The sequence below is a fragment of the Helianthus annuus genome, chromosome 2, assembly GCF_002127325.2.
Source record: "Helianthus annuus cultivar XRQ/B chromosome 2, HanXRQr2.0-SUNRISE, whole genome shotgun sequence".
Taxonomy (NCBI): Eukaryota; Viridiplantae; Streptophyta; class Magnoliopsida; order Asterales; family Asteraceae; genus Helianthus; species Helianthus annuus.
This window is the reverse complement of record NC_035434.2, coordinates 83,918,815-83,990,903: the sequence shown is the minus strand read 5'-3', so window position 1 is coordinate 83,990,903 and position 72,089 is coordinate 83,918,815.

The following is a 72,089-nucleotide window of genomic DNA, read 5'->3' as shown; positions in this document are numbered from 1 at the left end:
GTTATTAGTCTCAATTGAAGTTCGTTGATTATATTGGGACGTGTAAGTCATTTATTTGAGTGATTGTTCTCTCAAGATAATCGTACGTCTCTTTTTAAATATTTATTTTTTAGTCTCACACCCTTTAACCGGTAATGCATAACCCTAATGAACCCATTCATTAGTGTCACACCCCAACCGATGGCGGAATCATCGGGGCGTGGCACTGAGCGAAACAGATTGTTCAGAAGTTTCCATAATACTTATTTATATAATCCAGTTAAAGATATGTCCCATACCGTATCCCGAATAAACAAACATGTCATTACAGATAATCATCCAAACAAGAAATTCCGTTCCGACAACTCAGATTCAAATATTATTACAACAATTGTTTAACTGCTTCTAGACCCCTATTCTGTTGACTTTCTGGCTGTAATGCCAGAGGACAAGATCTACAGACAACTATGCCTTAGACGCTTGTTCTTGGCAGACTACTATTTGTTGGGGGCTTCTAGAAACTTATTCAAGCCTCGCTTTCCTAGCAAATAAGCATCCTAATTACCTGCCACATACGTTAAAATAAAGTCAATACATAAAATGTAAAGGTGAGCACACAAGTTTGATAATAGCATATCGAGTTTGAATAGTTTACGAATAACCAGGCACGTACATAGAGGAAAACGATGCATGTTAATTATCGACATGGGACCATCGATACCAACGACTGCGGGTTGACCGTCCGAGACGGTTCGCAATAAATGATTACCACCGTAATCCATGCAAGTAATTGTCCTTAACAACCTCCGTGTGAACGGGTGCTGAGTCGAAACTATAGTACTACGTTGCTAAGGCAGGTAGATAGCACTCCACATGTAAACGTAATAAACAGCATTCATTTAGTCAAGTAGCACATGCAAATTGGTTAGCGTTCAAATAGTTTGTGTTTGATTGTGATTTGATAGGTAACGTATGTAACACCCAAAAGTGCTAAAAGCAAAAAGGGATCGAGTATACTCACAGTGATTGATTGTGGATTGAAGGGAGCGCTGAGAGTAAGATTAGCCTGAATAGTTCGATAGCATAACGTTAAGTAACGCAGAAAGGTAAACAAGTGTGAATGGATCGAATGGGCTGGTCGATCGAACGGCAGGTTCGATCGAACGGGCTGTACGGTCGGCTGGTATGTCCGGTTGGATAGTCCTGTTCGATCGGCTGGTAGGCTCGATCGGCTGGGCCATTCGAGTGGATTGTTTCTTCCTCTGGTGTGTTTGTGTTTGAGGATTTGAACTTTTGAAGTTTTTGTTGCAGTATTTGAGAACACTGAAGTGTTCCTACCTTTCAAGTCGATCGATCGAACGGTTCGTTCGATCGGCTAGCTCACTCGATCGGCTAGCTCACTCGATGGCTAGAAACTTCAGAATTGGTTCTCAACTGAATGTCACTCGATCGAACAGTCTGTTCGATCGGCTGGCATTCCCTACTACGAACGAGTTGTGAAAACGATTAAGTGTTGAGGCATAGTATCTCATGATCCGAACAGTAATGTTCACCAATCGAGTGCCATATTCGATCGAACACTACTTCGTTAATGCTATACCTCAAAAGTTTGGAAAAATGAGATGTCATGTGCTAGCCGATCGGCTGGCCCGGCCGATCGGCTGGTGTGTCCGATCGGCTGGGCTGTTCGATCAGCCTAGCCGTTCGGCTAGCAGTCTGACCTGGTTGGCCTTTCGTCTAACACTTGGTCGCCTGGTTACTTGTCATTATATCGAGGTAGTTTGATAACGAGTTGAACTATGATATCTTCGTCCTTACCCGTCTCTCCGGCTCGGACAGGAATCACCCAAATCCGTCCGTTGAGCGGTTCGGAACGTCGGCTTAGAGTTTAACCCGAAATCGATGAACCTTGTTCATAGAACCCGAATCTTGAACCTTTTAACTGTTTGAATGATTAGTTAGCCGGTTCAAGCTCCGTTTCTATTGGTTTGGAAAGCATTGAGTGTAAAAGAGTTGAAAGAAAGTTGGGATTCCTTCTTTCAATCCTTCACAACTTGTGGATGTTTAGATCTTTCATAGATCTTAACTTGTTTATGTGGAAATCGGTTAGATCTAAGCTAATCATAGTTGAATGAGGCCAAAACATGATGTTCTTCAAGAACACCATGATGACATCACCCAAGAACACTTAGATCTTGGTGATTTCATGGCTAGAATCCACGTTTTGAAAGATAGAAAGGTGTAGAGTCAAGTAATGATAAAAAACGTACAAGAATTAGAGTGAAAACTTACCGGGATTGAGAGAAATCTGAGAAAAGGTGAAGAATAGGAGCTGGCCGGTCAGAACTTTCCAAAAGTGGAAATGAAGACAAGGACAACCCTATTTATAGGCTTCCAAAAGAGGAAAGTGGCAGCCGATCGACCAAGAGCTCCGATCGAGTGGGCTGCTCGATCGGCTGGCAAGATGCCAGCCGATCGGCTGGCCTGTTCGATCAGGTCGCCTCCTGTTCGATCCGCGACACACTTTGAGTATTTCGCGACGATTTTTCGACGTTTCGATTTTGATGGACGATGCTACGAATACGATAGGGTTCCTAGTCAAATTACTTTCAGTCCCAACCGCTATATCTACATACAAGCATCTACCTTTCACGTTTCGATGTCGGTTTCAATTGAGTTCGGTTGCCTTTCGAGTTTCGATTCGATTTTCGATTGATTCGCTTGAATACCATACCAAACATAAAGTAAACATGCACAAGTAACACATAAGGCACACACACGTATAACAATACCACAATTCGCATAATTCGAGTCTCCAGTTCGATGATTGTTAGATCGGTTTGATTACAGATTAGTTAACTTTATCGCATTGTTACTTCCTATCATTCACAGTCGTAGATCGGTCGCATTGATTAAACATTCGATTACTTCGATTCTTGCTGATTACAACACTTACTCCACATAATACAACTAAAACATAAAAACGACGATCTACAGTCAAAGAAAGTCAAAGCTGACTTGGACTTTGACTTTGACTTTGACATTCGAAAACACGGGGTGTTACAGCCTCCCCTTGTTTAGGGAATTTCGTACCGAAATTAGGCTCGAAGGCTACAAAACGCCGTGATTTACCAATTTGATGCTTCGGATCTATTTATTTAAACAACTGCGGGGTACTTGGCCTTCATGTCGCTTTCGAGTTCCCAAGTGAACTCCGCGCCTCGTTTGCCTTCCCATCGGACCTTCACGATCGGGATGCGAGAGCGCCTGAGTTGCTTGGTTTGGCAATCCATGATTTCGACAGGCTTTTCCACGAAGTGTAAGGTTTCGTTGACCTGAAGATCGTCGAGCGGTACAATTAGATCATGATCAGCAAGGCATTTTCGGAGGTTAGAGACGTGGAAAGTCGGGTGGACGTTACTGAGTTCCTCCGGTAATTCAAGTCTGTAGGCGACTTTTCCGATTCTTTCCAGAATCCTAAAAGGTCCAACATATCGAGGCGCTAGTTTCCCTTTCTTGCCGAATCGGACTACACCTTCCAAGGTGATACCTTTAGGAGTACGTAGTCGCCAACTTCAAATTCAAGGGGCTTGCGTCTTTTATCGGCATAACTTTTCTGTCTGTTCCGAGCTTTTACCAAGTTGTCTCTTATCTGGTGGATTTTGTCAGTCGTTTCTTGTAGAATCTCGGGTCCGGTTAGTTGCGAGTGACCGATCTCGTGCCACACAATAGGCGATCGACATCTTCTACCATACAAAGCCTCGAAGGGTGCCATTTGGATGCTGGCATGATAGCTGTTATTGTACAAGAATTCCACCAATGGCAGGTGTTTGTTCCAACTACCCCAAAATCTATGACACACGCTCGGAGCATGTCTTCAAGAGTACGGATCGTTCTTTCAGTCTGTCCGTCGGTTTGAGGATGGAATGCAGTACTCAGATTAAGCGACGTACCAAGGGCCGCTTGAAACGTTTCCCACAATCGCGAAGTGAACCGAGCGTCACGATCTGAAATGATATCACGAGGCGTACCATGATTACGAATGATCTCGTCGGTGTAGATTTGGGCTAGTCGTTCCACCTTGTAGTCTTCTCGTATCGGCAAAAAGTGGGCTGACTTTGTGAGACGATCAACTATGACCCAAATACTGTCGTGACCTGATGGCGTGGGCGGAAGTTTCGTTATGAAATCCATAACTATACTCTCCCACTTCCATATAGGTATCGGCGGTTGTTCGAGTAAGCCAGAAGGTCTTTGATGTTCAGCCTTGACTCTTGCGCAAGTTAAACAACTTCCAACGTAAAGAGCGATATCCCTTTTCATACCCAGCCACCAGTACTTATAACGAAGATCCTGGTACATCTTGTCTGCACCGGGATGAATAGAATATCGGGACTTGTGGGCTTCGTTCATGATAATCTTTCGCAAATCGGTCCGTTTAGGGATCCAAATTCGGTCCAGGTAATAGAATATCACGTCTGATTTACTTACTAACTGAGCTCCATCGTGATAGATCCTCTCTTTCTTCAATGTTCGCTCGTTACAGCAAGCATGTTGCGCTTCGCGAATAAGGGTTTCGAGGTTGTGCTGGGCTTGGATGTTTCGGGTACTGAGCACGTAACTCTTTCTGCTGAGCGCGTCGGCAACCACATTCGCCTTGCCTGGGTGATAACGAATCTCACAGTCGTAATCGTTGAGAAGTTCTACCCATCGGCGTTGACGCATATTAAGCTCTCTCTGATTAAAGATGTGTTGTAAACTCCTGTGATCAGTGTAGATCGTACACTTAGTGCCATACAGGTAGTGTCGCCAAATCTTCAATGCAAAGACAACCGCGCCTAGCTCGAGGTCATGGGTTGTATAGTTCTTCTCGCGGATCTTGAGCTGAAGAGATGCGTAGGCTATAACCTTGTCTCGCTGCATGAGGACACAGCCGAGACCAAGGTTAGAAGCATCACAGTAGACAATGAAGTTGTCGCTTCCGTCGGGCAGCGTAAGAATCGGTGCGTTGCACAGCATATGCTTGAGGGTTTGGAAGGCAGTCTCTTGTGCGTTTCCCCACACAAAAGGCTTGTCCTTGTGGGTAAGAGCGGTAAGCGGCACAGCGATCTTAGAGAATCCTTCGATGAATCGTCGATAATAGCCCGCTAGTCCGAGAAAAGAACGAACTTCTGACGGGTTCTTAGGCATAATCCAGCTTTTGACAGCTTCAATCTTCGCAGGATCAACATGGATACCCCGACTATTCACTATGTGACCCAGAAATTGTACCTCCTCCAACCAGAATTCACACTTGGAGAACTTGGCGTAGAGTTGGTTCCCCTGGAGTAACTCGAGAACCAAACGTAGATGTTGCGCGTGTTTGGCTTTCGATTTGGAATAAATCAAGACATCGTCGATGAACACGATGACGAAACGGTCAAGATAAGGCTTACACACGCGATTCATTAGGTCCATAAAAACCGCGGGTGCGTTGGTTAGACCAAAGGGCATAACTACAAATTCGTAATGGCCATAACGGGTTCGAAAAGCAGTTTTGGGAATGTCTTCCTCTTGAATCCGTAGCTGATGATATCCTGAACGTAGATCGATCTTAGAGAAGCATGCTGCACCTTGTAGCTGATCAAACAAATCGTCAATTCGGGGTAAGGGGTATCGGTTCTTGATGGTTAGCTTATTCAATTCCCGATAGTCGATGCACATCCGGAACGACCCGTCCTTCTTTTTGACGAAAAGGACTGGCGCGCCCCAAGGAGAGGTGCTTGGGCGAATAAAGCCTTTTTCAAGTAATTCCTGGAGTTGGTTCGAGAGTTCCCTCATTTCGGATGGAGCGAGTCGATAAGGGGCTTTGGCAACAGGGTTAGCTCCAAGAATGAGGTCGATGCGAAAGTCGATATCACGACTTGGTGGTAGTCCGGGAAGATCGTCAGGGAACACCTGAGGAAATTCACGAACCACTGGTACATCCTTGACTTCAACTTTCTTTTTCTTTCCCTTCTCCGCTACTACAATGTTGGCCAAGAAGGCTTGGTATTCCTTGCGGAGATACTTGCTGGCTTGAATACACGACATAAGCTTGAGACCTTTCGATGTTGTTTCACCGTACACACACAATACATCACCATTCGCGAGTGAGAATTGAATTATCTTTTCGAAGCACACAACTTCAGCATGGTTTTCACAAAGAAAGTCCATGCCTATTATGACATCAAAACTTCCGAGTTGCATTGGAATAAGGTCGATAGGGAAGATGTGATTGTTGAGTTCGAGAGTACAATCACGGAGTACTGAATTAACGACAATGGTTCTTCCTGTAGCGACTTCGACTTCGAATGACGAGGACAGATAAGAGCGCTTACGACTAAGGAGCTTCTCGAATTCAAATGACACAAAGCAGTTATCGGCTCCAGTATCAAACAAACATGATGCATAAATACCATTCACAAGGAACGTACCATTAACCACGTTGTTATCCGCCTGAGCCTAGCGGGCATTGATGTTGAAGGTTCGGGCATGGGCTGCTTGCTGCTGTTGCTGAGGCTGCTGTTGTTGCTGCTGCTGTTGTTGCTGCTGGGGCTCTTGCTTAACCACCCTGTTCGGGCACCTGTTTGCAAAGTGGTTAGGGTCACCACATGCAAAGCAGACTCGAGCATTGACTGTAGGTGCTGGGGCTGCTTGTTGGCCTTGAGGGGCGGGGAGTAGAGCTTGGTTGACAGTAGCTTGAGCTGAGGCTTGACGAGGACCATAGCGACAGTTCGCAGTGAAATGTCCGTAAAGGTTGCAGTGAGCGCAAAAACGACAAGCTAGACCCACTGGATGATGATACGAACATGTCGGGCAGAGTGGGTGAGGGCCTGTGTATGCACGCTTTGCTAGCGGTGCATTGATCACTGGAGCTGAGCGCTGGTGCTGCTGCTGTTGAGCTGGTACAGCTTGTAGAGGAGCAGCAGTGGTTGCGGCAGCACAGCCCTTGTTGCTGGAGCTGTTGTTGTTGTTCTTCTTCTTCCTTCTCGATGACTTGGAGGATTGAGCAGATGAGTCGGTGGGTGCTGCAGTAGCTTGGTGCAGAGACTTGGTTGGCTTATCCCAGAAACCAGCTTTTACTCGCTTGTCATTGATCTCAGCGGCGAGTAGGTAGGTTTCTTCGATCGTTGCTGGCTTGGCGGCGTGGACAAAGTCGGCTACACAGTCGGGCAGGGCTCGGATATACTTCTTGATGGCTTGATCTGAGGTCTTGACTTGATCAGGACAGATGATGCTAAGCTGCTTGAAGCGAGCAGTGAGAGCAGCGTTGTCTCCATCCTTCTGCTTGATTCCCCAGAACTCGTCCTCCAGCTTTTGGCGTTCATGAGGAGGGCAAAATTCTTCGATCATAATTGCCTTCAACTCCTTCCATGTTAGCCCGTAAGCTGCATCATTTCCGCGCTTGTTTCGTTCGGCCGTCCACCAGTCTAGAGCATGGGACTGGAAGACGCCTGTAGCATTGAGAGTGCGGAGATGTTTAGGACATCCGCTCTGGCGCAGAGTGACTTCGCCGGTAAACTCTTTTGGTCCGCATGCTTTGAACTGCTTGAAGCTGAAAGTAGCCTTGCTTGAATCCTTAGGGATTTCAGCTTGAGATTCTTCAGACGACTTGCTAGCGTTTTCATACACCTCACTCACAGCTTTCGCCACGGTTTTGGAGATGATCGCAGCGAGACGTCGGTCTCTCTTCTCTTGGCGAGTCAAACGGTGTCGGGATCCAGACGACGACATGGTATGCATTAGACATCGTCACGAGACTCAACACAACGAAATCGAATCTCACCTCTCACGTTTAGACTACTAAAGCTTAGAATCACGTCGAGTCACACATTACGTAACATATGGGCACATAATCACAGATACACAAAATCATAGAACACAGAAGTTCACAAAGCACAGAATCACAGAAGCAGAGAAGCACGTAAGCACATAGAACACAGATCACAGAACACGTAAACACCTAGGCACTTAATCACTGAAGTAGTCAGAAAACAGAAACCTATCCTTCAAGGTTCGCGTGTCTTTCGATTAGTATGTCGAATAGCATCGTATAGTATAGTCTAACTTAGTATGATATCATCTAGATTCGCGATAACTGGGGATCGATTAGGGATAGAATAACAGTACGAGTCGTGTGTGTTGATTAAATGATAACAGAATCTAATATCATCCCAAAATAAAACAGAGAAAGTAAATATAAACACAAAACAGAGAAAGCACACATAATCACATAAATTCAACAAGTCATCAGAGTACGCGGTTGCGGTTCTCAAAATCGAAATACATAAAGATCGAGAGGTAGATTGTCTGCGGCTACTAGACATCGACTACCCAAGGCAACTCGACTATTCACAGTGGACTTGTCATCACTTTCGACTCTGGAGGTCGTGTTTCTGCCTCGACTCTTGGGCTTTCCACACTCGTTCACTAGGTCATACTTGTGAGTTCAGGTCGTTGGAGTCCGTCGAAGCCTTGGTGAGATGAATAAAATACAGAACAAACTGCTAAGGTGAGGGTTTCACCCCTTGGCTTAGCAATTTCTTCCTTGTTTTTAGTAAGATCGAGAAGAATTTTCATCAAAATGGGGTTTCACACCTGATTTGGTATAATTCTCCTCGTTTATTGGCGAAAATGTCGAGATGGAGGAGTAAAATCCCCATAAGTCAGGAAATTTAGTCGGGAGTTTGCGGTTTTCACACCTATTCCTGACTGAATCGCCTGACGTTAGTTGAAAATTTGAGTGCAGTGATAGTGAAGAATTACAGAATAAGCACATAAACTGGGTCTATTGGTTCCTAACTATAGTCTAGGTCTCTAAGACAGCGACCCGGACTAGGTCGTGTCTGCCTAATTCCCTATAGTTATGGCTCTGATACCAATCTGTCACACCCCAACCGATGGCGGAATCATCGGGGCGTGGCACTGAGCGAAACAGATTGTTCAGAAGTTTCCATAACAACTATTTATATAATCCAGTTAAAGATACGTCTCATACCGTATCCCGAATAAACAAACATGTCATTACAGATAATCATCCAAACAAGAAATTCTGTTCCGACAACTGAGATTCAAATATTATTACAGCAATTGTTTAACTGCTTCTAGACCCCTATTCTGTTGACTTTCTGGCTATAATGCCAGAGGACAAGATCTACAGACAACTATGCCTTAGACGCTTGTTCTTGGCAGACTACTATTTGTTGGGGGCTTCTAGAAACTTATTCAAGCCTCGCTAAATAAGCATCCTAATTACCTGCCACATACGTTAAAATAAAGTCAATACATAAAATGTAAAGGTGAGCACACAAGTTTGATAATAGCATATCGAGTTCGAATAGTTTACGCATAACCAGGCACGTACACAGAGGAAAACGATGCATGTTAATTATCGACATGGGACCATCGATACCAACGACTGCGGGTTGACCGTCCAAGACGGTTCGCAATACATGATTACCACCGTAATACATGCAAGTAATTGTCCTTAACAACCCCCGTGTGAACGGGTGCTGAGTCCAAACTATAGTACTACGTTGCTAAGGCAGGTAGATAGCACTCCACGTGTAAACATAATAAACAGCATTCATTTAGTCAAGTAGCACATGCAAATTGGTTAGCGTTCAAATAGTTTGTGTTTGATTGTGATTTGATAGGTAACGTATGTAACACCCAAAAGTGCTAAAAGCAAAAAGGGATCGAGTATACTCACAGTGATTGATTGTGGATTGAAGGGAGCGCTGAGAGTAAGATTAGCCTGAATAGTTCGATAGCATAACGTTAAGTAACACAGAAAAGTAAACAAGTGTGAATGGATCGAATGGGCTGGTCGATCTAACGGCAGGTTCGATCGAACGGGCTGTACGGTCGGCTGGTATGTCCGGTTGGACAGTCCTGTTCGATCGGCTGGTAGGCTCGATCGGCTGGGCCATTCGAGTGGATTGTTTCTTCCTCTGGTGTGTTTGTGTTTGAGGATTTGAACTTTTGAAGTTTTTGTTGCAGTATTTGAGAACACTGAAGTGTTCCTACCTTTCAAGTCGATCGATCGAACGGTTCGTTCGATCGGCTAGCTCACTCGATCGGCTAGCTCACTCGATGGCTAGAAACTTCAGAATTGGTTCTCAACTGAATGTCACTCGATCGAACAGTCTGTTCGATCGGCTGGCATTCCCTACTACGAACGAGTTGTGAAAACGATTAAGTGTTGAGGCATAGTATCTCATGATCCGAACAGTAATGTTCACCAATCGAGTGCCATATTCGATCGAACACTACTTCGTCAATGTTATACCTCAAAAGTTTCGAAAAATGAGATGTCATGTGCTAGCCGATCGGCTGGCCCGGCCGATCGGCTGGTGTGTCCGATCGGCTGGGCTTTTCGATCAGCCTAGCCGTTCGGCCAGCAGTCTGACCTGGTTGGCCTTTCGTCTAACACTTGGTCGCCTGGTTACTTGTCATTATATCGAGGTAGTTTGATAACGAGTTGAACTATGATATCTTCGTCCTTACCCGTCTCTCCGGCACGGACAGGAATCACCCAAATCCGTCCGTTGAGCGGTTCGGAACGTCGGCTTAGAGTTTAACCCGAATCGATGAACCTTGTTCATAGAACCCGAATCTTGAACCTTTTAACTGTTTGAATGATTAGTTAGCCGGTTCAAGCTCCGTTTCTATTGGTTTGGAAAGCATTGAGTGTAAAAGAGTTGAAAGAAAGTTGGGATTCCTTCTTTCAATCCTTCACAACTTGTGGATGTTTAGATCTTTGATAGATCTTAACTTGTTTATGTGGAAATCGGTTAGATCTAAGCTAATCATAGTTGAATGAGGCCAAAACATAATGTTCTTCAAGAACACCATGATGACATCACCCAAGAACACTTAGATCTTGGTGATTTCACGGTTAGAATCCAAGTGTTGAAAGATAGAAAGGTGTAGAATCAAGTAATGATAAAAAACGTACAAGAATTAGAGTGAAAACTTACCGGGATTGAGAGAAATCTGAGAAAAGGTGAAGAATAGGAGCTGGCCGGTCAGAACTTTCCAAAAGTGGAAATAAAGACAAGGACAACCCTATTTATAGGCTTCCAAAAGAGGAAAGTGGCAGCTGATCGGCCAGGAGCTCCGATCGAGTGGGTTGCTCGATCGGCTGGCAAGATGCTAGCCGATCGTCTGGCCTGTTCGATCAGGTCGCCTCCTGTTCGATCCGCGACACACTTTGAGTATTTCGCGACGATTTTCGACGTTTCGATTTTGATGGACGATGATACGAATACGATAGGGTTCCTAGTCAAATTACTTTCAGTCCCAACCACTATATCTACATACAAGCATCTACTTTTCACGTTTCGATGTCGGTTTCGATTGAGTTCGGTTGCCTTTCGAGTTTCGATTTGATTTTCGATTGATTCGCTTGAATACCATACCAAACATAAAGTAAACACGCACAAGTAACACATAAGGCACACACACACGTATAACAATACCACAATTCGGATAATTCGAGTCTCGAGTTCGATGATTGTTAGATCGGTTTGATTACTGATTAGTTAACTTTATCGCATTGTTACTTCCTATCATTCACAGTCGTAGATCGGTCGCATTGATTAAACATTCGATTACTTCGATTCTTGCTGATTACAACACTTACTCCACATAATACAACTAAAACATAAAAACGACTATCTACAGTCAAAGAAAGTCAAAGCTGACTTTGACTTTGACTTTGACATTCGAAAACACGGGGTGTTACAGCTAGCAAATGGGTTGAAACGGCCAACTAAGTTATCTATAATCCTTGCTTACCAAGATCATGGTGTGTTCGACCAATGAAAGCTGATAATTTTTTTCCGCAAGTGCAGATTCGTCTCTGAAAACATTATTTGCAACACCAGCAACTACTCAAATCAGTCATGTAAAAATCGGCCAGGAGGAGGATGTTAATCTTTCCAACCAAAATCATTGTACGGTCATCTTTAAATCTGTTAAAGAGTCACTTTTGACATCTATATATCTTACCTTCCAAGTTCATAGTTTGTTCTACAAATAAGAGTTGATGGTTATTTTTCAAATGAGTGCAGATTCATCACTGAAATCGTTATTTAAAACACCAGTTGTTGCTCAACATAGTCATGCAAACAATGGCCGGGGTGCAAAAACCGGTCAGTAGGATGCTGTTGATCTTGCCAACCAAGATCATTGTACCGCCCTCTTTAAATTAATTATATTTCTTGCCTTTTAAGATCATGGCATGCTCTGCAAATGAGAGCTGATGGTTATTTTTTAAGCGCTTGCAGATTCATCGCTAAAATCATTATTTAAAACACCAGTTGTGACTCAAATCAGTCATGTAAAAGATAGGCTGGAGGATGCTGTTATATTTTTAAAACACCAGTTGCTAGCCAACATCATCGTACAACCATTTTTGAATCTGTTATATTTCTTGCCTTTTAAGATCATGGTATGTTTTGCAAATGAAAGATGATGGTTATATTTTGAGTGCAGATTCATCTCTGAAATTGTTATTTAAAACTCCAACCGTTACTCAGACCAGTCATGTCAAAGGTGGTCAGGAGGGTGCTGCTCATTTTGCAAACCAAGATCATTGTACGACCATCTTTTAATCTGTTATATTTCTTGCATTACAAGATCAATTTATTTTATGCAAATGAGAGTTGATGGTTATTTTTTTAATGAGTGCAGATTCATCTATGAAACCACTATTTAAAACAACAGCCGTTACTTAAATCAGTCATATAAAAGATGGGCAGGATGGTGCTGATTTTGCAAACCAATATCACTGTACGACCATTTTTGACTTTGTTATATTCCTTGCCTTTTAAGACCATGGTATGTTGTACCAACGTTTATGTTGAAGAAGCATGCTATCTTTTTTATTGGATAGATACTTAAGCATGTTACGATAAAATTGGTGTTTGTGGCTAAGCATTGGTATTTTTTCAACTTATGATTGCACTTTAGTATTTTTTCAACTTTATGTCATCAATGATTCCACTAGAGAAAGCTTTTGTGTACACTAATGCACTTTAAAACTTGCATCTCATCACCACTTATTGGATAAGCTAAATCCGAATATACTAATAGTTGTAATTGACTGGATTTTCATGTTTATGTGAGTTTTAAGTAAGTTTTTGGTTGAAATTGGAGATTGAGGTTTGTTTGTAATTAAGCTTGTAAAAATTATAAGAAACTTAAAATTCGTGTCTTCTTTATTTCGAGCTACACTTTAGATCTCTAATTCCTGATTTTGAGAAATAACTTTAGTGGTGGTAGCATTCCAGCTAATCTTTTTGTTACCCTCACATATACATAAGGTCTTTCTTTATGATGAAAAGCTAAATTTGAGAAGTCGTAAAATTTTGAGTTGAATGTGCCGAGCTCAAGGTCTGGATATACGATGAAGAAGAATTGTATTACGAGCCTGATAACAGTTTCACCGTTGTTGGTAGATTTTCAAGTTAGGATCGCGGTCTTCGTCATTCATACTCCAATTTGCATTTGCATTCTGGTTGATTTTTAAACAGTTATTTGACGGTAATTCGCTATCATTCTAGAAAGTGTGCATATATAAGAAGTTCCCAAGGTTATTTCTGGTGATGAATTATTGTAGCATGGTTTGTTAGGAATTATTGTAGTTAAGAAATCTTTACATAATTTGATGTAAAATAGCTGCATTTTTAGGGCTATTTGGGGTAATGTGTTATTGTTCAAGATTTTGTTAGGGTTTTCTTTAAAATCAGGTAATCTTTCTCATTTTGTAACAAAGTTTGCACTATTTTCTTAGGAACTGCTTGTTTTCATGCTTTCCAAAAAAAAAAAAAAAAACTGTTTGTTTTCATCAAGTGATCACTGTAGGTTTCATGGTTTGTTTATCATTTTACCAGGATAGTGTTTTGTTTATAATTAGTCTAACATAAGGGGCAGATTTTAGGGTTTCTGATTTAAGGTTTTCTTGAAGATTCTCCTCACATAATTGTTCAATCAAAGGTCATCTCTCCAGCAATTCAATGAAAAAAGAGTGGAAATAACAGCTCAAATGTTTGATAACCAGAGCACCCTCCCACCATCTCACAATTATTGTAGGTAAGGTGTTTGATGAAATGATCTAGTGAGTTTTCTATTTCGTCTATTTTGGATGTGTGTGTATATATATTTCAGAAAATATATATGCCTAGTGGTTCTTGCCTTCATATATTAGAGTCCGCATATCCTAAGGGTATTGAGGAAATTTGACGATAATAAATGGAATTTTTATGTGGAATCTTTGGTTGGGGTTATGGCACAACATTTCTATGGTGATGATAATAAATGGAATTTTATTGATGCTATAGAGGCCACAAAGTAAGCAATGCCCTAGATCGGTCCTCTCAAAGGTTTGTAGATGTGAGGCTTCTTTTAACACGGTTTTGATTTAATAAGAAAATAATTCAACATCTACATGATACTTATTTAGAATAAAATAAATAAACTAGATTATTGGATAAAATTTAGAATCTAGGATTGAACTTCCAAATGATTTAGAAGGCTGTGCAGATGCAATTTGTTTGTAAGTTGTCGAATGGTGTATGTTATAAAGCTTCTTATAGGTAGATATTTATTTTGGAACCTTGGTTTCAAAAGTACAAGACACAAGGCCATAGATTTACCTAAGAAGCTCATTACATATACACCTTAACAGGCTATATTAATAGCCTAATTAGAAAGAAATCCAAATAAAAAAATAAACTTATTAGGAAAAAAATAATGACTAGAAAGAAAAAAAATCATAAAATGGGTCGTAATTTGTAAGAGCATAACTTGCGCCCTTTCTTTAGTTCCTTTAATTTAGTGTGTTTGTGTTCTTATATGTCACACCCCGAAATATCAGAGTTGGCATGACTGGACCAGTATCTTCATTGCACAACGGAAGCAGTTAAAGCTAAGACTTCTAGAAAGCGAACGCCCACTAAGTACTCGAATCCTCATGGCTCTCCTATTCCAACCGTGCCAAAATTTTAAAATGCAAAGATACACGCGAAAAATCAACATAAAGTTGAGTGAGTTCATAGTTTGTTTGTAAAAGATTTGGAATTATTTTTGAATAACCAGTTTCTAAAGTATTGTTTTAGAAAACAAAATAAAAATCATTTTCTTTGGCATGTTATACGAAAACTTTGTATTTGTGAAACCTTGTATGTGTAAAGCGTTATGTTTGTAAAACCTTGTATATGTAAAGTTTTGTGTTTGTAACACTTGTGTGGCTGTCAATGTCTGCGCATGACAATGACAAACATGCCCGCATGAGTCTGTATGTTGGACTATTCAGTCCTTAAGATGAAGGCCTTAGGTGCATGCAAGATTTTGGGTTGTTGTATGTGGGACACACAGTCTCTGTTGTTTGTGTACAGGACCAACCAGTCCTCTTTTTTGTATGTGGGACCCCCAGTCCCCTTTGTAACTAGGATCAACCCCGTCAGTAGTGTCTGTAGCTCATGCATGTTTCGTAACTGTTTATGTTTTTGTAAAAACCGGTATGTTTTGCATAGGTTTTCCGTAAACCATTTGATTTTAATGGAATTCACATATCATTTGTGTTAGTTAAAACGTGTTGTAATATGGTTTAGAAATATATAATTTCTGTTCATTCAAAAACCTCGTATGTTCTTGCAAAACGTGCTTGTCTAGAAATATGCAATTTTTGTTAATCAAGAACTTTGTATGTTTCTGCAAAACGTGCATGTCTTTCCACCCCGAAAACATTTATAAAAATGTAAAAACCGTAAAAAAGGTGGGGTTATGAACTCACCTTGATATCCTTGTGCAAAGCTAGCTAAATAAAACTTCGTGATGTCGTTTCCAAGACGTGATTTGCTAGCGTGCATTCTATAATATCCCTAACACGGAATATCTTATAAGTTTCTAAATAAAAGTGGTAACTAACTATGTGTTACCGAGCTCTACCGAATCGTTAACCGAACGATTCGACGGTAATTTGTTAACTTAACGAAAATGGCTAAGTTATACTCATTTAGTTTGTTTATTATAGGTAATAACTAATAAGTCTTGCAAAGACTTAGTTCTCCAGAGATTTAAAATATATAAATATTTATATAAAAATATATAAATATAACGATATAATTGCGTTAATCATCCTGAGAAGTCGTACTTGTATGTAAGGAATTTTTATATGAAAATAATATGTAATAAACTCGTATTATGTATCGCGTCTTGTAGATGTTTGTCGAACTATATGTTTATGCCGTTTAGGTGTTTGAAATAAATATAAAAAGTAATATTTATTTTATAGAATTTTGAATCATGGTCATTTAAAATAAATATAATAGTTATATTTATTTCTACAAAAAGAATCGCCGGGTTATTGTGTTTGAAAATAAATATATAACTATATTTATTTTTTAAAAGAATTAGTGTTGTTTGATATTTGAAATAAATATATAAACTATATTTGTTTTTGTAAAGGAAATCCGAGTTACTTGATGTCTGAAATAAATATATAAACTATATATTTTTAATAAAAGGATCCGAGTTATTTGATGTTCGAAATAAATATATAAACTATATATTTTTATAAAAGAATTGTCGAATTTTCGAAGTTTAGAATAAATATAACTATATTTATTGTTGTAATTAATATCCGAATCGTCGTTTTGTTTAAAACAATTGTGATAACCGTATTTGTTTTGTAATCTAATTTTAATCTGAAAAGTTCATCTTATAATAAAACACATTTTGTATATGGGTTTTCTCGAAAAAAGGGCAGAGTTTCCTCTGTTTTTAGACGCCTGTCGTTATTTTTCAAAATTCAACAACTTTTCAAACAATATATATATAAACTCAAGTTATAAAAAAACAAGATAATATACGAAACCGCAAATTTATAAATAACGATTTTTATCATTCGGTTCGAGAGCTCATTTCACGTGAGTAATAATACTATAAAAACACGTAAATATTAAACGTGTCGTTAACTTTTACCAAGTCTTCGTGTCGAAATGTCGAACCACTTGACTGAGTTAACCGAGTCAACTGGGTTGACCGGTTGAGTTACCCGAGTCAACTCGCTATTGACCTGAGTTTGACCAAGTCGACTCGGTTTGACCAAGTCGACCTGAACCACGAACCACGACCCGGGCCGATCCAAAACCCGTACTCGTAACATTTCTGACCCGAACCGATTATTGACCGAAGGCCCGAAATCTGACCCGCTGACTCCACATCCGAACCGAACATGAACCTGAAGCAAACCCGAACCAGAACTAGAACCAAACATGTTGGTGCATATTTCGTACATCTGCCACTGTGTGAAAAGTTAGATAGAGCGTATGTTGAATACTGTATAGAATAGGAAAAGTCGGACACGGTTAATGTAATGTCAAGGTCCATCCTGACGGATGGACAACATTAGTCCATTCGTAAACCTCATCCGGACAGGATTTGTAATTGTAAAAGTCCATCCGGACAGATGGAGATGGACATTAGCTCATCCGGATAGGCTGTTGCCTATAAATAGGGAGTTGGGGTTCCCATTTGAACAAGCTTTTGGATCCCTGAGAGGACATGCTGTCTGACTGGTCTCACGGTGATGTAATCCTTCAGATATGAACCAGAGACCAGATTCAAATTGACTGCTCGGTGTTATATCTAACTTCTACTCTTTTCTTAGTAATAATAAACGCACCAAACACGTCGTATCGGGACCAAAGCTTCGTCAAACTCGCCGGATCCTGGAATATCAAGTGGTATCAGAGCTACAGTACTGATTTAATCGATCTAACAGTCGGTTGAATCACCCAAGCTCATCAATTTTGGGTTAAACGGGAGTTTTGACGTTAAAACATAGAAAATCATCAAAATAAAAGTCAATTCACGGATGGATTTTGGAATTGAAGACATCATTCTGTTCGAAATTGATTCGCGCACAATCCTGTGAAGTTTCGTCATGAAATTCACAGAAATAAAGATTCTAGATCGAAAAATGTGATTTGAAGTGTTCTTGAGGTGGTCGAACATATTCGGTCCGGATGGGCATATTCGGACGGATGGACTCATTTGGGAAGATACCCATCCGAATGGACGCACTCATCCGGATGGACTGAAGAAACTCATCCGGATGGACCTCAACTCCATTCGGATGGATGGGTAGAACCTCATCTGGATGGACATCAACTCCATCCGGACGGGGGGAGACACTCAGGTGCAAAATTGTCAACATGATCCAAGATCAATCCATCCGGACGGATGGACCTACTCTATTCGGGCGGATGAACAAAGGAATTTTTATCGCAACAACGAGGAGAGTCTCCAGAAAAAATTTGGTGATTGAAATTTTTTTCGGGTTTTTAACGATCAAGCTGGGTTGTTCGGGGACACCGTCTGGGGCTTCAGGGAACAAATTTGATGATGCGATCATGGGTTGTGGAAATTAGTGGGGTAGTCATGATATTGGTATAGAATGTTTATCATTCAGGTTATCTGACTATTTTTGGGCCAAAAGATAAAATCCGCAATGATGAAAAACTGACGTTTGGGGAAAATTGTCACATTTTCGGTATAGTCAAGTTTTTCAGAGAGGAGAGAAGACTGAAAATCTTAGTTTGAGGGGGAATTCAGTGATAGAGACGTCAAAATTTGCAAAAATGAGGGGGAATAAAAATTTTTAGATGTTCCAACATTTTTAAAATTCGTGACGCTACAACAGTATCTGGGTGGGTCTGACTTCAGGATTGTCTTGAGATGCATAGGTTAACTAGTGGGGTATTTGAAGTTTCTATCAATTTCCAGTTGAGTTTTTGTGCATTCTTACATCAAGCAAGCGGAATGCGAGATCGTGTTGATGAAACGATATATCAAAAACTGAACGAGGAGGTAGCTAAAGCTGAAACATAGATTACTACATTGATTAGTTTCAAGTTGGTGATTGTTCGTGAAGGTTGCAGTTTAGCAATTCAGAGGAGGAGTTAGGAACCATGCAAAGAATGAAATGAAGATTCATTTAAGGGGGAATACATTGTTAAAGAATGTAAACCCGGATCATCAATCAAGGGGGAATCTGTTGTTAAATGTTAGATACTTGATTGAAGTTGCAGAATATTCAAACACGGCTCAAGGTTCTCAAAGTGATAGAGACGATTCGACAGTGACAGCCGAGAGGGAAACTGTTGGTGCATATTTCGTACGTCTGCCACTGTGCGAATAGTTAGGTAGAGCGTGTGTTGAATATTGTATAGAATAGGAAAAGTCGGACACGGTTAATGTATTGTCAAGGTCCATCTGGACCGCAATCCCCATCCGGACAGGTTGTGTAATTGTAAAAGTCCACCCGGATGGATGGACATTAGCTCATCCGGATAGGCTGTTGCCTATTGATAGGGAGTTGGGGTTCCCATTTGGACAAGCTTTTGAATCCCTGAGAGGACATGCTGTCCGACTGGTCTCACGGTGATGTAATCTTTTAGATATGAATCAGAGACTAGATTAAAATTGACTGCTCGGTGTCATATCTAACTTCCACTGTTTTCTTAGTAATAATAAACGCACTGGACACGTCGTATCGGGACCAACGCTCCGCCAAACTCGCTGGATCCTGGAATATCAAGTGGTATCAGAGCTACGGTACCGATTTAATCGATCTAACAGTCGGTTGAATCACCCAAGCTCATCAATTTTGGTTTAAACGGGAGTTTTGACGTTAAAACATAGAAAATCATCAAAATAAAGGTCAATTCACGGATGGATTTTGGAATTGAAGACATCATTCTATTCGGAATTGATTCACGCACAATCCTGTGAAGTTTCGTCATGAAATTCACAGAAATAAAGATTCTGGATCGAAAAATGTGATTTGAAGTGTTCTTGAGGTGGTCGAACATATTTGGTCCGGATGGGCACATCCGGACGGATGGACTCATTCGGGCAGATACCCATCCGGATGGACTCACTCATCTAGATGGACTGAAGAAACTCATCCGGATAGACCTCAACTCCATCCGGACGGATGGGTAGAACCTCATCCGGATGGACATCAACTCCATTCGGACGGATGAAGACACTCAGGTGCAAAAATGTCAACATGATCCAATATCAATCCATCCGGACGGATGGACCTACTCCATTCGGGCGGATGAACAAAGGCATTTTTTGATCACAATGATGAAGAGAGTCTCCAGAAAAAATTTGGTGATTGAAATTTTTTTCGTGATTTTAACGATCAAGCTGGGTTGTTCGGGGACACCGTCTGGGGCTTCAGTGAACAGATTTGGTGATGCGATCATGGGTTGTGGAAATTAGTGGGGTAGTCATGATATTGGTATAGAATGTTTATCATTCAGGTTATCTGACTATTTTTGGGCCAGAAGATAAAATCCACAATGATGAAAAACTAACGTTTGGGGAAAATTGTCACATTTTCGGTATAGTCAAGTTTTTCAGAGAGGAGAGAAGACTGAATTGCTCAGTTTGAGGGGGATTTCAGTGATAGAGATGTCCGAATTTGCAAAATTGAGGGGGAATAAAAATTTTCAGATGTTCCAGCATTTTTGAAATTCGTGACGCTTCAACAGTATCTAGGTGGTTCTGACTTCAGAATTGTCTGGAGATGCAACCAGTGGGGTGGGGTATTTGAAGTTTCTATCAATTTCCGGCTAAGTTTTTGTACATTCTTAGATCAAGCAAGCGTAATGCGAGATCGTGTTACTGAAACAATATATATATGAAAAACTAAACACGGAGGTGGCTAAAGCTGCAACAAAGATTACTGCATTGATTAATTTCAAGTTGGTGATTGTTCGTGAAGATTGCAGTTTAGCAATTCAGAGGAGGAGATAGGAACCGTGCAAAGAATGAAATGAAGATTCATTTCAGAGGGAATACATTGTTAAAGAATGCAAACCCGGATCATCGATCAACGGGGAATCTGTTGTTAAATGTCAGATACTTGATTGAAGTTGTAGAATATTCAAACACGGCTCAAGGTTTTCAAAGTGATAGAGTCGATACGACAGTAACAACCGAGGGGGAATCTGTTGGTGTATATTTCGTACGTCTGCCGCTGTGCGAATAGTTAGGTAGAGTATGGGTTGAATATTGTATAGAATAGGAAAAGTCGGACACGGTTATGTAATGTCAAGGTCCATCCGGACGGATGGACAACATTAGTCCATTCGTAAACCCCATCCGGATAGGTTGTGTAATTGTAAAAGTCCATTAGGGCAGATGGACTCCATCCGGACGGATGGACATAGGTTCATCTGGATAGGCTGTTGCCTATAAATAGGGAGTTGGGGTTCCCATTTGGACAAGCTTTTGGTTTCCTTAGGGGACATGCTGTCCAATTGGTCTCACAGTGTTATAACTTGTCAAGATATGAATAGAGACCAAATTAAAATTGACTGCTCAGTGTCGTACTATCTTCTACTCCTTTCTTAGTAATAATAAGGAACCGAACACGTCGTATCGGGACCGAGGCTCCGTCAAACTCGTAGGATCCTGGAATATCAAGTGGTATCAGAGCTACGGTACCTATTTAACCGATCTAACAGTCGGTTAAATCACCCATGCTCATCAATTTTGGGTTAAAAGGGAGTTTTGACTTTAAAACAGAGAAAATCATCAAAATAAACGTCAGTTCACGGATGGATTTTGGAATTGAAGACATCGATTTGTTCGGAATTGATCCGCGCACAGTCCTGTGAAGTTTCATCATTAATTCACATAAATAAAGATTCTGGATCGAAAAATGTAATTTAGAATGTTCTTGAGGTGTTCGAACATATTCCGTCCGGATGGGCACATTCGGATGGATGGACTCATTCAGGCATATACTCATCCGGATGGACCCCAACTCCATCCGGACGGATGGGTGAAACCTCATCTGGATGGACATCAACTCCATCCGGACGGATGAAGACACTCAGGTGCAAAAATGTCAACATGATCCAATGTGTCACACCCTGGCTTTGCGGAAGCGTGGTTAATTTTGGTGTGACTTTTTAATACCATAGCTTAATCATAACAAAGCTATATGAAATAAAAACCCATGCAAGATCATCCATTAAGTTAAGTTTTAAAAACCAAATACAACAACATTGTCTTAGGACGTTGACTCAAGCAACTGAAACTACAACCTGATATCATAAAAACATTGTTCAACAGACACAAACATCAACACGATATAAATGCAGTTTAAGGACTGTGACTCGTCCAGGAAAAAGTCACATCCCTTAAACCCGGATGACCTCGTAACTCCTATGCAGCGGGAAAACATAACATACCGCGCCAGATCTTTAATTTCCGGAAATACATGTAAGTTGGAAAAATCAACAATAATGTTGAGCGAGTTCATGTGTAAGTGAGTAATAAAAACCGTTGTATGTATAAAATCCCGGTATGTAGCAAATAAGGAAAAAGAGATCACCAATGGTTTGCAAGGCCATTGATATGTGCGAAGTGCAAGTAGGAAGACTCAAACCTAGCGGATTTATGCGTTGGGCACAAAGTCACCCCGAGGTCCGTTATGCTGGGCTCGCTACACCCAAATAGATCTACCGCTCCTGTCCCTCGGTCCTACCCTGAGGATTAATGGCCTCAAGTTTCCGCCTACCCACTCACATGATCTAAGTAGTAAACCTCCTTACGCTAAACATACCATGTATAAAGTTCTCATAAATATAGTAACATGTATTTCACCCCCGCAGTTTAGAAAAATGAAAACCGTTAAGAGAAAAGGGGGACATGAACTCACAGTGGTGCGTCTCTAATAAGAAGATCTCCTGATCAAACCGCTGAGCGATGACCTACACGTACTAAATCTATTAGACGGACGACCGTGCTTTAAGGTTCAAGTTTTGGGAAATAGTTAGACAACTATTTCGTAATTACACTTTGTAATTATTTGGTAAATATTTTCCTTCCCAAGGATGGGGGTCTTAATACATGTAGTTTCTGTATCTTCGGAATATATTATTAAGTCTCACTTAAAATATATTTTATTTCTAACTCCAAAATATAAATATTTTTCCAAAAAATATTATATTTTAATACATATGATTTTCCCAAAATAATACTTTGACAAAATACGCGTTCAATAGTATTTTCTTAAAATGCGTAAGTTACGTTTTAAAGGTCGGGTGGTATTAGCTATACCATTGTAACTTAAATATTTATCGTAAAGGCGTTCGTATTATTTTGGAGTCGTTATCATTTGGTAATATTATTTTTACCCTAAAAATAATATTTGCATAGTTCACAAAATAATCATAAAAATTCACAAGTGTTGTTACGGAAAATATATATACTAAAAATATATATTTTAGCAAGTTTTATTTTGTGAAAATCCCACCTCCGACACTTAGTAATTTTGTAATAAAGATCGTGGCGAAATTTATATTTTTGAAAACAAGTTAAAAATGTATTTCTAACACTTGTGATGAAAATATTTCCAAGTGTTAGGTTTTTGGAAAAATTTCGCCAGAGTTTCCCCTGTAACTGGAGGTGGCCACGCTTTCAAGCGTATCATTTTCTTTTATAATTCAAATCAACAATTTTCTCATTCACAATAACAATTTCCAAACCATCAAACTAGTCAATATATATGTAAATCGCAAAAATTACATGAACTTGCGGTTTGTCCATAATATGTAGTAATTTCCATTACTTTCAGTGGATCTTTGTATAGATCAATTCGGTTTCTTGTGAATCTCGTTTTTAAAGAAACTATATTTTCACATCTTCTTGTAAAATTTGACAAAAGTAGTTCTTTGTCGAAACTTAGTGTTACACAAGTGTTTACACACTTGTGTGCTTACAAAAATCACTTTTGTTTAGTAAAGATCCGGTTTAGAAAATATGATTTCACTTGACACTTGGTTCTTTGAAAATACCACGTGTAGATCCGTAGATCTACTAGTTTTGAACACTATTTCGTAAGTAAAATCGATTTTACACAAGTTCATGTTTAGTGTGTGGTAGCGTTTCATCATTTAACCCTTTTTACACTTGAACATACTCTATATCATGATCCATGAACATGACCATCCGGGTTAGATGATGATCCGAGCTACCACAACATAGATCGGCACTAAATAATCACCACAAGACAAGTCTTACAAGATTTACACAACATCATAGCTTTTAACCAAAATCGAAAGATGGATGGATAGATGGATGCTTGTGGGTATTCTCGGCCGAAAGGAAGCAAGGAGAGGGAGAGAGAGTGAAGTTTAGTTGAGTGGTGGAATGTTATGGTGTGTTATGATAGTTACTTATAGGCAAAGATCATGTTCATTAACCAAGAGTTCTTATGCTAGCTAGATATTAGACAACCTTGATTTAAATAATCAAGTAAAGTACATGGGGTGGTCACATTGTGATCGAATTCGGTTGGGGGGGGGGGGGTAATCCGGTTAGTTTCCAACTATTAGTTAGGTATTAGTTAAGTTAAGTTGAGGTTAACTCGGTTACTAGCGTGTTATGCATTATAGCGGGAGTTAGGGTATTCAGGGACCCTATCTGGCTCAGAAAAAGAAAAACAATGTTATTGGCAATATTTTTATGTTCCGGGTATAGTCCGGTTGTTCGGTTGGATAGTGACCCGTAAAGTGCTTAACAAAGCTTTAGAGTGTCGTCATTACTATTTTTAGTGACACAACTTATTCCCGACACTTTGGAAAGTGTCTAGTAATATTTTTCTCATGTTTTGGCACTTTATTAGTTAGTTAAATGCTGAATTTTTAATTAAAGTGCTGAATTTTGTACTTAAAGTACGTTTTAGGCACATCCGGTCACTGTAACTTATACCTAGTGACGCAGTTCTACAACCCTTATATCCCTACACTCTCTACTAGTGTAGTAACTATCTCTGGCTCAAACAGGCCTTAGAGGCAGTGTCTGCCTGATGCTGGCTATATCATCATGTTAAAGGGGTTATCCGTTTATGGTGCTACTGTGCTTTTGTGCATCAAGGTTGTCACTAGAGTTCAGTATGTAATAGTAGAGTGACAACAAAGAAAGTATGATGCAAGTAAGTGTATGTATCAGAATTCAAGTAGCAGTTTATCCACAATTTCAAGTAAGCACAATAATTAAGCAGTAATTAATTATTGATTAAGTCGTACGGATACCTGATTTAGTGAGGGTTGTCACGTTCTCCCCCCGTTAGAAAAATTTCGTCCCGAAATTTTAAGTTCTGCTTCTAGTAGCAGGGTTCTTGGGAAATAGGTGGGGGTATTTCTCTTTCATCCGGTCCTCACGCTCCCAGGTGTATTCAGGACCATGTCTGGCATTCCAACGAACCTTGTCGAGCTTGACACTGCTCCGGCGGGTTTTGTTCACTTTCCAATCCGTAACCTCAACAGGTTCTTCCACAAAATGGAGCGTGTCGTCAACATGAATCTCGTCGGTGGGAATGACCACGGTATCTTGAGTTGGACTTTTCTTCAAGTTTGATACATGAAATGTATCGTGAACACCATTCAGTTCAGTAGGTAAATCCAACTTGTATGCTACTAACCCGATTCTTTCCAAAATTCTGAACGGACCAATATACCGCGGATTCAACTTTCCACGCTTCCCGAAGCGTGCCACACCCTTCCAGGGTGATACCTTCAACAAAACCATATCACCTACCTCAAACTCTAGAGGTTTCCTTCTCCAGTCCGCGTAACATTTCTAACGATCACGAGCCGCCTTGATGCGATCTTGGATCTGTGCAATCTTATCTATGGTTTCCTGGACCATATCAGGACCAACCAATTGTCTGTCACCTGCATCAGACCAACAAAGCGGTGATCTGCACTTGCGCCATATAGAGCTTCAAATGGCGCGACACCAATACTGGTGTGGTAGCTGTTGTTGTATGAAAATTCGACCAATGGTAAATGTTTATCCCAACTACCGCCCAAATCCATAACACATGCTCTCAGCATATCTTCCAAAGTCTGAATAGTCCGTTCGCTTTGACCGTCGGTCTGTGGGTGAAAAGCAGTGCTCAAATTCAATTGTGAGCCAAAAGCTTCTTGGAAGGATTGCCAAATCCTTGATACAAACCTTCCGTCTCTATCAGAGATGATTGAGAGAGGTACTCCATGGCGCGTAACGATTTCTCTCATGTAAATTTCAGCCAACTTGCTCGTATTATCCTTCTCCCTGATAGGTAAGAAGTGCGCAGATTTCGTTAATCGGTCCACTATTACCCAAATAGTGTCATGGCCTCTTGGCGTTCTTGGCAACTTTGTAATAAAATCCATGGAGATTTGTTCCCATTTCCACTTGGGAATCTCAGGTTGTTGCAGAAGTCCTGAAGGCTTCTGGTATTCCGCTTTTACTTTAGCGCACGTTAAACACTTGCTCACATAAACAGCAACATCGCCTTTCATCCTAGGCCACCAATAATAATCTTTAAGGTCTTGGTACATCTTATCCGCTCCTGGATGGATAGAGTACCGTGATTTGTGAGCTTCATCAAAAATAACTTTCCTCAAACCACCAAACAGAGGAACCCAAATCCTTTTCTCAAAACATAACGTTCCTTCCTCGTTTGGCACCAATTGCTTCTCTATCCCACGGAGATATTCTTCTTCAAGGTTTCTTTCCTCAAGAGCTTCTTTCTGCGCAGCACGAATGCGCAGAGAAAGGTCGGTCTGAATAATCATCTCCAAAGCCCTAACCCTTATGGGCTTGATCCTTTCTTTTCGACTTAGGGCGTCGGTGACCACATTCGCCTTCCCTGGATGATACTTTATCTCGCAGTCATAATCATTCAATAACTCAACCCATCGTCTTTGTCTCATATTCAACTCCTTCTGATTGAATATGTGTTGTAGGCTCTTGTGATCTGTGAAGATCGTGCATTTCGTACCATAAAGGTGGTGTCTCCAGATCTTTAATGCAAATACCACTGCGCCAAGTTCCAAATCATGTGTGGTATAGTTCTTTTCATGCACTTTCAGTTGGCGCGATGCGTAAGCAATAACCTTTTGACGTTGCATCAACACGCAACCCAAACCTTGACGTGAGGCGTCGCAGTATACCACAAAATCGTCAGTACCTTACGGTAGAGCTAAGATTGGCGCATTGCAGAGCTTATCCTTTAACAGTTGAAACGCTTCTTTCTGTTTGATTCCCCAATCAAACTTCTTATCTTTCTGCATGAGGAGTGTCAATGGTTGAGCGATCTTTGAAAAATCCTCAATGAACCTTCGATAGTAGCCTGCCAAACCCAAGAATTGTCGAATCTCGGTTGGCGTCTCCCAATTCTTGATCGCTTCGATCTTGGTGGGATCCACATGAATTCCATCTCCATTTACCACATGTCCAAGTAACTTGACTTCACGTAGCCAAAACTCGCACTTCGAGAATTTGGCGTACAGCTGCTCCTTTTCAGCAACTCCAAAATAGCTCTTAGATGCTGCTCGTGCTCAGCCTTTGTCTTTGAATAAATCAAAATGTCGTCGATAAACACAATCACGAACTCATCCAAGTACGGCTTGCAAACTCTGTTCATCAAATCCATAAAGACTGCAGGTGCGTTTGTCAAACCAAACGGCATAACTAGGAACTCGTAGTGTCCATAGCGAGTTCTGAAGGCTGTCTTCGGGATACTTTCCTCTTGTATCCTTAACTGATGGTAACCTGATCGTAGATCGATCTTCGAGTAAAAGCTTGAACCTTGCAGTTGGTCGAATAAATCATCTATCCTTGGCAGAGGGTATCTATTCTTGATCGTCAGCTTGTTCAACTCCCGGTAGTCAATACACATACGAAAACTACCGTCCTTCTTCTTGACAAACAGGACCGAAGCTCCCCAAGGCGAGAAGCTTGGTCGGATAAATCCTTTGTCTAGCAACTCTTGAAGTTGTGTCGACAATTCCTGCATCTCAGACGGGGCAAGTCGATAAGGTGCTTTAGCTACAGGTGCGGCGCCTGGAACTAAGTCGATGCGAAACTCTACTTGCCTCTGGGGTGGCAATCCAGGCAAGTCCTCTGGGAAGACTTCTGGATATTCCCTCACGATAGGGATGTCTTCGATCTTTGGTTCTGCAGCTTTCTTATCCACAATGTGTGCCAGAAAGGTAGCACATCCCTTCTGTAAACACTTTCGCGCTTTCAGGCAGCTGATAATCCTCAAAGGCGTATCTCGCTTCTCTCCATGAACCACAATTATTTCACCATCTTCGGTCGGGATCCGAACGACCTTTTCGTGACAAACTATCTCAGCCTTGTTGCCTGATAACCAATCCATTCCTACCACCACGTCGAAGCTTCCCAACTGGACTGGTAGTAGATCCAGAGCAAACTCACGCTCTCCCAATTCGATTACACAACCTCTGACGACTTCATTGGCTTCTACTAACTTTCCATTCGCCAATTCGATTGAGTACGGAATATCTAATTTACTAGCGGCTAACCCAAGCATATTCTTAAACTCTAACGATACGAAGCTATAATCGGCACCAGTATCAAGTAAAATGGATGCATAGCGTTGGTTTACAAGGAACGTACCAGTAACGACATTGGGATCCTGGCGCGCTTCCCTCGCTTCAATATTGAAGACTCTTCCACGGGCTTGGTTCAATTCTGGGCAGTTTCTCTTATAGTGCCCAATATCACCACAGTTAAAGCATCCAGGTCTTTGCCCGTTTCCACCTCCATTCCCAGCTTGATTATTCCTTTGGTTACGATTCACAGCGCCCGCTTGATTCATATTGTTGCCTCGATTCCCATTACCTCCATTGTTTCCTTGTGGGCGATTTCCATTTCCACCCCGGTTATTGTTTCTGTTTCCAAATCCTCCTTGGCCTCCCTGGCCAACAGTGGCCCAACAAGAATCCTTCAAGTGGCCAGGTTTCCCACACGCTTCACATACTTTCAAACCACACTGGCCAGAATGGTAACGCTGGCAGGTGTTGCACTTGGGCTGGGTGCCCATATATCCCTTTCCTTTCTTTCCACTACCAGCTGTAACCTGAGCTGGCGCGCTTGGCTCTCCTTTCTTAACAACCCCACTAGTGCCTTGCTTGAAGTTCGAGAACTTCCGTTTGTTACCTCCGGATGACTCGACGTGAGTCTCCTTCTTCTTAGTCTCGACATCATCGAACTTGTTGAGGCGGATTGCCTCCTCAGTGAGAGCCACGCTCAGATCAATTGCCTCAGTGATTGTCGCAGGCTTGGATGAGGTCAGCATACTTATGATTTGAGGAGCTAATCCCCAAATGAAGTGCTCAATCCGCTTGAATTCTGGAGTGACCATATAAGGTACCACATGCGATAAGTCATGAAACCTCTGAACATACTCTGCGATCTTCGGACCTTCTATTTTCAAATGCCAGAATTCAGTTTCCAACCTTTGGATTTCCGCGCGAGAGCAATACTTTTTACGCATAAGCTCTTTCAGTTCGGTCCATGTCATTGCGTAGGCTGCGGCTTCTCCAAGAGTCTGCACTTGCAAATTCCACCAGGACAGGGCTCCATCCAAGAATAGCCCAGAAATGTAGGTGACTTGCTGGTCTGGTGCACACTTGCTCATGCGGAGAACAGATTCCGTCTTCTCGGCCCAACGAACAAAAGCGACAGCACCTCCGGTGCCATCAAAGTTGACAGGCTTGCAGTCTAGAAACTACTTGTAGGTGCACCCTGCACATACGTTACAACATGAATGGCATTAGCAACCTTGCTAGAGATATCCAATTAGATCATGGTTGTCTTAATGACTTAGTATTACCATGAGGTGGATTGTTGTTGCCAGTATTGCCAGAATTACTTCCACTAGTCCCTCCTAGAGAGGCGGCGTACTGTGCGATGGCAGCAGCGATGACTTGCTGTAGCTCTGCCTCATTGGTAGGCATCGGCGTTTGACGTCGCGGCGGCATCTTCTAAAAGATGTGTTCACGTGGGTCAGGCCATAGTAAAGCGTACATATATAATGATAGTAATAGTACATAACATCTCATGTTATAAACACACCAATCACATAACATCCCATGTTATAATCATATCAATCACACAACATCCCATGTTATAAAACATAAATAATCAATCAAAACAATCTCATATGATGAGAATACTGCGATTGCATTGCTATAAATCGAGACCACATGGTAAAGTGTACAAGTACATAATAGTGTCATACATCATCATCGACTAAGGGCTACATCACCCCTGTCCAAAAGAATATCAAATCAGTGTCAATACATCCCATATACATGATCAACAAAAGTCCGAATCAGAATGCAGTCTCCAAAAGTAGCTGTGTAGTCAGAGCAATCGCCGTCTTCTCACCAATGTCCACCCATGCTGTACTAAAGATGCCCTATACTGATGGCGGTGGAGGAGGGGGGAAATGGGAATAAAACAAACGTCGCAAATGGAGCCAGTCCTCCTCCATGGCTCTCTGGGAATGCAACCAGGACGCCATCTGCTGCTCCAGTGCCAAAAGGCGTGCAGCAGAGTCCTGTGGTAAAGGTCGAGAGGGCTGCGAAGAAGCAGGGTGGGTCTGACCCTGACACTGGCACGGCGGTGTCTGAGCTCTCTCGAGCTCCTGAATGCGCCGTGTGAGTGCCTCCTGCTGGACAACAAACGACATCAGAACGTCCTCAATAGAATACCCCATATGGAAAGGATGGTAGGGGTCGGTCGGTGGCATAACAGGTGGTGACGTCCAGAGAAATGGCTCACTGGCTGGATCGAAAGGTGGTACAGAGAATGGAGGAACAGGGGGAATAGCAGTAGAAAACTGTGGTACCACTGGGATAGATGCCGACACATGTCCAAAGGGATGAGCCGAGGAACCCTCTCCAGGTCGAGCTGGAGGTGTGAACTGAGGGAACGAAAAAGAGGAATCAATGTGACGTGCATCGGTGGTATGTGGGGGAATAGGTGGGAGCTCATCATCAGCGTCAATCCACCCATTCTGGGTGTGCGCATACCTGGGATCAATATGGGTCGCGAATAGTGCATGCTCGGGCTCCAGGGGAATAGGATCAGGTAGGGGAGCAACAATAGGGTCAACGGGTGCATCAGCGATGAGAGGGGCATCAACATGGTCAGCAGCAACAACATGGTCACCCCTAAAAGTGGAGCATCGCCAGGGTGATCATCAACGGGTAGGTTAGCAATCACAGGATCAACAATGGGCATACCAGCATGAATAGGGTCATGCTCAAACACAGGGTCAAGGGCGGCTACCGGCTCGGGGGCCATGGTAGGCTCGGGGTCATCGAACGCCATCTCAAAATCAAACGCAGGGTCAATGGGATCAACTGGGTCAACCGGGTCAACTGGGTCAACCGGGTCCTCCATAGGCTGATCCAGTGGTATAAACTCTATGTCCTGATCTGGGTCGAACCCAGGGGGAAAGACAGGATCGGAATCCTCCTCAATATCATGCTCCAAAGCAAAGCTCGGGGCAGGGGCAACAGAGGATGCCCTATCAGGATCTGAACCGTGAGAAAAGTGCTGCGCACTCTGAGTGTGTGATGGTGCGGAAGCCACAGACTCAAAAGAGTCTGGGACCGGTGAGTGAGCAGGTGACTCCTCAGCTGGAGCGTCTGCGAGTAACAAAAGATCACTAGCAGCTAGAAGGGCCTCGCCCTGAACATCATCCTCTAGGGGCTCGTCATCAAACAGATCGACGTCGTCATCAGCGTCGGCGTCGAGGAATATGTCAAGAGCAGGGTATGAAGCAAGTGGTATCGGGGCAGGGATCTCTACGAGCGGTAGGTCCCCAGCAAAAGGGCCATCAGCGGGCTCATCGACAGCGTCGGGTAACGCAAAGGGCTGGAAGTCATCCTCATCTGTGCTGGTAACATCTGATGTGTGGACCTCGTGCTCCGAAGACGCTAGGTCGTCTGATACAATGGGTCTAGGGCCAGTGGTATCCGAATCACCAGTGCCTGACGAGTCCATGGTGTCTGTAACACAAACACAAATATGCACATAGAATCAATCATGCAATCAGATAAACACATTAGTCACCAATTAAATAATCAAATAGTTCTCCTAGTCCCACTAGCCTCCCAGCCTCCTAGGCTGCTCTTCCTAGTCCCACTAGCCTCCCAGCCTCCCAGACTTCTCTTCCTAGTCCCACTAGCCTCCCAGCCTCCCAGACTGCTCTTCCTAGTCCCACTAGCCAATTCTCCCAGCCTCTCAGACTGACTCCCTAGTCCCACTAGACAACTACCTCGGCCTCCCAGACCGAGCCTCGGCCTCCCAGACCGAGCCTCAGCCTCCCAGACTGAGCCTAAAATTAATAAATAAAATGTGCTCAACATTTGTTTGTAAAAACGTTTTGGATCTGGACTTAAGTGGTATGCAGTGTAAAAATGTTTTCGTGAGAGCCCTAGTGATCATAGTCTAGACTCGAGAAGGAATCCTAGTTCGCTATGATCAAAGCTCTGATACCAAGCTGTCACACCCTGGCTTTGCGGAAGCGTGGTTAATTTTGGTGTGACTTCTTAATACCATAGCTTAATCATAACAAAGCTATATGAAATAAAAACCCATGCAAGATCATCCATTAAATTAAGTTTTAAAAACCAAATACAACAACATTGTCTTAGGACGTTGACTCAAGCAACTGAAACTACAACCTGATATCATAAAAACATTGTTCAACAGACACAAACATCAACACGATATAAATGTAGTTTAAGGACTGTGAAACATAACATACCGCGCCAGATCTTTAATTTCCTGAAATACATGTAAGTTGGAAAAATCAACAATAATGTTGAGCGAGTTCATGTGTAAGTGAGTAATAAAAACCGTTTGTATAAAATCCTGGTATGTACCAAATAAGGAAAAAGAGATCACCAATGGTTTGCAAGGCCATTGATATGTGCGAAGTGCAAGTAGGAAGACTCAAACCAAGCGGATTTATGCGTTGGGCACAAAGTCACCCCGAGGTCCGTTATGCTGGGCCTGGGGCTGGGCCTGCTACACCCAGATAGATCTACCGCTTCTGTCCCTCGGTCCTACCCTGAGGATTAATGGCCTCAAGTTTCCGCCTACCCACTCACATGATCTAAGTAGTAAACCGCCTTACGCTAACCATACCATGTATAAAGTTCTCATAAATATAGTAACATGTATTTCACCCCCGCAGTTTAAAAAACTGAAAACAGTTAAGAGAAAAGGGGGACATGAACTCACAGTGGTGCGTCTCTAATAAGAAGATCTCCTGATCAAACCGCTGAGCGACGACCTACACGTACTAAATCTATTAGACGGACGACCGTGCTTTAAGGTTCAAATTTTGGGAAATAGTTAGACAACTATTTCGTAATTACACTTTGTAATTATTTGGTAAATATTTTCCTTCCCAAGGATGGGGGTCTTAATACATGTACGTTTCTGTATCTTCGGAATATATTATTAAGTCTCACTTAAAATATATTTTATTTCTAACTCCAAAATATAAATATTTTTCCAAAAAATATTATATTTTAATACATATGATTTTCCCAAAATAATACTTTGACAAAATACGCGTTCAATAGTATTTTCTTAAAATGCGTAAGTTACGTTTTAAAGGTCGGGTGGTATTAGCTATACCGTTGTAACTTAAATATTTATCGTAAAGGCGTTCGTATTATTTTGGAGTCGTTATCATTTGGTAATATTATTTTTACCCTAAAAATAATATTTGCATAGTTCACAAAATAATCATAAAAATTCACAAGTGTTGTTACGGAAAATATATATACTAAAAATATATATTTTAGCAAGTTTTATTTTGTGAAAATCCCACCTCCGACACTTAGTAATTTTGTAATAAAGATCGTGGCGAAATTTATATTTTTGAAAACAAGTTAAAAATGTATTTCTAACACTTGTGATGAAAATATTTCCAAGTGTTAGGTTTTTGGAAAAATTTCGCCAGAGTTTCCCCTGTAACTGGAGGTGGCCACGCTTTCAAGCGTATCATTTTCTTTTATATTTCAAATCAACAATTTTCTCATTCACAATAACAATTTCCAAACCATCAAACTAGTCAATATATATGTAAATCGCAAAAATTACATGAACTTGTGGTTTGTCCATAATATGTAGTAATTTCCATTACTTTCAGTGGATCTTTGTATAGATCAATTCGGTTTCTTGTGAATCTCGTTTTTAAAGAAAATATATTTTCACATCTTCTTGTAAAATTTGACAAAAGTAGTTCTTTGTCGAAACTTAGTGTTACACAAGTGTTTACACACTTGTGTACTTACAAAAATCACCTTTGTTTAGTAAAGATCCGGTTTAGAAAATATGATTTCACTTGACACTTGGTTCTTTGAAAATACCACTTGTAGATCCGTAGATCTACTAGTTTTGAACGCTATTTTGTAAGTAAAATCGATTTTACACAAGTTCATGTTTAGTGTGTGGTAGAGTTTCATCATTTAACCCTTTTTACACTTGAACATACTCTATGTTTTGATCCATGAACATGACCATCCGGGTTAGATGATGATCCGAGCTACCACAACATAGATCGGCACTAAATAATCACCACAAGACAAGTCTTACAAGATTTACACAACATCATAGCTTTTAACCAACATCTTTAACTTTTTAGTAGACTTTTAACATATCATCTTGTAAGTTCATGAGTTTTAACCGTCATATTTCATTTTAACCACTTTAAAGTAGATCGAGAGGGCGTTTATAGCAACTTACTACTAGCTCGAGGCTAGGGAAGAAACTAGTCGAAGATTGAGTGGATAAAAGCAATGAGGTGAGGTTCTTCACGTTCCGAATGCACCAAGCTCCTTTGTGTGAGATCCTTAACACTTGTATGTGCTTGAAATTGCTTGATCAAAATCGAAAGATGGATGGATGCTTGTGGGTGTTCTCGGCCGAAAGGAAGCAAGGAGAGGGAGAGAGAGTGAAGTTTAGTTGAGTGGTGGAATGTTATGGTGTGTTATGATAGTTACTTATAGGCAAAGATCATGTTCATTAACCAAGAGTTCTTATGCTAGCTAGATATTAGACAACCTTGATTTAAATAATCAAGTAAAGTACATGGGGTGGTCACATTGTGACCGAATTCGGTTGGGGGCGGGGGTAATCCGGTTAGTTTCCAACTATTCGTTAGTTATTAGTTAAGTTAAGTTTAGGTTAACTCAGTTACTAGCGTGTTATGCATTATAGCGGGTGTTAGGGTATTCAGGGACCCTAACTGGCTCAGAAAAAGAAAAACAATGTTATTGGCAATATTTTTATGTTCCGGGTATAGTCCGGTTGTTCGGTTGGATAGTGATCCGTTAAAGTGCTTAACAAAGCTTTAGAGTGTCGTCATTACTATTTTTAGTGACACAACTTATTCCCGACACTTTGGAAAGTGTCTAGTAATATTTTTCTCATGTTTTGGCACTTTATTAGTTAGTCAAATGCTGAATTTTTAATTAAAGTGCTGAATTTTGTACTTAAAGTAAGTTTTAGGCACATCCGGTCACTGTAACTTATACCTAGTGACGCAGTTCTACAACCCTTATATCCCTACACTCTCTACTAGTGTAGTAACTATCTCTGGCTCAAACAGGCCTTAGAGGCAGTGTCTGCCTGATGCTGGCTATATCAGCATGTTAAAGGGGTTATCCGTTTATGGTGCTACTGTGCTTTTGTGCATCAAGGTTGTCACTAGAGTTCAGTATGTAATAGTAGAGTGACAGCAAAGAAAGTATGATACAAATAAGTGTACGTATCAGAATTCAAGTAGCAGTTTATGTGACACCTGTGTCACCGCGACCATCAAACAAATACCAAGCCGATGAAATATTGTATTTCATACTTGGGATCTTGTATAAATATGTGTATGTTTTGCACATATCAATTATTGTTCAATTTCAAACTCTACATTGCTTTCTAGAGCATTATACGCAAACTGGTGCGTAAACGTACTCAGTTTAATGCGACAAATACTCCGGAACATCAACATATACTCAACATACCTTAAATAACCTTTACATAACTTAGAAATAAGTTTTGAAGGCTTGGGTATAGCAAAAACAAGTTAATTCGCTTACAGGGACTAAACTTGACAAACTGCGAAAGTATGCCAATTTGAACTGTAACGAACATTCCGGAACATGTTCATAAGTTAAACATACCCTAAATATCCTCTACATAGCTTAGAAATAGGCTTTGAGGTGTTTGGTATGCTAAAACAAACTTTTGGATCATTCAGGGACTAAAAGTGTCAAAAAGTGCACAAGTTTGCACTTTCGCGCATAACTTACGTTCTGAATACATCCGGACATCCAAAAATTTATGTAAGCATCCTTATATTATGCCTTAGTGTTGGGCATGAGAAAAATCCATTCGTCGCGTCATTTGGATCGTCTTTCGCGCTTATGCGCATTCCGTCGTAATTCAGCGAACATCGCAATCGTACGGCCAAACGAACCGACATCCGGAATATTTTTGAGCATATTTCATGTCCCCTACACTTTAACTTCATCTTAGAGCCTTGAAATGAGGTTAACGGGGCTTAAACGTGCCAAAAATGGGCCAAAATACGTGTTTCTGAAGTGCAGGGACCAAAATTGTAAATTCTGATCTGGGAACCTTAGGCGGGGCGCGTAAGGATTTACCAAATCCTTACGCGGGGCGCGTGAGACTGTCAGACAGAAAAATCTTTGCATTTAATGCAGTTTGGCCTTTCGTTCGATCAAGGGGCAATGCCCTTTCACCCAATCAGGAGCCAAGGGCCAAGTTCTGACTTACCACAAGAATTTGACAAGTGTACGCTCGAGATCGCGGCACGATATTCGATAAACGATCCTAACGGTTCCACTTTTCCTATAAATACCCCCCCCTTTGTTCCAAAAACCCACAAAATCTGATCTTAAGGCTCTAAGTTGGAACCATTGTTCCATACCTGAGCTATTTGATCTAGATTAGCACTCGGGGACCTTCCGTAAGTCTTCTTTCGCTCTTTTATCGCTTTTCGAGTCCGAAAGTCAACGTTTTGTTGACTTTCTGCATTGACCAGCTTATGGTCGATGCGAAGTTCATGGAACTTCATAACGTGAGCGTGATCACGATGGTTATAGTCCGTAGTAACTATACCTACTGATCACCACGTTAACTAGGCTCAGTGACGAGTCGTAGTTTCGGCCAAAATGTGCATTCTTGCACATTTTGTAACCAAACTACTCGTGAGCATCAAAGCCGTTTGTTTTGATGTCAAACCTGTTTTCTAAACTTAGTTAAGCATGTTCTAACATGCTTAGCTCGTCACTTTTAGTTTAGTGCTTATATAGGGTCGTAAGGTAAGCGATCTAAACCATCGCTTATACTTTCGAACCCGACCCATTTGGTCGATCATTAGGATCCGACCAAACACATTAGGTGACCATAGCTATAACCTTCCGAGGTTATACCTTGTAGTCACGATGTTAGGCGTTCCGAATGCGTTCTACGCGAACGACGCGTTAGGGTAGCATAAGCTACCTAAACGGGTCGTGACGGACCGTAAGCACTTAGGTTAAGTTTCATTTTAGTATGTAGGCTTTGTTAAACCATATTACACGAGTCTCCATACTCGTTTGGTTTACGAACCCGCGTACTATCCGATCCTTCCGATTTGGTCCGGTATATTAACATAGCTACCTATTAGGTGCCGTTTGATATCCCGTGATCTTTAGCATTATCTGGTTATTATACAAGAACTTCAAAGCAATCTCAGGTGAGTACATTTAACCCCATCTTTTACATGTTTTCGAGGAGTCAATGTGAGTACATTGAACCCCTCTTTTACTGTTTTCCAAACTGTTTTGGGGTGAAACACATGTGCCTACTTGCTACTTTCATGCTTTCCGGTTTTCACATCATATACTGCTATGTTCGATAGTACATATATAGTACATGATTTCATTGTGTTTATGCTATGTATGCCCATTGTGTGCGTACTTAGTACATTGCTTTCCATCACATTTCATGCTACGTACGCCCATTGTGTGCATACGTAGTACATTGTTTCACATTGCATATCTGTTGCATATGCTCATCCAGCATATGAACACATTATTCTACATTTCGAACCGTTGTACTCTACAATACATTTCATGCTACGTACGTCCATTGTGTGCATACGTAGTACATTGTTTCACATTGCATATCTGTTGCATATGCTCATCCAGCATATGAACACATTATTCTACATTTTGAACCGTTGTACTCTACAATACATTTCATGCTACGTACGCCCATTGTGTGCATACGTAGTACATTGTTTCACATTGCATATCTGTTGCACATGCTCATCCAGCATATGAACACAGTATACTATATTTTGAACCGTGTACTCTACAATACATTTCATACTACGTACGCCCATTGTGTGCATACGTAGTACATTGTTTCACATTGCATTTCTGTTGCATATGCTCATCCAGCATATGAACACATTACCCTACATTTTGAACCGTTGTAACCATTTGACTATGTGAACCGTTTTACCCCTTTTGATTTCATGAACCGTCTGTAACCATTGAACCGTGTAAACCAGTTGTATCCGTTGACAAGAATTACATTTGAAAATAGACATTTAACTATACATGAACATTTCTACCGTTGTTAAACATTTCATTCTGATGGTTTGGTTTGAGTAAGTGATTAAGTAACGAGGCGTGTGTAATATGATACAAGCATGGTGGATACGCCGCTGGTACTTCCTATATATAAGTGTTTGTATGGTATTAACATATCGTAGCGTTATTTGAATCATTTCAATTTGAGACATATGACATTTTATACAAATAACACACTTTTCACGAGACATTGCTTTACAAACGACTTATCTTATACAAATGCATTTTTCATGGTTATCCGTTTAACCATACAGTGTCTTCTTATTTATACATATCATTTGATCTTACCGTTTTTCAAATGATTTACAAGACAAAGCAAAATACGAGGTTCATGACTAAAGATTTTCTCAAACATAAGTCATGAATTCCGTTTTCACAAAACCAATGTATCTCACAGGCATTTTTATGCTGACGTACCTATTTTCACATGTGTTTTCAGGAGATGATGCATAGGACTTATCAAGACGTACTTAGGCGGACCTGTGCCTTAGTGACTTAAAACGAGACAAGAACTAGTTAATTTATGTTATGTACACTTTGATTCTTGTTTAGACAATGTAAACTTTCATGTTTGATTTATAAAACGAAACTTCATTTGCCATGGATTTGAAACAATTGATTCTGTTACAACACTCCCCGACGTTTCCGCCACGTTTTGTATGTTCTACGTGGTCGGGGTGTGACAGAAAAGATGGTATCAGAGCCAATGGTTATAGGGAATTAGGTTATTAGTAATGCTTTGACCTAGTCTATAACCTTCCTAGGACCCTAACGCGAGTTCACTTGCGTTTAGTCATAAAACAATACCGTCACCTATCCTTAGGCGACGACCACAACAAGAACATAAATTTCAAAACCGCCTTGAAAGCTAATCATCTGTTCTAGGATGATTGATTACTAGGTTTTGAACCCTCTATTGTAAGGTTTTGAACCCTTTGTTATAAGGTTTTGAACCCCTTTGAATTTTCAAAACTCCCGTCAAAGTTTTGGGTCCTAAATAGTGTGAACACGTGCGAACTGGAAGAGTGAATGCCTGTACCCTGGGTTTTCTGTCTAAGGTTAGAGTGTTCGTACAAATCCACATAATCGGACCAGTCACTCTTACCTGGGAACTCTTGGGGTGAGTGTCCACTTATAGGCGAGCATGTCTTCGCGATACACTATGAGGATCTATTTGCTTTAATTCAGCCTTGGTGTTGTTTGTTTGCTTCATGATTCAAACAAATGACCATCAACCGTGATTATGGTTAGTGATTGTAACATCCTATTCTTACCCAATACCATTTTATTTGTTTCCTTTCATGTTTTTCCCCTTTTAGAATGCCTCCTCGACGCGAACACCAGATAGCAACTGCCGAGCTGGCAGAAATTATTGCGCAGCAGATGGCTGCTCAATTCCCAAATCTCTTTGCTCAATGGAACCAAGCCAACAACAACAACAATGGTACATGCAATTTCAAGAACTTTAACTCGGCTAAACCACTCAAGTTTAGTGGTTCTGAGGGAGCAACTGGGCTTCTCCAATGGTTCGAGAGCATCGAGAATACCTTTCGCCACGTGCAGTGTCCGGAAAATCGCAAGGTCGAGTTTTCTTCGAGTGTGTTTCAGAAGAGGGCTCTTACATGGTGGAACGGGGTAATGGGAGACCGTGGTGCAGATGTTGCTCTAGCACAAACATGGGCTGAACTGAGAGCTCTTATGATGAGAGAGTTTTGTCCTCGTCATGAACAACGAGAGTTGGAGAAGGAGTTTGATGATTTGAAACAAGATAGTGGCGAACACAGGGCATATACTGATAGGTTTGAGGAGTTGAGTCTACTTTGCCCGACTATGGTCGCCCCACTCGACAAGGCTATCGAAAGGTACATCGACGGCCTGCCTGACTCGGTACAAGACATTGTCACTGGTAGCAACCCTACCACACTCCGTCAGGCCATTGAGCTATCTGCAACCTTGACTGAATCGCAGATCAGAAAGCATAAACTTTTTCGAAAGGGTGACAAGAAGCCAATAGAGGAATCAAAGACCATGGATGAACAGACTGAATCTCCTAAGAAGTCAAGGAAGCGAAAGGCTTCTCAGAACTTCGCCGTGGTCGCTCACAATGGTCAAGCCGTCCCCAACCAACCAGCTCAACCCCCTGCTAGAAAACCATACAATGGAACTGCACCCTTGTGCAACCAATGTAGCCTCCATCATCACGCCAATTTACAGTGCCGCAAATGCCAAACTTGTGGACTCATAGGCCATACAACAAGAATCTGCCCAGCTGCAGCTGCACCAAACCAAGCTTGCAACAATCCCGCTCAAGGTCGTTTCCTACCAGGTTCTTGTTTCAACTGTGGCGAGATGGGTCATTTCCGAAGAAATTGCCCAAAGCTTGCTAATGCAAATCCAGCACAAGGATGATCACCCGACTGACTAGAAGACAACATCGTTTAGAAATAATCATGTCTTATGTATTAAGTTTCTTTTGTTGTCAAGATCCAAGGAACAGTTGATATCGTTGTTTATAAATAAATCTTTCATTTACATTGCAATGTATTTCGATGGTTGCATGTATAAACGACATATCCCTTGCAATACCGACAATCAAGGAACCGTATTCCTTGAAGAACAAACTACCCCCAAAATTCTCCCATTCTATAATCGCTTGCGTCTTCCACGGAATTCTTAAGTACCCGTTTATTCTAAGGAAACGAAGTACAAGGCGCAGGTTACAACACAAGACGAATACCCAAGGTACCACTATAAATCCTTAATAGGGTACCTAGGAATTTCCCGTAAGTCTTTAATTGTTGTATACCTTCATTCGAATGTGGTGATTCCTTGTAATCAAAAATCGAATTTTGGGAGATCTTTCTATCTTCTCAGATAGATTCCAGTGAACATTGAGATCCGTCGACAGGTTTCCATATCCGTATTCAATCGATAACAAGTTAATAACAAATTATGATCAAATTAAACAATTATGTGACTATGTGCTTATGTGTTTCCTTATGTATTGTTGTGTGATCCAAATTATGTTATCCAAATCTTCGTAGAATCTTACATATCCGTGTACAAGAGATTCATAGTAGGATGCCCAAAGGTATTACTTAAAATCCTCAATGGACTTCTATGTTATAGTTAAGTCCCTCGGATTATAAAGTACTACTTCATAATTAGACCCCTTGAGTGGTCTAGCTAAACAGATTCATCCGAAAATCTGGTTAGGGATATCATGTGATGATATAGCTGAAAGGACTCCTTGGTGGCCTAACCAAGAGGATCCCCTGTCGATCTAATTAAAAGGAACCGATGGAAGTCTAGTCACCCTCGTCACAAGTTTGATATCCTTCCCCAAAACATTACAAAACAAACTGTGCGGACTGTGCAAGGGATTACGTAATTATGGATGCATACATAATTATGGAATTTAGTGCACAGAAATCACAGCAAGTTCTGTCATGTGTCTAGAGTTAACCCTATTCATTTCCAATTCTGATGAAGCATCCGTTGAGGAAAAATGAACTAACTATTCATTTTTCACTTCTGAAGAATATCCGTTGAGGAAATGAATATCCGTTTATCCTTCATTTCCAAATCTGAAGAATACCCGTCGAGGAAATGACTCCGTTTGTTCATTTTCGTTCTGAAGATTTATCCGTTGAGGAAATGAATATCCGTTTATCCTGCATTTCCAAATCTGAAGAATACCCGTTGAAGATGACCCCGTTTGTTCATTTTCGTTTCTGAAGATTATCCGTTGAGGAAATGAATATCCGTTGTGTAATCCTTCATTTCCAATTCTGATGAAGCATCCGTTGAGGAAAAATGAACTAACTATTCATTTTTCACTTCTGAAGAATATCCGTTGAGGAAATGAATATCCGTTTATCTTTCATTTCCAAATCTGAAGAATACCCGTCGAGGAAAATGACTCCGTTTGTTCATTTTCGTTCTGAAGATTTATCCGTTGAGGAAATGAATATCCGTTTATCCTTCATTTCCAAATCTGAAGAATACCCGTTGAAGATGACTCCGTTAGTTCATTTTCGTTTCTGAAGATTATCCGTTGAGGAAATGAATATCCGTTGTGTAATACTTCATTTCCAACTCTGAGGAAGCAACCGTTGAAGATGACCCCGTTTGTTCATTTTCGTTTCTGAAGATTATCCGTTGAGGAAATGAATATCCGTTGTGTAATCCTTCATTTCCAACTCTGAGGAAGCAACCGTCGAAGATGACTCCGTTAGTTCATTTTCGTTTCTGAAGATTATCCGTTGAGGAAATGAATATCCGTTGTGTAATACTTCATTTCCAACTCTGAGGAAGCAACCGTTGAAGACGACCCCGTTTGTTCATTTTCGTTTCTGAAGATTATCCGTTGAGGAAATGAATATCCGTTGTGTAATCCTTCATTTCCAATTCTGATGAAGCAACCATTGAAAATGACCCGTCTGTTCATTTTCGTTTCGGAAGAATGACCGTTAAGGAAATGACAAGATATTGCCTTACATATCATTGGTGGTTATTTGGCAAATTCACAAATAGACTCCTACGAATAAATTTCGGGACGAAATTTCCTAAAGTAGGGGAGACTGTGACACCTGTGTCACCGCGACCATCAAACAAATACCAAGCTGATGAAATATTGTATTTCATACTTGGGATCTTGTATAAATATGTGTATGTTTTGCACATATCAATTATTGTTCAATTTCAAACTCTTCATTGCTTTCTAGAGCATTATACGCAAACTGGTGCGTAAACGTACTCAGTTTAATGCGACAAATACTCCGGAACATCAACATATACTCAACATACCTTAAATAACCTTTACATAACTTAGAAATAAGTTTTGAAGGCTTGGGTATAGCAAAAACAAGTTAATTCGCTTACAGGGACTAAACTTGACAAACTGCGAAAGTATGCCAATTTGAACTGTAACGAACATTCCGGAACATGTTCATAAGTTAAACATACCCTAAATATCCTCTACATAGCTTAGAACTAGGCTTTGAGGTGTTTGGTATGCTAAAACAAACTTTTGGATCATTCAGGGACTAAAAGTGTCAAAAAGTGCACAAGTTTGCACTTTCACGCATAACTTACGTTCTGAATACATCCGGACATCCAAAAATTTATGTAAGCATCCTTATATTATGCCTTAGTGTTGGGCATGAGAAAAATCCATTCGTCGCGTCATTTGGATCGTCTTTCGCGCTTATGCGCATTCCGTCGTAATTAAGCGAACATCACAATCGTACGGCCAAACGAACCGACATCCGGAATATTTTTGAGCATATTTCATGTCCCCTACACTTTAACTTCATCTTAGAGCCTTGAAATGAGGTTAACGGGGCTTAAACGTGCCAAAAATGGGCCAAAATACGTGTTTCTGAAGGGACCAAAATTGTAAATTCTGATCTGGGAACCTTAGGCGGGGCGCGTAAGGATTTACCAAATCCTTACGCAGGGCGCGTGAGACTGTCAGACAGAAAAATCTTTGCATTTAATGCAGTTTGGCCTTTCGTTCGATCAAGGGGCAATGCCCTTTCACCCAATCAGGAGCCAAGGGCCAAGTTCTGACTTACCACAAGAATTTGACAAGTGTACGCTCGAGATCGCGGCACGATATTCGATAAACGATCCTAACGGTTCCACTTTTCCTATAAATACCCCCCTTTGTTCCAAAAACCCACAAAATCTGATCTTAAGGCTCTAAGTTGGAACCATTGTTCCATACCTGAGCTATTTGTTCTAGATTAGCACTCGGGGACCTTCCGTAAGTCTTCTTTCGCTCTTTTATCGCTTTTCGAGTCCGAAAGTCAACGTTTTGTTGACTTTCTGCATTGACCAGCTTATGGTCGATGCGAAGTTCATGGAACTTCATAACGTGAGCGTGATCACGATGGTTATAGTCCGTAGTAACTATACCTACTGATCACCACGTTAACTAGGCTCAGTGACGAGTCGTAGTTTCGGCCAAAATGTGCATTCTTGCATATTTTGTAACCAAACTACTCGTGAGCATCAAAGCCGTTTGTTTTGATGTCAAACCTGTTTTCTAAACTTAGTTAAGCATGTTCTAACATGCTTAGCTCGTCACTTTTAGTTTAGTGCGTATATAGGGTCGTAAGGTAAGCGATCTAAACCATCGCTTATACTTTCGAACCCGACCCATTTGGTCGATCATTAGGATCCGACCAAACACATTAGGTGACCATAGCTATAACCTTCCGAGGTTATACCTTGTAGTCACGATGTTAGGCGTTCCGAACGCGTTCTACGCGAACGACGCGTTAGGGTAGCATAAGCTACCTAAACGGGTCGTGACGGACCGTAAGCACTTAGGTTAAGTTTCATTTTAGTATGTAGGCTTTGTTAAACCATATTACACGAGTCTCCATACTAGTTTGGTTTACGAACCCGCGTACTATCCGATCCTTCCGATTTGGTCCGGTATATTAACATAGCTACCTATTAGGTGCCGTTTGATATCCCGTGATCTTTAGCATTATCTGGTTATTATACAAGAACTTCAAAGCAATCTCAGGTGAGTACATTTAACCCCATCTTTTACATGTTTTCGAGGAGTCAATGTGAGTACATTGAACCCCTCTTTTACTGTTTTCCAAACTGTTTTGGGGTGAAACACATGTGCCTACTTGCTACTTTCATGCTTTCCGGTTTTCACATCATATACTGCTATGTTCGATAGTACATATATAGTACATGATTTCATTGTGTTTATGCTATGTATGCCCATTGTGTGCGTACTTAGTACATTGCTTTACATCACATTTCGTGCTACGTACGCCCATTGTGTGCATACGTAGTACATTGTTTCACATTGCATATCTGTTGCATATGCTCATCCAGCATATGAACACATTATTCTACATTTCGAACCGTTGTACTCTACAATACATTTCATGCTACGTACATCCATTGTGTGCATACGTAGTACATTGTTTCACATTGCATATCTGTTGCATATGCTCATCCAGCATATGAACACATTATTCTACATTTTGAACCGTTGTACTCTACAATACATTTCATGCTACGTACGCCCATTGTGTGCATACGTAGTACATTGTTTCACATTGCATATCTGTTGCATATGCTCATCCAGCATATGAACACAGTATACTATATTTTGAACCGTGTACTCTACAATACATTTCATACTACGTACGCCCATTGTGTGCATACGTAGTACATTGTTTCACATTGCATTTCTGTTGCATATGCTCATCCAGCATATGAACACATTACCCTACATTTTGAACCGTTGTAACTATTTGACTATGTGAACCGTTTTACCCCTTTTGATTTCATGAACCGTCTGTAACCATTGAACCGTGTAAACCAGTTGTATCCGTTGACAAGAATTACATTTGAAAATAGACATTTAACTATACATGAACATTTCTACCGTTGTTAAACATTTCATTCTGATGGTTTGGTTTGAGTAAGTGATTAAGTAACGAGGCGTGTGTAATATGATACAAGCATGGTGGATACGCCACTGGTACTTCCTATATATAAGTGTTTGTATGGTATTAACATATCGTAGCGTTATTTGAATCATTTCAATTTGAGACATATGACATTTTATACAAATAACACACTTTTCACGAGACATTGCTTTACAAACGACTTATCTTATACAAATGCATTTTTCATGGTTATCCGTTTAACCATACAGTGTCTTCTTATTTATACATATCATTTGATCTTACCGTTTTTCAAATGATTTACAAGACAAAGCAAAATACGAGGTTCATGACTAAACATTTTCTCAAACATAAGTCATGAATTCCGTTTTCACAAAACCAATGTATCTCACAGGCATTTTTATGCTGACGTACCTATTTTCACATGTGTTTTCAGGAGATGATGCATAGGACTTATCAAGACATACTTAGGCGGACCTGTGCCTTAGTGACTTAAAACGAGACAAGAACTAGTTAATTTATGTTATGTACACTTTGATTCTTGTTTAGACAATGTAAACTTTCATGTTTGATTTATAAAACGAAACTTCATTTGCCATGGATTTGAAACAATTGATTCTGTTACAACACTCCCCGACGTTTCCGCCACGTTTTGTATGTTCTACGTGGTCGGGGTGTGACAGTTTATCCACAATTTCAAGCAAGCACAGTAATTAAGCAGTAATTAATTATTGATTAAGTCGTACGGATACCTGATTTAGTGAGGGTTGTCACACAATGTCAATCCATACGGACGGATGGACCTACTCCATTCGGACGGATGACCAAAATGTCTAAAAAAGGCATTTTTTGATCGCAACGACGAGGAGAGTCTCCATAAAAAATTTGGTGATTAAAATTTTTTCGGGTTTTTAACGACCAAGCTGGGTTGTTCGGGGACACCGTCTGGGGCTTCAGTGAACAGATTTGATGATGCGATCATGGGTTGTGGAAATTAGTGGGGTAATAATGATATTGGTATATAATGTTTATCATTCAGGTTATCTGACTATTTTTGGGCCAAAAGATAAAATCCGCAATGATGAAAAACTGACGTTTGGGGAAAATTGTCACATTTTCGGTATAGTCAAGTTTTTCAGAGAGGAGAGAATACTGAATTACTCAGTTTGAGGGGGAATTCAGTGATAGAGACGTCAGATTTTGCAAAAATGAGGGGGAATAAAAATTTTCAGATGTTCCAGCATTTTTGAAATTCGTGACGCTGCAACAGTATCTGGGTGGTTCTGACTTCAGGATTGTCTGGAGATGCATAGGTTCTGGATTCGTGATTTCTTGATCATAGGAAGTTCAGACTCTACAGATCAGGGTCAGATTGACGTCTTAGGGTTTGAGTCTCGGGTCTTCGTCAAGCCGTTCAGTAGGATTACCATCAGGAGATGCATACTGTATTGTGGATGCTTATAAGATATCACAGACGTGTGATAGTCTAAAGTGTCGGAATGGTTAATCTTTAAGTAGATGAATTGTTTTTCGGACTAATCGCCGGGGAATGATGATGTTTGTTGGTTCAGTTGCTGCCGAAACTAGCGGAGAAGACTATACATCTGTTATCGTGACTGAAGAGGAAGAACGTGATTCTGATCGTCAATGAATGTTTATAAGATCCAAATGTGTTCTTAGATGTTTCAGTGGATTGTCCGGGAATGTAAGTCTGATTGTGGATGAAAGCTTCTGAGATCTAGATGATCCGAGGAAATGATATTTGATCGTGGATGAAGGCTTCGGAGTCTGTGAGTGATCGTGGATGATAGCTTCTGAGATATAGATTATCCGAGGAGATGAATCTGATTGTGGACAAATGCTTCAGAGATCAGAATACATTACCAGATGATTTGTTTTTCGATGAAGAGTTGTTGATTATGGAAAATACCGATCACTCAGGATATCGGATCTTCAGGGGGAATCACAGATTTGACGTTAACCAATGGGGTATTTGAAGTTTCTATCAATTGCCGGTTGAGTTTTTGTACATTCTTAGATCAAGCAAGCGGAGTGAGAGATCATGTTGCTGAAACGATATATCAAAAACTGAACGCGGAGGTGGCTAAAGCTGAAATAGAGATTACTGCATTGATTAGTTTCAAGTTGGTGATTGTTCATGAAGATTGCAGTTTAGCAATTCAGAGGAGGAGTCAGGAACTGTGCAAACAATGAAATGAAGATTCATTTCAGGGGGAATACATTGTTAAAGAATGCAAACTCGGATCATCAATTAAGGGGGAATCTGTTGTTAAATGTCAGATACTTGATTGAAGTTGCAGAATATTCAAACACGGCTCAAGGTTCTCAAAGTGATAGAGACGATTCGACAGTGGCAACCGAGGAGGAATATGTTGGTGCATATTCCGTACGTCTGCCACTGTGCGAATAGTTAGATAGGGCATGTGTTGAATATTGTATAGATTAGAGAAATCGGACACGGTATTGTAATGTCAAGGTCCATCCAGACGGATGGACAACATTAGTCCCTTCGTAAACCCTATCCGGACAGGTTGTCTATTTGTAAAAGTCCATCCGGACGGATGGACATAGGTTCATCCGGATAGGCTGTTGCCTATAAATAGGGAATTGGGGTTCCCATTTCGACAAGACTTTTGGAACCCTTAGGGGACATGCTGTCCGACTGGTCTCACGGTACTGTAACTTGTGAAGATATGAATAGAGACCAGATTAAAATTGACTGCTCGGTGTCGTATTCTACTTCTATTCCTTTCTTAGTAATAATAAACGCACTGAACACATCGTATCGGAACCGAGGCTCCGTCAAACTCGCGGATTCTGGAATATCAAAACATACTCCGAATCATCAACAAATCTGAGCCAAAACTCGATACCACATCTGACTTGCATGATCCGACCCGAACACTCCTCAAATCTGACCCGAGAACAAAACAATCACCCGAACCAAACTTGAACAAACTGAACATCATCAGTATCATCTTTCATCAGAAACATAAAAGAAAAGAATTAGGGAAACATGATCGGGAGTCTTATCGGAAACGCGTCAGGCCAGATAACCGTGCCACCGCCATCGCCTCCACTACCACTGCCGTGAGCGGCAGCGTCGCTCTGTCTCACCTCTCTCTCTCACTCTCTTTGCTTGAACCAACAGTCCGACGACACCACCATGCCACTTCCACCGCTACTTTGGACCCGCTGTGGGTATTTGTGGCCAGTCGGTGACCTCTGGTTGTCCGAACCATGTGGATCGGAGGGGGGTATAAGTGAGGAGGGGTGTGCGTGTGGGGTGAGCCGCCGGAGAAAAGGGATGTTAGAGGTGTTTGTTTGTGAATGAGAAGATGTGGGAAAGGTATTGTGAAGAAGGTGATGTGTTTTATGTGTGTTCTTGGATTTGCAGTAGAAAAAGAAGAAGATGGGTGGGAACAAGATGAAGAGCGGCTGATCAAAATGAGCACACTAGGGTTTGTCACCCTTATATAGTTAGGTTTTCCCAATTGGGCTTGGGCCCAAGGCCCACAAGCCTAATTCCTGTGTTTTACGTGGCCCGTCAACACCTACGAACCCGTTTTCACACCCATTTTTCTAAAAATTGTCGTAAATTATTATTTTAAAATCAAAGGATGTAAAATAGTGTCGGTAGTCACGGTTGATGCGTTCGTTCGTCGTTAACGGTAAAAATCGCGTAAACTTGCGTCGTTTGCCGTTTTATTCCGTTTTTCGATCATATTGCGACTGCGGACATTAAAATTAAATTACGAAGCTAAATATATCATAAAATTTTCATATTTGTCGTCGTTTTCAATATTTTGTTCGGTTTCAGTTTGTTACGGTTTAATATTCAGCAGTTCCTCCGCAGATCATCAAACGCACACTGTAAGTCGATTAGGAAGTGGTCCAAAAAAAGTATTGTCAAGCTTTTGAGTTTCCCTATGTCTTAAGGAAGTGGTCCAAAAAAAGAAGATGATTATGGGAAAGATCTAGAAGTCTAAACATGAATGATAATATGGTATTAGGCCAGTAACATTATTTTTAGTAAGGTTCAAACATGCTAATTGTTGCGGTTACCAAGATTTGAAGTATATGTCCTTTTAATGTTTAAAGAATTTTAGATGAGGGTACAAAATGTACAATATGGGATGGGGTGGGGACAATCAACCCATGTATTTATCTTATTATTATTATTATTATAAGTTGTTAACCTCGCTACAGGGATGTTGCCTGTGATTTGTAGTAAATGAGAGCTACAGTATCCGAGAGGGTAAATGCTTGAGAGTAATTTAAATTTAATATCAATAACTGTCATGCTGCTCTTTATATTTATCGTCTGGTTCATAATTGCGAGTGTTATATCAAGTACTTGTGTCATTATGGTTGTGGCTTTGTGTCATGAAAATACGAAAAGATGTACTAGTTGTCCTCCTTTACCATTTGAAGACCATAATGAGACTGGTGTAGGTGATGTGGTACCACATGTTGACTATGGTGATGTGGAAATGCCAACCGAAAATTCGAACAATTGAGCAACAAAGTGATGGTATAAATTATAAATCCTTTGTTCTTTTTGTTAATTAAATAATTATCTGCATTAGTTTTATGCATACTTGACTTATAAAAGTAACCTATAAAACTATTGTAGGAAATGAAAGATCAAAGGGTGGGTGAAGACCAGTTGCTGCTACTTAAAGGCGTCAGCGAGGCTTTTGAGGCCTGGTGTTCTCACATCTCTGATGGGTGTCAGTGGTGCCGGTAAACTACTCTTATGGATGTGTTAGCGGGTATATTGAAGGTGATGTTAAGATTTTCGGGTATCCAAAGGAAATAGAAACATTTGCTAAAATTTTCGGTGATCGAGATAGTCATTTCACTTCTCATTTCTAGGAAAGTTTTCAAAAAGCCATGAAAACTCGACTGAATCTAAGTTCAACTTATTATGAGCAGGGTGAAGGAACAATACAAACATAGGAAGACATGTTAAGTGCATGTATGATAGGTATTGGTTAAAGTAGGACGATAATTTCCCACTCATAAGAATTTTCCAATAGATAAATAGTTATCATACCAGTATTAATGTTACCCCATTTAAAGCACTTTATGGATGATTGTACCATCCAGCATGTTGGACTTAAATATGAGGAAAGCAACTATCTGACCATGAGATCTGCAAACCGTTAGAATTTCAAATCAAAGAAAGAATACTACTAAAAGTCTCTCCGTGGAAAGGAATAGTCAAATTCTAAACCCGAGAATTGTTGGACCGCTTGAAATTATTAAAAGAATTGGACCAGTAGCTTATCAGCTAAAACTGCCTAAAACTGCCTGAAGAAATGGCAGGTATACATGATGTATTTCATGTATGCAACTTAAGGAAATGCTTAGCTGATGAATCTTTTGTTGTACCTCTTCAACATAAAGAGGTAAAATGAGAAACTTAAATTCGTTGAGAAGCCTCTACAAATTGAAGATAGGAAGTTCAAGAACCTTAAGCGTAAAAGATTAGTTCTGCTCAAACTAAAGTGGAATTCAAAGCGATGAACAAAATATACTTAGGAACTAGATCGGGTGATGTAGTCAAAAGTATCACTACTTATTCCAGTGAATCTCGAGAACGAGATTTAAAACAAGGTGGGGAGGATGTAACACCCCTCAAAAAGGCCACGTAATAAGTCAAAATTGAAACCCCAAACGCGTATGACAAAAACCGGCAAAAAAACGAATAAACCCTGTTTTGGGTCTCGTCGCTCTACGAGACGATGATGAGGAAGCAGGTCGCCTGACACGATGCTTCAGTTTTCGCCTGGAGACACGTGTTGCCATGTGGCAGCTACGTGGCAAGCCTACGTGCTGACTCATGCCACTTATGCCCTAGATCACCTCGTCGTGCGACGCGATGGTGAAGGTGAAGGCTAGCCGCGTGACGCGACGACCTCAAATTTCAGCTATAAAATGAGCAGAACCTCGACCTTTCAATCTGCTCAGTTTCAACTTCTTTCTCTCGCTCTCTCATTCTGTTATTATAAACCCCGAAACCCTAAACCTCGAAACTCTATGCCGTAGAAAGTGTATGGAACCCTAATCGCGAAAACGATACCCTGTCCGATTGATCTGAAACCCTAGTAACGAAAAGCTGAAGTTCCGCCTGAATAAGGTGATACTTTGTACGTTGCGGTTTTGATCTGGTGATTATCGTTAAAAGTTTTATTTGGTTTCTTATAGTAATCCATATCATATTTTGGTATATCTAGAAACTAGAACTTATAACCAGGGGGCTGCTAAACCAGAAAACTTAGCGGTTAAGTAAACTTAGTGGTTAAGGAAACCTAATGGTTAAGAAAACTTAGTTGTTAAGTAAACTAAATAGCTAAGGAAACTTAACATGAAATGAAACTTAATAGCTAAGTAAGCTAAGTAAGTTAATCAGCTAAACAACTAAGTAAGTTAATTAATTAATCAGCTAAGTAAGTTACTTAACTAAACAATTAAACTAAATTAATTAGTTAAATAGCTAAGTTTAACAACAAAACGGTTAAGTAAGTTTAATAACTTAACATTTAAATAGGTATATATAAGGTAGAGGGTGGGGTTCGGCTACAAAGTCCATTTACTACAAAGTATACAAAGTCATAAAACACCACAATTTCAGCCACAAAACACACTCAAACCCCACAAATAACAGAGTGAAGATAATTAAAACACAATATCCAAACCTTAACAGTCTATAAAAACTTTAAAACACACCATCGTAGAACTATGAATATAAAACACAACATGATAATCAACATAAAACACACTAACATTAGTCATTCGATAATCAAAGCCTTATCATCCAAAAGACAACACAAAACCCACAAATATGGTGTTTTTGTAATCTCCACTTTGTTATTTGTGGGTTTTGAGTGTTTTATGGCTGAAATCGTGGTGTTTTATGACTTTTTACACTTTGTAGAAAAAATAGACTTTGTAGCCAACTCCCACCCATAAGGTAGATAACATATAAGGAAGGTACATATAAGTAAAGTACATATAAGGAAGATACATATAAGGAAGATATATATGGGTAGATAATAACTGGGGAATGTGTATATGAGTAGCTAGTATATATGGAAGGTTTATCCAGGGCAGGCTTATCTAGGGAAGATATATATGAAACTTCCTAGAAAAGAAAGGCATATTCCTTACCTATAAATAGGAAGCTTAGGATTCATTTTTTCCTTGCTCGTTCCTTCTCTTCTTCTCTCTATATGTTGGTGTTCTAACCGATAATCACCCATACAATATTCCGTCCGATCGATCAGGGAACCAACTAACGAATGCCAAAGTGCTGCCTGAATTAGGCTATACTTTGTTAACTTACGTTATGGTTCTGATCTCGTGCCCATCGTTAGGCTGAATTGGTATTACACTAATACGTATTCTACTCTGTTAAACTAAATGTTTAACTATTAGAAAGCTCAAAACTATAAACTTACTATCAAAATAGATGCTTAATTACCAGAAGATTTAGAATTATAAGTAAATGCTTAACTATCAGAAGGCTTAGAATCAGGAGGCATGTTAAATCAAGAACTATAGACCTACAAGGTGAGTCATTCTATTTTATCAAATACTTTCAAAACCCTAAATGTTTCCTAGTTGTATTTATAGTGATTAAGTCTTTGTATTCTAAATTACAGCCGGTATGTGGGGTTTTGTATACATTACTTGATAAGCGTTACTATTGGACAAAGGATTAGCCAATAGTGATATTGTTAGTGCATATATTGTGTGTCCGTTACTGTGCGAATAGGCTAGATAGAGCGTGTGTTGAATATTGTATAGTTGTGATACGAACAAATGACTTTGGAGAGGACGAGAGTGGTTTCGTACAAATGAGCCAATTTCGCATGGATGAGTCAGTTTCGTGCGGATGATGTGACAACTCGAGTTTCTGACTTTCACTTTCGCATTAAATGCGCGTTGACTTTGACTGTTTAGTTGTTTGGATTGTGGACTTGAAATTGTACGTGTTGTGTTTTAATAAAACGTTTTGTCATTTTTGCCTATATGTGATTACTTGCTGTGGTGGAAAATAATATTAGAATTATTATTATTAAAACACTTAGTCTAGATCACGAAACATGACATACAGATCGAAGGATCACGAAAGATAACCTTAGGTTCGAAGGATCTCGAAACATACCCTTCGAGCAAAGGTAGGATCCTTCGACATCTTTCGGTCCGAAGGACCACGAAACATATCCTTCGACATCTTTCGGCCCAGTCTTTCCAATGGGCTTGGCCCATTCATGTGATACGTTTATATACGTGAATGCATGTAAGTCGACAGTTAGTTTCGAAAACCCTAGTTCCCTTGTGTGTGTGTGACGGCATAGCAGACCCATTCTCTGTTCGAAGGATTTCATTCCGTAATCCAGATTTCCGGTTAGTGTGTGATGTTGTTTATGATGCTTTGATTTCATGATTAACCAATTGTCTTGCAATATGTTGCTTGTATGTTGTTATGAATCGGATAAGGTGGGTTTAGCAAATATAATTGGATAGAATTGTAATGATTGTTAAGATGTTGTTGTTGATCGGCTAGCAAATCGGCCAAACCTGTTTGATTGATCGGCCGGATTGTTTGTATGATGTTAACCTGTTTAATCGATTATGTATGTGATGCATTCCGAACGGTTCAGTTAGTATGATTGGTTGTCTATACTTGAGGTTTTGATGTTGTTTTAATAGAATCGCATGATAGTGATTTAGGGCCGGTTCGATCGTGTTATTATTGTTCATGTGGTTAAATTAGGGTTCATGAGATTTAATATGAAACTCCCTGTTTGATCGATTCTGAAGTAACTGAATACTTGATTTTGTGTTAATTGATAATCGGATAAACTTGGAAACTTTGTGTAAACGTAACTGTTATTTGTCGAAAGATACATGTCCTTCGAAACATAGTAGTGTTGACCGAAGGATAGCTTTGACCGAACCATAGTAGTGTTGACCGAAGGATAGCTTTGACCGAAAGATAGTGTGTTGACCGAAACATAATCTGTGTGTCGAAGGATAACTATGTCGAAACATAGCTGATGTGTCGAAAGATAACCATGAATCGTAAGATGATAACTGTGTATCGAAAGACGTGTCAAAACATAATTGTGATAGTTGTGATAATTGTTAGACCGAAGGATGAGCAATGTATCGAAGGATGGGTAATGTGAATCGAATGATAGTTGATGATTAAGTGTGAAATAATACGTGTTGGGCCGATATGCAAACTGACTGTTATGTGAACATTAAATTGCATGCGTATCATTGTGAACACGAACTGATTTGTTTTACGTGCATACAATAGGACTTGATTAATTACTTGTGAGTGCATAACCTAGCATACCGAGCAAACCAAGGTGAGTTCACACTCTTACCAAGGCATGGGATTCCCGGGGTGTTGGGAAAGGGATTGAAAGGATAAGTTTGAATAGATATGCTACTGACACTATGACTGGACTACCACATTACTATCCTCGGTTGTGAAGGATACATACACTGATCACTATCCTCGGATGTGAAGGATACCTATACTGATCACTATCCTCGGTTGTGAAGGATACATACACTGATCACTATCCTCGGATGTGCAGGATACTTTACTTATATTGATCACTATCCTCGGTTGTGAAGGATACCTATAGTTACGAGTAGTCTAGTGGTTATACAACGTGGAACACCACCACCAATAGAACATACAAACGGCCCAGTAGAGCCACCTGTTACAAACGAACTTACTATTACGCATTTACTTTCTGTGAACTCGCTCAACTAGTTTGTTGATCATTCTGTTACATGCCTTGCAGATCGTTAGGTACTTGGAGCTTGCACACGGAGGAGCTGGTCGTTGTGGGGCTTGGATCTTGATCATCTTGTTAAACACTTTTGATATTTGATACTTATTTGCTATGGGTTTTACAATAATACGCTTCCGCTAAACCATGACAACTTACTTATGTTTTGGAAACGCCTTTCATATGGAATTGGTTTGGTTTATATTGCATTTACTTTTACTTTATACAATGTTCTGTATGATTGGTGGCTTGATCCTGGTCAGTCACGCTCCCAAGCGGTGATACTCCGCGTGTGGATTTTGGGGGTGTGACAGATTGGTATCAGAGCCATTGGTTATAGAGAACTTGGTTTTAATATGGGAAAACGTTTTTATTAAAACCAGACTATAACCAGAACAGTGCTCTTAACGATCCACAACGACGCTTCGCTCCACGTGCAAGACTCAACTTCCTAGGTAATAAGGTTTATGTTTATTGCCTACATTGCTAGAATTTGCATAGAACTTTGCTCGTAGTATGCTTACATTACTTTGCTCACTACTTGATACTGCTTGAGAACACCTATGTGCCTACACTTTTCTGTCATCGCACTACTCGCGAACCATTCATACTTACGCTACCTTTACTGCTCGATTCATGTCTGGACGTGTTAACATGACTCAAGCCCGGTTGACGGCTCTCAATAACGAACAAGTTTCTGCGGCGCTTGCAGCCGCACAAGCAGGAGGTATAACCTGCTATTCCAAACCTATTCTAGGATGTTAGATCCTACCCTTGTGACCCAACTCTCGCGCTTAACCTTGACCTATCTTTCTCGCGCAACGGGTCAGAACGCACAGCAACCTGTCTGCACATTCAAGAACTTCATGGACTGTCGTCCAAGCACATTCAGAGGCACAGAAGGAGCAGTGGGACTACTCCATTGGTTTGGGAAGCTCGAGTCGGTATTCGAGATGTGTGAATGCCCTGAGGCTCGCAGGGTCAAGTACGCCACTGGAAGGGATCGCGCTAACCTGGTGGAACGCGCAAGTACAGATGCTAGGGTTGGCAGCCGCTAACGCCACCCCCTGGAACGAATTCAAAGAACGCATTAAAAGGGAATACTGCATGCGTGATGACATCCACAAGTTGGGAGTGGAGCTTTACCATTTGAAAATGACAGGGTCAGAAATTGAAGCTTATACGAAACGGTCGAACGAATTGGCCATCTTGTGTCCAACCATGATGGACCCTCCAAGCAAGCGTATCGAATTGTACCTCAAGGGTCTAGCCCCGGAGATTCCGAGCCATGCTACATCGGCTAACCTCGACAATATCCAAGACATTCAGTGTCTTGCTCATCGCCTCACGGATCAGGCAGTGGAACAGAGCAGGCTGCCTAGTTGTATCAGCGCTATTACTACCGCTACCACTTCTTCTACTCCCGCTACTCCTAGTGACAACAAGCGGGAAAAGATGGGTATTCCAGCAAGGGTTCAGCTACCATTCGGTTTCAAGCACAGCAGCAACACAAGAATAGTGATCGCCGGAGCCGAGTCAGCCAACTTCTGGTGGTCAGGGGCAGGGCGAATATCGGGGAATTCACTCAACGTGAAACTAATGCAACAGATACCACGGTGGTTAGTGCAACGAGGGACGTTGCCTGAGGTGTCTCAAGATGGGCTATGGAGCTAAGGATTCAGGAGCCCACAGCCTGCAAATCGGAACCGCCAGCAGCGGCAGCAAGCAGAAATCCTATGCAAAGGGAAGATTGTTCGCATTCCTCGTTCTGGTCAAGAACCTCTCGAAGTTCAAGGCGGCAAGCGTGGTGTTGTGGTTGGCATCACCTCTTTCTTGAAGGCTCAGAAATATTTGCGGAAGGGCCACACCGCAATTTTGGCTCTCGTTACTGACACATCAGCGAAAGAAAAGAAGTTGGAAGACCATTCAGTTGTACGCGACTTTCCTCAGGTGTCTCGCAAGGATTTACCTGGTCTACCGCCGCATCATCAGGACGAATTTCAAATCGAGCTCGCTCCAGGAGCAGCACCCATAGCTCGAGCACCGTATCGCTTAGCTCCAACAGAATCGGAAGAACTATCGAAACAGCTGCAAGAGCTCTTGGAAAAGGGTTTCATTCGTCCAAGCTCTTCGCCATGGGGAGCTCCAGTACTTTTCGTGAGAAAGAAAGACGGTACGTTCAGAATGTGTATCGACTACCGTGAACTGAACAAGGTGACGGTGAAGAACCGTTATCCTCTTCCGCGCATTGACGACCTATTCGACCAGTTGCAAGGGTCGTGTTACTATTCCAAGATTGATTTAAGGTCAGGGTATCATCAGCTGAGAGTCCGGGATGAGGACGTCTCCAAAACCGCTTTCAGAACTCGCTACGGTCATTACGAGTTTCTTGTCATGCCATTCGGGCTTACGAACGCGCCTGCAGTCTTCATGGATCTTATGAACAGGGTGTGTAAACCCTATCTGGACAAGTTCGTCATTGTCTTCATCGACGACATTCTAATCTACTCCAAGAGTCAGGAGGAGCACGAGCAACACTTACGTCTTATCTTGGAACTTCTTCGGAAAGAGCTATTGTACGCAAAGTTTTCAAAATGCGACTTCTGGCTTCGTGAAGTCCATTTCTTAGGCCATGTGGTGAACAAGGATGGGATTCATGTCGATCCGTCCAAGGTTGATTCGATCAGAAACTGGCCAGCACCACGTACACCGACAGAAATACGCCAATTCTTGGGTTTGGCGGGTTACTACAGGCGATTTATTAAAGACTTCTCAAAGATCGCGCAACCACTTACTATGTTAACACAGAAAGGTGTCGTTTACAGATGGGGTAATACGCAAGAGACCGCTTTTCAGTACTTAAAGGATAGGCTTTGCAGCGCACCTATTCTCTCATTGCCAGAGGGCACAGATGACTTCGTGGTATACTGTGACGCATCTATACAGGGTCTGGGTTGTGTATTGATGCAACGTGATAAAGTTATTGCCTACGCCTCTCGGCAACTCAAGGTTCATGAACAGAATTATACGACGCACGATTTAGAGCTGGGAGCTGTTGTTTTCGCGCTTAAGATATGGCGACACTACCTGTACGGTACCAGGTGCACGATTTACACCGATCACAGGAGCCTCGAGCATATTCTTAAGCAAAAGGGTTTGAACATGCGTCAACGGAGATGGGTTGAACTACTGAACGACTACGAATGTGCCATCAAGTATCATCCAGGCAAGGCCAATGTTGTGGCCGACGCCCTCAGTCGAAAGGACACCCTACCTAAGCGCGTGCGAGCGCTACAGCTTACTATTCAGTCCAGTCTTCCTGCACAGATACGAGCTGCTCAGATAGAAGCAGTGAAACCTGAAAACGTCAAGGCTGAAGCCTTACGCGGCTCAAGGCAACGTATGGAACAAAAGGAAGACGGCGCCTACTATGTAACGGGGCGTATTTGGGTCCCACTCTATGGCGGTTTACGAGAACTTGTGATGGATGAAGCACACAAGTCTCGCTACTCGGTACATCCAGGGTCGGATAAAATGTACCACGACATCAGAACTATTTATTGGTGGCCTAGCATGAAGGCCCACATCGCCACCTATGTTGGCAAGTGCTTGACCTGTGCCAGAGTCAAGGTTGAATATCAGAAACCCGCAGGCCTACTTCAGCAGCCTAAGATACCGAAATGGAAATGGGAAGAAATTTCCATGGATTTTGTTACAGGTCTACCTAGAACTCAGCGTGGGAACGATACAATATGGGTCATAGTTGATCGACTCACCAAGTCTGCACACTTCCTGCCGATCAAGGAAACGGACAAGTTCTCCACTCTCGCAGACGTCTATCTTAAAGAAGTTGTTTCGAGGCACGGAGTGCCCACCTCTATTATTTCGGATCGCGATGCACGATTCACGTCAGAGCTTTAGCAAGCGATGCACAAATCCTTTGGCTCACGATCAGACATGAGCACAGCATATCATCCTCAGACGGATGGGCAGTCTGAGCGAACTATCCAAACTCTAGAAGACATGCTTCGAGCGTGTGTTATCGATTTCGGCAACGACTGGGAAAAGCACCTCCCTTTAGTGGAGTTTTCATACAATAACAGTTACCATACCAGCATTCAAGCCGCTCCATTCGAGGCATTGTACGGACGTAAATGCCGGTCACCTCTCTGTTGGGCAGAGGTGGGGGATAGTCAGATTACGGGTCCAGATATTGTAGTGGACGCCACAGAAAAGATTGCACAGATACGACAACGCATGGCGGCAGCACGCGACCGTCAGAAAGCCTACGCGGATAAGCGTAAGAGACCATTGGAATTTCAGGTCGGGGACCGGGTTTTATTAAAAGTCTCACCCTGGAAGGGTGTGGTTCGATTTGGTAAACGAGGCAAACTCAATCCACGGTATGTTGGACCGTTCGAAATCACTGAAAGAATAGGCAAAGTAGCCTACAGACTAAACCTACCAGCTGAACTCGGTGCAGTTCACAACGTATTTCACGTGTCGAATCTGAAGAAGTGCCTGTCAGATGAGACCCTCATAGTTCCTTTTAAGAAACTCACTATAGACGAGCGGTTGCAGTTCGTCGAGGAACCAGTTGAAATCACGGACCGAGATGTTAAGGTCCTCAAACACAAGAGAATCCCTCTTGTTCGAGTTCGTTGGAACTCCCAGCGTGGCCCAGAGTATACCTGGGAACGCGAAGACCAGATGAAAGAAAAGTACCCCCAGCTATTCGAAACCAATGCATCCACTTCTGAGGCTGAAGCTACTACTACTGAATTTCGGGACGAAATTCCAAATCAACGGGGGGATGATGTGACACCCCAGGAAAACCAGTGAACGATGTAACTTACCCAGCTTCCTCAGTAAGTGCGTACCAAATTTCGGGACGAAATTTCTTTTAAGTTGGGGATAATGTGACAACTCGAGTTTCTGACTTTCACTTTCGCATTAAATGCGCGTTGACTTTGACTGTTTAGTTGTTTGGATTGTGGACTTGAAATTGTACGTGTTGTGTTTTAATAAAACGTTTTGTCATTTTTGCCTATATGTGATTACTTGCTGTGGTGGAAAATAATATTAGAATTATTATTATTAAAACACTTAGTCTAGATCACGAAACATGACATACAGATCGAAGGATCACGAAAGATAACCTTAGGTTCGAAGGATCTCGAAACATACCCTTCGAGCAAAGGTAGGATCCTTCGACATCTTTCGGTCCGAAGGACCACGAAACATATCCTTCGACATCTTTCGGCCCAGTCTTTCCAATGGGCTTGGCCCATTCATGTGATACGTTTATATACGTGAATGCATGTAAGTCGACAGTTAGTTTCGAAAACCCTAGTTCCCTTGTGTGTGTGTGACGGCATAGCAGACCCATTCTCTGTTCGAAGGATTTCATTCCGTAATCCAGATTTCCGGTTAGTGTGTGATGTTGTTTATGATGCTTTGATTTCATGATTAACCAATTGTCTTGCAATATGTTGCTTGTATGTTGTTATGAATCGGATAAGGTGGGTTTAGCAAATATAATTGGATAGAATTGTAATGATTGTTAAGATGTTGTTGTTGATCGGCTAGCAAATCGGCCAAACCTGTTTGATTGATCGGCCGGATTGTTTGTATGATGTTAACCTGTTTAATCGATTATGTATGTGATGCATTCCGAACGGTTCAGTTAGTATGATTGGTTGTCTATACTTGAGGTTTTGATGTTGTTTTAATAGAATCGCATGATAGTGATTTAGGGCCGGTTCGATCGTGTTATTATTGTTCATGTGGTTAAATTAGGGTTCATGAGATTTAATATGAAACTCCCTGTTTGATCGATTCTGAAGTAACTGAATACTTGATTTTGTGTTAATTGATAATCGGATAAACTTGGAAACTTTGTGTAAACGTAACTGTTATTTGTCGAAAGATACATGTCCTTCGAAACATAGTAGTGTTGACCGAAGGATAGCTTTGACCGAACCATAGTAGTGTTGACCGAAGGATAGCTTTGACCGAAAGATAGTGTGTTGACCGAAACATAATCTGTGTGTCGAAGGATAACTATGTCGAAACATAGCTGATGTGTCGAAAGATAACCATGAATCGTAAGATGATAACTGTGTATCGAAAGACGTGTCAAAACATAATTGTGATAGTTGTGATAATTGTTAGACCGAAGGATGAGCAATGTATCGAAGGATGGGTAATGTGAATCGAATGATAGTTGATGATTAAGTGTGAAATAATACGTGTTGGGCCGATATGCAAACTGACTGTTATGTGAACATTAAATTGCATGCGTATCATTGTGAACACGAACTGATTTGTTTTACGTGCATACAATAGGACTTGATTAATTACTTGTGAGTGCATAACCTAGCATACCGAGCAAACCAAGGTGAGTTCACACTCTTACCAAGGCATGGGATTCCCGGGGTGTTGGGAAAGGGATTGAAAGGATAAGTTTGAATAGATATGCTACTGACACTATGACTGGACTACCACATTACTATCCTCGGTTGTGAAGGATACATACACTGATCACTATCCTCGGATGTGAAGGATACCTATACTGATCACTATCCTCGGTTGTGAAGGATACATACACTGATCACTATCCTCGGATGTGCAGGATACTTTACTTATATTGATCACTATCCTCGGTTGTGAAGGATACCTATAGTTACGAGTAGTCTAGTGGTTATACAACGTGGAACACCACCACCAATAGAACATACAAACGGCCCAGTAGAGCCACCTGTTACAAACGAACTTACTATTACGCATTTACTTTCTGTGAACTCGCTCAACTAGTTTGTTGATCATTCTGTTACATGCCTTGCAGATCGTTAGGTACTTGGAGCTTGCACACGGAGGAGCTGGTCGTTGTGGGGCTTGGATCTTGATCATCTTGTTAAACACTTTTGATATTTGATACTTATTTGCTATGGGTTTTACAATAATACGCTTCCGCTAAACCATGACAACTTACTTATGTTTTGGAAACGCCTTTCATATGGAATTGGTTTGGTTTATATTGCATTTACTTTTACTTTATACAATGTTCTGTATGATTGGTGGCTTGATCCTGGTCAGTCACGCTCCCAAGCGGTGATACTCCGCGTGTGGATTTTGGGGGTGTGACAGATGAGACTCATCCTTAAGAAATATCATGTCTATAAATAGGATTCATGTGTTTATTGTTGTTAAGTTTTGGAGTTCCTTGAGGGGAAATGCTGGAAAAACTTTTCTCCAGCTTGTAAAAGATGTATACTCTTTCGGTATGAATGAAGCTTCCAACTTATGACTAATCCTTCTGCTTCTACTCCATTCTTAACAATATTCTCCCGAATTAGTCCTTTTCTACCCAAACTTCTGTCTAAACCCGCCGGATCCTAAACTCTCAATTGGTATTAGAGCTACGGTACCGATTCAATCGATCTAACAGTTGATTGGATCACCTACGCTCATGATTTATGGGTTTTTAGAAGAAAAACATCAAATTAATGGTCAATTCATGGATAAAAAGTAAAGAGTGAATTACAAGTTTTGTCCTTTATCTATATAGCAAATTACAGGCGGTGTCCTTTGTCTTTAAAATTGATGAGTTTTGTCCTTAATGTTTTAAATTGCTACACGTTATGACCTTTAGCCCTAACCTAATTTATTTTTTCAGTTAAATCATGTTGGCTCATGTGGATCCCACCTTAAGAACAGATGATTGAAAGCCAAAATAGTTTTATAATCATTTGATTCTTCAATAACAGTGCTTGAACTCATTCTCCCTTCAATGGCAAAGTCATCAAACAACTGCTGCTTCTTAAGGTTTGCTACAAGCTAAAGTCTGATGGTTCACAAGGTCTGCTAAAGTACACTGCTGATGAAGACTAAGGTCTGTTGGAAGCAAAGGTCTGATCACCCTTTGAATATAGAAGACAAAGTCTGCTGAAGAAGGTCTGCTGAGGCTTCAACAGAGGATAGAGCTCATCAAAGCATAGAATCATCAGATGTTGTAATCAGTGTTTTCAATGTAACAGTGTTTAGTGATAGCAGATGTTAGAGGTTGTTATAGTTATTAGATGTCTTTGTCTAGGTGACGTCAGCATAGATTCCACAGTGGTTTGCATTGTACTATAAATAGAACAGTGCATGTACTGTTCAGTGTATCACTTCACACACTTGACATTTTGTACGGGCAAACTGAGTGATCTAAGGCTGAGGGGGAGTTGTTGTATTCATGCATACATGAATCATTGTATTTTCAATCATTCAATTTAAAGTATTCATGATGAAAGCAAATCTCTCATTGTTTGTGATCTAAAGTTTACTTTCATTCCGCTGCAAATTATTTCCATCTTTTTATCGTCTTCCATTTGTTCATCTTAAACATTCACAAACAATACAAACTCAGATCCTAACAATTGGTATCAGAGCATAGCTCAATCAAATTCTATTTAACAATCAATTTGATATAAAAGATCAGCTTAATTCATTGATATCGTATGTTCGTAGGAAGTTGAAAAACAAAGTAAAAAGTTTAATCACATTCAAAGTTGTTTAAATGAAGCTTTGTAAAACAACCAAAATGTCTCAAAACACGCAAGATCCTCATAACACTGGCACCCTGTATAAACCACCTATGCTTGTCAGATCTGAGTATAATATCTGGCAACGTAGGATGGGTCATGTTCTTGCACAACAAAACACTAGTTGCTGGAAATCAGTTATCTTTAGACCACATGTTCCGGTGGTGCCGAGTGCAAAAGAACCCAAGGTCCAAGTACCTAAGAAAACTAAGAATGACTCTATAACAACCCTCCTAAAATACTTACCACACCCCTATACGTCCTAAAATAAACCTCGTATACGAAAAATGGACCCGATATAACTTTATTTTAACAAAAATCAAATAAAATCCATTTTAGTAGTTCTCGCAGGGCGCGACAAAGGCAAGGCAAGCCTGTCGCAGGCCGCGACAAGGTGCCACCAGGCAGGACCTCCGTCTGCCACGTGTCCTAGTCGTGTCGAAGCTAGTCCTTGAGTCAGCTAAGCTAGGGCCTACCCTAGAAAGCCTCGCGGGCCGTGAAGGCCCTGTCCTTATCTCTCGCGGGGCGTGAGAAGGTCATGATCAGGTCCTATAAATTGAGAAGTCCGACGTTCATTCAAATCATTCATTTTCTCCCAATCTCTCTCAAATTTCTAATAGCTAAAATAATTCCCGGGCATAATACCCCCTAAATAACGAAGCTCTGCCTCGATGTAAGTATCATAACCCCTGGTTACATATTAGTTACGCTACCCGATTGATCTAGAGCTCCGTAACGCGTGTCAAGGCTCTGCCTGACTCAGTCGTTGGAGTTCTGTCTCGGGGATATAACTAATGTAAATTGGGTTATTACACTAACGTGTGTGCATTGTTTAATTTAATAGATTATAACCAGGAAGTCACCAGGAAATACCTAAATTAGCAATGTGAGTAATTCCTCTTTTTGTAAACTGTTTGTACAAAACCTCAATTGTTTCAAATTATATTTAACAGTGATTGAGTATTTGTGATTCTACAATTTCTGTCAGTATGTTGGGGTTTTGTATACATAACTTGTTACTACACTGTGAGTAGTAACATGACCACAAGTCAGGATTGACAGTACCGTGGGTGGTAATTAAAGTAGATGTACACAAATGTAATTGCAGGTTGCCCTCAATGTTGTAAAATGATAAAATTTGTTTTGATTAAACTGGGATTCACTCGCCAGTATTTCTTGCTGATAAAACTTTTTAAAACGGGTTTCAGGTAACAAAATGTGAAAGCCAAATAGAAGCCAACTGGAGAGCACTGAAGGCTTGAAAAAGTGGCTATAAAAGTTACCTAAATAAAACAAGAAGTTTTATTTCAATAAATTAGGGTTTATCCCTATAAACAGATTGTAATGGAAACTTGTGTTTTTCCCATATATATTTATTATTATAAAAGTGTGGTATTTTAACTCTGATAAACTATTTCCTAACTACGGTCCTGATGGAATTTCTGCTGCCAAATTAATAAACACTGATACCACTGAATCTGCGCCCGCGGCCGCCCACTTCAGGGATAGGGATCGGGGGTTGCGACAGAAGGTGGTATCAGAGCTACAACCACTGATTTCAGCCACAGAAGTGTTCTGCTGACACCAAATTTTATCAATTGTGTTAGGAAATAATCTATGTGATTATATATGTATATTATTGTTTTGTGTTATTTAACAATTTGCTAGTTTACAGTATGAGTGATCAAGGTCTGTCTGACGCCTATCGTCACCTATCTAGTTCTCCTAGAGATGAAGGAACTTCTTCCCAGCCTACTCCTTCGGGGTATTCTGCTGATACAGAAGAGGGGATCTTCATATTTAAGGCGCAATCCGAAGAACCATTCCCTACGAAAAAGAGAGGATGGATCAGTCGGGGAGCACATGAGCGTAGGAAGCGAATGAGGAAGTTACAACAACAAAGGGCTTTAGCAGCAGCCAATAGGGAGATGAATGCACAGACCCAAGACATGGTCAATAGGCGATTTGCCAACTTTCACATACTAGCCACCACTGCAGCATATCCAAACTTAGACCAAATCATTGCACCACAGCCACTGCCACTGTTCCCAACCCAACCCATGGAAATAAAATCCTAACCAAGGAGACCAGGTTCCTATACCTGCATTCGACCCAAACGAAATCCCTAGAATCCCAACACCCAATCCTCTAGCTTATGATCCCAGGGAGGATGAACATAGGGATTATCGAGAACTCTACCCACAGGAGGAACCCATACCAAACCCCATAGCCCAATATACCAACCTTAACCCTCTAGATCCATACTGGGATAACAACCAATATGTTCAGGAAATACTAGACAACCCGTACCCATATGGAGAACCCATACCATAGTACCCTGACCCAATACCCGCACCACCACCACCCATGAGTACCGAAAACGTGCAGGAACTCCGCACATTTGGTGAGGAGTTAGTGGATGAAGGAGAGAGAATAAGACAAATAGGGGAGAAGCTCGTGTGGAAATATGACGAGCGAAATATGCAATACTGGATGAACCCCTAGTAATAATAATGATAACATTTTAATATATATATATATATATATATATATATATATATATATATATATATATATATATATATATATGCGTATAGTTTGAAAAAAAATCAACCAAAATAAATGATCCAATACCTACTGATGCATAACTAGTAGTGTATTTTAAATTCCAGTTGCAGCTTGTGATATATATATATATATATATATATATATATATATATATATATATATATATATATATATATATATATATAGGATAAGGATCATGTGAGAAGTAGTAGGCTAATTGAGAAACTTGAGAAGCATTCTGGACCACACATTTTCCCTAAGCAAAAACATGCAAAAAAAAGGTAAAAAAAATGCAATTTTTTTTTTTTTGTAAAAATCGGAGCTTTTTCTTTAAGTATTTAATTTTTTATTTTTTAATTTTTTTTTGGGATTTATACACATGTGTATATTGTTAATCTTTTAACTATACATATATGTATATTGTCAATTATACATATATGTATATACATGTTTAAAATTGAAAAATAAGTGTTATTTAGGGTTTAGCATTAGTATTTAGGGTTAGCATTAGGGTTTCGGGTTTAGCTTTATGGTTTAGGGTTTAGCTTTAGAGTTTAGCATTAGGGTTTAGCAATAGTATTTAGGGTTTAGCATTTGGGTTTAGCATTAGGGTTTAGCTTTAACTTTTGGGTTTAGCTTTATCTTTAGGGTTTGCATTAGGGTTTAGCATTAAGGGTTTAGCTTTAGGGTTTAGTTTTAGCTTTAGGGTTTAGCATTAGGGTTTAGCTTTAGGGTTTATGTGACAACTCGTATTCCAGAACCTATCTTTGTGCTTATTGAGACTTGTATGAGCATTACGTGACTAGTTGATGTGTATGATTGCATTGAATGTTATGGGTTTTATTATGTTACGTGTTATCATGTATGGGCCGCACACTTTATTTCTGGCCACACACCTTTCTCTCAGCCCAACCCCCACTCGTCAACACTATGCTTGAACTCGAGACCAAGGAGGGCAACCCATTAGAGGGTTCGGCCCACTTCCGCCCACTTCCCCTTTTGCGCAGACACATAACCCAATATGGGAATTTGATTCTCATAACTTGCAAAACTAGAAACACACACACAAACCCTACATCTTGCTCTCTTCCTTTCTCGAAACCGACGACCCTCAAAGCTTTCGGATTTAACTCTTGTTTCATCCTCTAATCCGGTTAGTGTTTATTGTTGGTTGTATTATACTTGATGATTGTGATATATATGCTCTAAATGATGAATTAAGGGATGAAATATAATTGATGGTGTTATAAACTGTTAATATTGATGTTCTTGTAATCGGATCCTATATATATATTGGGTAGTGTTCATATAAATCGAATGGATTGAAAACATGTTAACAGATTTATGATGATGATCCGGATAAGTGATTTGCTATCTTGAATGATTTGGTGTACACATGAACTAGGGTGCATGTTAGTCTTGAATCCGCTAGTTTAATGATCCGATTGTATGTTCGTATGATGATTGGTTGATTGTTCTTGCTTAGATCATGATTAGGGTTGCTGAATATTCATGATTTCTATTAAAGTGTTGTTTAATCTGATTTGCGAAACTGCCAAAGTTGTTTGCTGTTTTTACGGAATTAATGAGCTGCAAATTAAGGAAATCAGGAAATCAGTTACATCTCCGGTCTCGACACGGGTTACGAGTCGAGAACCCACAGTCTCGACTCGAGACCACACCACATCAGCACAAAAACAGCATGACTCGAGATCATGGTTGCGAGTTTGGTTGCGACTCGAGACCGCATAGTCTCGAGTGATGAACGTATGACCGAGACCTCCTCAGTTGCGACTCGAGAATTCGTAGGCTACAACTCGAGACCATATACACGTGCACACTGTTTTGGACTTGCATGCTGTTACGAGCCCAGCTATTTGGGCCGCATACTTGGATTTTTGCTTATTTACGTAGATAAGACTATTGGATGTGTATGTGCACTGTTGATTAACTGAAGTATTTATACGTGTGTGCCATGATCAATACGTGTATGCAAATGTGTGTAGAAAACATACGTGCACTACCTAAATACGAACCTGACTTGTATGGTACACCTATGTTAGGATGTGGTTGACCACAATATAGCTTGATTGACCTTTCTGTGTATCTGCCGAGCAAACCAAGGTGAGTTCACACTTCCAAGGCATGGGATTCCCGATGGGTTGGGAATGGTATTGATGGAATGGTATTGATGGTTAAGATAGACTTGTACGTTCGCCACAACTAGACTACTTATCACTGTCCTCGGGTTGTGAAGGGCACTTACGTAAAACCTACATAAACTTATGCATACTACTGTCCTCGGGTTGAGAAGGGTACTTACGTAAGGCCTACGTAAATCTCACGCGTACCACTGTCCTCGGGATAAGAAGGACACTTACGTAAAACCTACATAAAACTCGTACGTACCTCTGTTCTCGGATTGAGAAGAACACTTACGTAAAACCTACGTAAACTCATACTGGTACAACTAGTCTAGTACATATGACATGGGAAGCCCCCACTAATTGAACATACAACAGGCTTAGTTAATTGCGGATGATGATGCAACGAACTTACTACTTGTGAATAACGAACGCATTAATTGAACACCTTACTGTGAACTCGCTCAACTAGTTGTTGACTCTCTGTTACATGCCTTGCAGGATCATAGGTACTCATGGAGCTTGCACGGGAGGCGCAGTCGTTGTGGGCAAGGATCATGGATGTTATGTTAAACACTTTTATGATATTTCAAAACGTGATACTTATGCTGGGATTTTACATCATTGCTTCCGCTACACACTTGTTTATGTTTGGTTTTGAAAACACCTTTCGTATTGATGAATGACTTTTACTATTTACCTATATGTTCAATATGATTGGTGGCTTGATCCTGGTCATGTCACGCCTCCATGCGGTGGTACTCCGCGTGTGGATTTTGCGGGTGTGACAGATTGGTATCAGAGCCATTGGTTATAGAGAACTTGGTTTTAATAAGGAGAAAACATTTTTATTAAAACCAGACTATAACCTGTACAGTGCTCAACGACCCACAACGACGCCTCGCTCCACGTGCAAGACTCAACATTCTAGGTAATATGGTATATGTTTTATTGCCTTCTTGCTAGATTACATAGAACTTTGCTTATGGTATGCTTAGATACATATAACCAATATTGCTTGAGAACACTTGTGTGCTTACTCATTTCTGTCATTGCACTTTTCGCGAACCCCTCTCACTTATGTTCCCTTTGATATCAAGATCATGAGTGGACGCGTTAACATGACTCAAGCCCAGTTGAAGGCTCTGATTAACAAACAAGTTGTTGCGGCACTTGCAGCCGCACAAGCAGGAGGTCAACACGCTCAGCAACCTGTTTGCACTTTCAAGAATTTCATGGACTGTCGTCCTAGCACATTCAATGGTACTGAAGGAGCAGTTGGACTCCTCCCTTGGTTTGAAAAGCTCGAGTCCATGTTTGAGATGTGTGAATGCCCTGAGGCTCGCAGGGTGAAGTACGCCACTGGTACTCTAGAAGGCATTGCGCTGACTTGGTGGAATGCGTAAGTTCAGATTTTAGGGCTGGCAACTGCTAACGCCACTCCTTGGAATGATTTCAAGGAACTTATCAAGCGGGAATACTGCACACGTGATGACATCCACAAGTTAGAAGTGGAGTTCTTTCATTTGAAAATGACGGGGTCGGAAATTGAGGCTTATACTAAACGGTCGAACGAGCTGGCCATCTTGTGTCTAACTATGGTGGACCCTCCTATCAAGCGTATAGAGTTGTATCTCAAAGGGCTAGCACCAGAAATTCAGAGCCATGTGACATCGGCCAACCTTGATAATATCCAGGATATTCAACGTCTTGCTCATCGCCTCACGGATCAGGCAGTGGAACAGAACAGGCTGCCAAAACGTATCAGTGCAACTACTACCGCTACCACTTCTGCTACTCCTGCTACTCCTAGTGACAACAAGAGGAAATGGGAGGGGGATTCCAGCAAGGGTTCAGCTACAGTTCAGTCTCAGGTTCAGCAGCGAAAGACTGACAACTATCAGAGCCCTGGTCAGCAATCTTCGGGTAATCAGGGACGGGGTGTATATCGAGGAAATCACCCAAGGTGCAACAATTGTAACAGACACCACAGTGGCCAGTGCAACAAGGGTCGTTGTCAGAGGTGTCTCAAGATGGGTCATGAGGCCAAGGATTGTAGGAGCCCACGGCCTGTAAGTCAGGATCGCCAGCAACAGCAGCAAACACCGCAGAATCAGTAGCAGGGCAACAAGGGATGTTTTCATTGTGGCGCTGAAGGTCACTTCAAGAGACACTGCCCCCAGCTAAACCGAAACCAGAACAACAACAACAACAACAACAATAATCAAGGCAATGGGAACAACAATGGGGGAAATAACAACGATGAGAACAACGGCGCTAGGGGTCGTGCTTTTGTGCTGGGTCAGGGTGACGCGAGGAATGATCCTAACGTGGTTATGGGTAAGTTTCTTCTCAACGACTTTTATGTTACTGTATTATTTGATTCGGGTGCGGATACCAGTTATATGTCTCTGAAAGTTAGTCAAATGCTCAAACGTACACTCACACTTCTGAACACTAAGCATGTCGTAGAGTTAGCTAACGGTAAAAGTCTAGAGGCCACACACATAGTTCAGGGTTGTAATCTTATCCTCGCTGGTCAGACTTTCTCTATCGATCTCATTCCTATAACTCTGGGTAGTTTCGACATCGTCATTGGTATGGATTGGTTATCCCAACAGCAAACAGAGATCTTATGCAAGGAGAAGATTGTTTGTATTCCCCGTTCTGGTAAAGAACCTCTCGAAGTTCAAGGCGACAAGAGTGGTGCCGTAGTTGGCATCATCTCCTTCCTGAAGGCTCAGAAATGGTTGCGAAAGGGTCACACTGCCATTCTGGCACTTGTTACTAATGCATCAACAAAAGAGAAGAGATTAGAGGATATCCCAGTTGTACGCGATTTTCCTCAAGTGTTTCCTGAAGATTTAACTGGGCTACCGCCTCATCGCCAGGTCGAATTCCAGAT